Below are 72,089 nucleotides of genomic sequence, written 5' to 3'. Positions count from 1 at the left end.
CTTTCAGTGTCCTAGCTTGTTGCATTTTCATACTGTCCCTGGGGTTCTCAAGGCAAGAGAACTGAAGTGGTTTGTCATTCCCTTCTCCAGTGGACCACGTTTTGTCAGAACTCTCCAACATGACCCATTCGTCTTGGGTGGCCCTATACAGCATGGCTCATAGTTTCATTGAGTTAAACAAGGCCGTGGTCCATGTGATAAGTTTGGTTAGTTTTCTGTGATTTTTGTTTTCAGTCTGTCTGCCCTCTGATGGAGAAGGATAAGAGTATTATGGAAGCTTCCTGATGGGAGGGACTGACTGTGGGGGAAACTGGGTTTTGTTCTGATGGGTGGGGCTGTGGTCAGTAAATCTTTCATCAGTTTTTTTGTTGAAGGGTGGAGCTGCGTTCCCTCCCTGTTATTTGACCAGAGGCCAAACTATGGTGGAAGTAATGAAGATAATGGCAACCTCCTTCAAAGGGTCCCATGCATGCACTGCTACACTCAGTGCCCCCACCCTTGCAGAAGGCCACCACCCACCCATGCCTCCAGCAGAGACTCCTGGACACTCATGGGCAAGTCTGGGTCAGTCTCTTGTGGGGTCACTGCTCCTTTCTCCTGGGTCCTGGTGTGTACAAGATTCTGCTTGTGCCCTCCAAGAGTCTGTTTTTTCAGTCCTGCATAAGTTCTCCTGGCTCTATGGTGGGCTAATGGTGACCTCCTCCAAGAGGGCTTATGCCATACCCAGGTCTACTGCACCCAGAGCCCATTCCCCCACAGCAGTCCACTGCTGACCTATACCTCATCAGGAGACACTCAAACACAGTCTGTCTCAGACTTAAATTGAAGAAAGTAGGGAAAACAACAAGACCATTCAGGTATGAGCTAAATCAAATCCCTACAGTTGAAGTGAGAATGAGATTCAAGGAATTGGATCTGATAGGCGGAGTGCCTGAAGAACGATGGAATGAGGTTCGTGACATTGTACAAGAGGCAAGGATCAAGACCATCCCCAAGAAAAAGAAATGCAAAAGGCAAAATGGTTGTCTGGGGACGCCTTACAAACAGCTATGAAAAGAAGAGAAGTGAAAGGCAAAGGAAAAAAAGAAAGATACACCCATTTGAATGCAGAGTTCTAAAGAATAGCAATGAAAGATAAGAAAGCCTTCACAGGAATCAATGCAAAGAAATAAAGGAAAACAATAAAATAGAAAAGACTAGAGATATCTTCAAGAAAATTAGAGATACAAAGGGAACATTTCATGCAAAGATGGGCACAATAAAGGAAAGAAATGGTATGGTCCTAATAGAAGCAGAAGATATTAAGAAGAGGTGGCAAGAATACACAGAAGAACTATACAAAAAAGATCTTCGTGACCCAGATAATCACAAAGGTGTGATCACTCACCTAGAGCGTGACATCCTGTGATGAAAAGTCAAGTGCGCCTTAGGAAGCATCACTAAAAACAAAGCTGGTGGAGGGGATGGAATTTCAGTTGAGATATTCAAATCTTAGAAGATAATGCTGTGAAAGTGCTGCACTCAATATGTCAGCAAATTTGGACCACTCAGCAGTGGCCACAGGACGGGAAAAGGTCAGTTTTCATTCCAATCCCAAAGAAAGGCAGTGCCAAAGATTGCTCAAACTACTGCACAATTGTACTCATCTAACACGCTAGCAAAGTAATGCTCAAAATACTCCAAGCCAGGCTTCAACAGTACATGAACTGTGAACTTCTAGATGTTCAAATTGGATTTAGAAAAGGCAGAGGATCCAGAGATCAAGTTGCCAACATCAGTTGGATCATCAAAAAAGCAAGAGAGTTCCAGTAAAACATCTACTTCTGCTTTATTGACTAGCCAAAACCTTTGACTCTGTGGACCACACAAACTGTGGAAAATTCTTCAAGAGATGGTATTACAAGAGCACCTTACTTGCCTCCTGAGATATCTGTATGCAGCTCAAGAAGCAATAGAACTGGACATGGAACAACAGACTGGTTCCAAATTGGGAAAGCAGTACATCAAGGCTGTATATTAGCACCATGCTTATTTAACTTATATGCAGAGCACATGATGAGAAATTCTGGACTGGATGAAGCACAAGCTGCAATCAAGATTGCTGGGAGAAATATCAATAACCTCAGATATGCAGATGTTACCACCCTTATGGCAGAAAGTGAAGAAGAACTAAAGAGCCTCTTGATAAAAGTGAAAGAGGAGAGTAAAAAAGTTGGCTTAAAGCTCAACACTCAGAAAACTAAGATCATGTCATCTGGTCCTATCACTTCTTGGCAAGTAGATGGAGAAACAGTGGAAATGGTGACAGACTTTATTTTGGGGGGCTCTAAAGTCACTACAGATGGTAACTGCAGCCATGAAATTAAAAGATGCTTGCTCCTTGGAAGAAAAATTATGACCTACCTAGACAGCTTATTGAAAAGCAGAGACATTACTTTACCAACAAATGTCCATCTAATCAAAGCTATGAATTTTCCAGTAATCATGTATGGATGTGCTAGTTGGACCATAAAGAAAGTTGAGCATGGAAGAGTTGTTGCTTTTGATCTGTGGTGTTGGAGACTCTTGAGAGCCCCTTTGAGAGGAAGGAGATCCAACTAGTCCCTCCTAAAGGAAATCAGTCCTGAATATTCATTGGAAGGACCAAAGCTGAAGCTGAAACTCCAATACTTTTGCCTCCTGTTGCAAAGAACTGACTCATTTGAAAAGACCCTGATGCTGGGAAAGAGTGAAGTCAGGAGGAGAAGGGGGTGACTGAGGATGAGAAGGTTGGATGGCATCACTGACTCAATGAACATGAGTTTGAATGAACTCGTTTTGGTGATGGACAAGGAGGCCTGGTGTGCTGCAGTTCATGGGGTCACAAAAAGTCAGACATGGCTGAGTGATGAACTGAACTGAACACCTATCCTGCTCAAATTCTTCCAGAAAACTGTACTGGAGGAAAACTCCCAAACACAAACTACCAAAAAACAAGACCACCATCACCCTGATACCAAAATGAGATAAAGATATCACAGAAAAGAAAATTACAGGCCAATATCACATATGAACAGAGATGAAAAATTCCTCAGCAAAATTCTGGCAAATAGAATCCAATAGCACATTACAAGGATCATACATCATCATCAATCAAGTTTATCCCACAGATACAAGGAAGCTTCAATATAGCAAATCAGACAATGTTATATACAATATTCACAAATTGAAAGATTTTTTTAAAATGTGATTCTTTCAATAGATGCAGAGAAAGCTCCTTACAAAATTCAAGACACATTTGTGATAAAATGGCAAGAAGTAGGGAAGGAAGGAACATGTCACAACTTAATAAAGGTCATATACAACAAACTCACACCAAGCATTATTCTGAAAAGTGAAAAATTGTACCCATTTCCTCTAAGATCAGGCATAAGACAAAGGTTCCCACTGTCACCACTATTTTTCAACATAGTTTTGGAAATTCTAGCCACAGCAAACGGAGAAGAAAAAAAAAATTTAAATGGAATCCAGACTGGATAAGAAGTAAAACTCTCTCTGTTTGCAGATGACATGATACTATGTGTAGAAAATCCTAAAGATGCCACCAGAAAATAGATAGAGCTAATCAATGAATATGGTGATGTCACAGGATATAAAATTACTACACATAAATCTCTTGCATCCCTTTACACTAACAATGAAAAATCAAAAAGGGAAATTAAGGAAACAATCTCACTCACCAAGGCAACAAAAAGAATAAAATACTTAGGAATAAATTTGCCTAAAAATACAAAAGAGCTGTATGTGAAAAAGAAAACCTTGATGAATGAAATCATATACAGTCCATGGAATTCTCCAAGTTAGGATACTGCAGTGGGTAGCCTTTACCTTCTCCAGGGAATCTTCCCAACCCAGGGATTAAACCCAGGTCTCCTGCATTGCAGGCAGAATCTTTACCAGCAGAGCCACCAGGAAAGCGCAAATGAAATCAAAGATGACACAAATAGGTGGGGAGATATACCATATTTTTGGATTGGAAAAATCAATATTGTAAAAATGATTATAATACCCAAAGGAATCTACAGATTCAGTGTAATCTCTATCAAACTACCAATGGAATATTTTCACAGATCTAGCACAAAAAAATTTCACAATTTATATGGAAACACAACAGACCCTCCATAGCCAAAGCTTTCTTGAGGGGAAAAAAAAAAACAAAAACAGAGCTAGAGGAATCAACCTTGCTGACTTCAGACTAAACGGCAAAACTACAGTCATCAAGAAAGTGTGGTACTGGCACAAAAACTGAAATATGGACACATGGAACAAGAAACAAACCCACACTCATATGGGCAAAAAGATGTATTTGACAAAAGATGTAAGAATGTACAGTGGAGAAAACATAGCCTCTTCAATAGGTGGTGCTTGGAAGACTGTATAGCTATGTATAAAAGATGAAACTAGAAGACTTCCTAACACAATACAGACGCACACACACACAACTCAAAATGGATTAAAGACTTAAATATGAGACCAGAAACTATAAAGCTCTTTGAGGAAAACATAGTTAATACACTTTTACATAACTCACAGCAAGATTCTCTTTGACTTCCCTCCTAGAATAATGGGAAAAAACACAAAAAAGCAAATGAGACCTAATTAAATTTAAAAGGTTTAGCACAGCAAAGGAAAGAATAAACAAGATTAAAAGACAATCCTCAGAGTGGGAAAAAAATAATTGCAAATGAAACAACTAACAAAGGATTAAACTCCAAAGTATATAACCAGCTCATACAGCTCAATATCAGAAAAACAAACAGTTCAATAAAAAGGTAGGCAGAAGACCTAAACAGACATTTTTCCAAAGAAGATATACAGATGGCCAATAAACATATGAAAAGATACTCAACATCACAATTATTAGAGAAATGTAAATCAAAACTACAGTAAGGTACCACCTCATGTCAATCAAAATGGTTATCATAAAAAAAAAAAAAAACTGCAAACAATAAATGCTAGAGAAGATGTTGAGAAAAGGAACCCTCTTGTACTGTTGCTGTGAATGTAAATTGATACAGCTACTAGAAGAAAAGTATGGAGATTCCTTAAAAAAACTAGGAATAAAACTGCCATATACCCTAGCAATACCACCATTGGGCATGTACCCTGAGATAACCACAGTTGAAAGAAACACATAACATGTACCCCAGTGTTCATGGCAGCACTATTTACAATACGTAGGACATGGAAGCAACCTAGATGTCCACTGACAGATAAATTAATAAAGAAGTTGTGGGGTACACACACACACACTCATAAAGGAATATTATTCAACCTTAGAAAAGAACAAATTTGAGTCAGTTCTAATGAGGTGGATGAAACTAGAACCTGTTATACACAGCGAAATAAGTCAGAAAAAAAGAAAGACAAATATTGTATCTTAATGCATATATATGGAATTGAGGGGGGAAAAAAGTTATTAACGTAGATATTTGCAGGGAAAGAATGGAGAAGCAGATATAGAAAACAGACTTGTGAACCCAGAGGGAAGAAAGTTCAGTTTAGTCGATCATTCGTGTCAGACTCTTTGCGAGCCCATGAATCGCAGCACGTCAGGCCTCCCTGTCCATCACCAACTCCTGGAGTTTAGTCAAATTCATGTCCATAGAGTCAATGATGACATCCAGCAATCTCATCGTCTGTCGTCCCCTTCACCTCCTGCCCCCAATCCCTCCCAGCATCAGGGTCTTTTCCAACGAGGCAACACTTCACATGAGGTGGCCAAAGTATTGGAGTTTCAGCTTCAGCATCAGTCTTTCCAATGAACACCCAGGACTGATCTCCTTCAGTAGAGACTGGTTAGATCTCCTTGCAGTCCAAGGGACTCTCAAGAGTCTTCTCCAACACCACAGTTCAAAAGCATCAATTTTTCAGCACTCAACTTTCTTCACAGTCCAACTCTCACATCCATACATAACCACTGGAAAAACCAAAGCCTTGAAAAGTTATGACCAACCTAGATAGCATATTAAAAAGCAGAGACATTACTTTGCCAACAAAGGTCCGTCTGGTCAAGGCTATGGTTTTTCCAGTAGTTATATATGGATGTGAGAGTTGGACTGTGAAGAAAACTGAGCACTGAAAAATTGATGCTTTCCAACTATGGTGTTGGAGAAGACTCTTGAGAGTCCCTTGGACTGCAAGGCGATCCAACTAGTCCATCCTGAAGGAGATAAGTCCTGGGTGTTCACTGGAAGGACTGATGCTGAAGCTGAAACTCCAATACTTTGGCCACCTCATGAGAAGAGTTGACTCGTTGGAAAAGACCCTGCTGCTGGGAGGGACTGGGGGCAGGAAGAGAAGGGGACGACAGAGGATGAGATGGCTGAATGGCATCACCAACTTGATAAGCATGAGTTTGAGTGGACTCCGGTAGTTTGTGATGGACAGGGAGGCCTGTCATGCTGCGATTCATGGGGTCGCAAAGAGTTGGACGCAACTGAGCGACTGAACTGAACTGAACCTTTATCTCACCCCATACTTGTGTTCTACACACCAATATTCTCTTTCATGGTAGATATTTAGGAAAACAATTTTCAATAGAAATATAAGATTTCTTTGGATTTCTGGTGGAAATGCTTTCTAATATACTTTCTTTCACCAACACACAGAGTGCTGCTCTTTTTGTTCAGTCACTGAGTCACATCTGACTCCTTGTGACCCCATGGACTGCAACAACCAGGCTTCTTTGTCCTTCATCATCTCCCAGAGTTTGTTCAAACTCATGTCCATTGAGTCAGTGATGCCATCCAACCATCTCATCCTCTCTTTCTCCTCCTGCCTTCAATCTTTCCCAGCATCAGGGTCTTTTCCAGTGAGTCAGCTCTTCTCATCTGGTGTCTAAAGTATTAGAGCTACAACATTAGTCCTTCCAATGAATGTTCAGGGTTGATTTCCTTTAGGATTGACTGCTTTGATCTCCTTGCAATCCAAGGGACTCTCAAGAGTCTTCTCCAGCACCCACTGGTGGCTCAGATCATAAAGAATCTGCCTGCAGTGTGAGAGACTGGAGTTTGATGCCTGGGGCTAGAAGATGCCTTGGAGGAGGGAATGGCAACCTACTCCAGTATTCTTGCCTTGAGCATTCCATGGATAGAAGAGTCTGGGTCCTCCAGTGCCACCAGCGATCCTTCTCTAGTCTCACTATGGGGCTTCCCGGGTGGCCGTAGTCTAAATAACCCACCTGAAATGCAGCAGACTTAAGAGACTTGAGTTCGATTCCTGAGTTGGGAAGAGCCCCTGGAGAAGAGCATGGTAACCCACCCCAGTATTCTTGCCTGGAGAATCCCATGGACAGAGGACCCTGACAGGCTACAGTCAGTGGGGTCACAGGGTTGGACTCAACTGAAGCGATTCAGCATGCTTATATTATCACTATGTATTTCTTGCTTTAAGCACATTTTGTTACATTAATAGATATTCTCATCTATTTTTCTTCTACTAGTTGATAAGTTAATTGAAAGAAGCTATTGTTATTTCCCCATCTCAACAGAGTCAGCACATAGCATTCTATGTGATATTGTACTAAGAATTCAATCCATATTTAAAATAATAAATAAGTGAATGAGTGAGAAAGTAATGAGAAGCCAGATTTCTCACATGAAATATTTAGCAAAAAGAATTTTAAGTACTTCTTGTGTCTTTAATTTTTGCAGAGACAAAAATAAACTAATTTATGGTTCACTCTTACCTCTGAAGATTTCCCCTGCCTTTACAAAATCTCTTAAAACTTGCCATATATTATGAAACTGTTAGTTGCTCTGTCGTGTCTGACTTTTTGTGACCTCATGGACTGTAGCCAGCCAGGCTCCTCAGTCCATAAGTTTTTCCAGGCAATAATACTGAAGTGGGTTCTCATTTCCTTCTTCAGGGATATATATTATAGCTTGGAATAATACTTGAGTTCCAATAAGTAGACTGGTTAGAAAAATGATGAATGAGAAGATTCCTTTGCCAACAGTTCCTGTTAAGATAAATGCATTGTTATTTTTTTGTTGTTTCTATCTTTTGGGTTTTCTTTCTCATTATCATTTACAATATAGGACCTGTTTAATTAATGGCATGTTTTTAAGGTTCAAGTCAATGAAGAAGCATAAGAAAATCCATTTGAGAATTTATAATTCATTACTCAGACTAGAACACTCTTATTTACAGCATTTTCTTTACGATGTTAGCTAATTGGTATTATCAGAGAGTATGTATCAATTATTTTTGGCTTCTCTCTGTTGATTCCAATAAAATGGAAGTTGAGCACAGTGAAGTTTCACTGTTTGGTTGTCAAAACGCAGCATACTGTTATTAAATAAGCTATGGTTAATTAACTTTATAGGTTTTTGTTTTGTTCCATTTTAGAAGTTCTAATCAATGCAGTAGACATAAATCTGAACTGCATAAATTTGAACTAAGTGACTTAACTTTTGGAATCAAAGAAGAAACAAAATTATCACTTAAGTAGAAGTTATAATGCAAATGTATTTATTTTAGCAAGAAGAATCAAAACATGAAATAACTATCAATAGCCCTAGACATAAATGTTGGAATGCAGAAGAATAGGAAAGACATTTGTCTCATGATAATTAAAAACACATGAAGAAATAATAACTATAGTAGTTTATGCAGCCAGTGAAGATCAGCAAACACAACAAAATCTCGAAAAACTTCAGTTCCGTTCAGTTCAGTAGCTTAGTCATGTCCAACTCTTTGCGACCCCATGGACTGCAGCACGCCAGGCCTCCCTGTGCATCATCAACTCCAAGTTTACTCAGACTCATGTCCACTGAGTCAGTGATGCCATTCAACCATCTCATCCTCTGTTGTCTTAAGTTCAGAGAAAAACAAGCCTTTCTGATATGAGTAATGGGAGCTACAACTTTTGTGCCCCAAAGTGTAACTTGAGGATTGGACCTGCACTGGAGCAGTTTTGCAGAGACAAACAGAAGTCAGATGAGCCCTAGAAGAGGCTTGAGTAGGAAGAATGCAACACAGTCAAGATGGGCCCAGGTGCAAAAGCAAATCAAATGGCCAAACAATTCTTTCTGTACACACACACTCAGATTTAGCATCCATGGCTGAAGCAGGGGTGAAGAACAGCAGAGAGTGACTGCTTAGTTCACACATTATCAGGGCATTTGATTCTAGGATTCCTTATGTTTCTAGAGTTGAAACATAAGGTGAATGAAAACCACATCACCCTGCTCTCCCTGCACAGTCCAGCTGAACCACGAACACAGGTGAACTCAGCCTCAGCTCAACCTAAGTTGAGAAAAAATCAGAATGGTCAACTGTCACCCTAACCACCTGACAGAGCACAGGGTTTGTGTTATTTTAAAAAGAAAACAAAAAATACCATTCCAAAATATTGCTGTATTGCAAATTATCCCTAAATTTCATGATTTAAAACACCGATACCTCACAATATATGAATATGAATATGAAGTTGGACATGAACTGGGTCTATATAGATAAATACAAATAAATAAATAAAACATTTGCAAAAGAATGCTCTAGATTTATGAACAAAGAAGTGATGATAATTGCACTTTTGCAAAATCTTTCAAAATTCCTAACTGGGATATTAAAAATTTATTACTAGGTTAAATTAAAAGTCTCAATACATTGATGAAAGCAATCATATTTAGCTTTTCTGCAAAGGCTACTGCTTTGGGCTCTCTTGGTGGCTCAGTAGTAAAGAATCAATCTGCCAATGAAGGAGACACAGGAGACTCAGGTTTGGTCCCTGGGTAGGGAAGATCCCCTGGAAAAGGAAATAGCAACCCACATCAATATTCTCGCCTGGGAAATCCCATGGACAGAGGAGCCTGGTGGACTACAATCCATTGGGGTCTCAAAAGATTCAGACATGATTTAGCAACCAAACAACAACAAAGCTCTCTGTAGCTCTTTCTTTTTTCTGTGTTTGGCATGTTCATTAACAATATCTTAGCCCAAGCCATAAAATTTTAATTATTTTAGTTATGAAAGAGACTTGTTTCAGTAATTAAAACCTGAGTCGTGTTCATTTAAACACTTCCATTTCACATTTGACTCAAAGCCCTCCTGTTCCATCCCCAGCACTGTCAGGCTGAGCACTCCAGAGTGCTCAGTGATCCCCCTCTTCCACCAGTACCGCCAGTTCTCTTCCTCTCCTGGGGCAGGGGGGAGGGGTGCTGGTGCCTGTTGATAGAACAATGTAGACAGCCCCAGGCCTCACACAGTGAAGATGGTGATTATGGTGACAACGGTGGTTGTCATTGCTTGTCTGCCTACTAGTCACTGGTTCTTTGTTGCTTCCATGTTCTGTGGTCCTAATACATTTGCTGGTTCATCAAAAATTGGATCTTCCCCTACAAATTCTGCTGGCCTGGGAAAGCCTCTTGAAGTGCAACTTTTCTTTTCTCTCCTGCTCCAGGCCTTGCCACAGGCTGTGTAGTGCCTGTTACAGCTCGGGTCCTACCCCAGGACCTGGCCCTCTTGGATGCTGTGACCATGTGAAGGACCCACTGTACCCATGGAAGGTATTTAACTTTGCTATGATAAATGGAGGGGGTCTAGGCTCTAATTTCAGATGTCTCTTTTCTTCTGTGAACTAGTAGCAGAAGAAACTGAGCTGTCCTGACTCTGCAGTTTCCTAAGACGAAGGCTTCACTTATGGGAATTTAAGAAAACATGCTTCAGGCATTTTCAAGTGAAGAAGTTAGAAAGCAGGAGATGAATTCTGGTTTCTATAGAACTACATTCTTATAAAGAATACATTTCCACTCCCAGTTCACTTATTGCACTTTTTAAAATTTTATTTTATATTGGAGTATACTTGCTTTAAAATACTGTATTACTTTCAGGGGTACAGCAAAGTGATTCAGTTTTACATATATCCACTCTTTTTTCAGATTCTTTCCCCATATAGGTTATTACAGTGTACTGAGTAAAGTTCCCTGTGCTATACCATAGGTCCATGTAGATTATCTACTATACACGTAGTGGTGTATAGGTATTAATCCCAAACTCTTAATTTATCCTTCTCCATCACTTCCCTTTGGTAACCACAAGTTTGCTTTCTATGACTGTGAGCCTGCTTCTGTTGTACTTACTGTATTTCTTCATAGTTCAGCAGAAGAATCCAATCTCTTCTGGTATAAGGGTTCTATTCAGTTCAGTCACTCAATCGTGTCTGACTCTTTGTCACCCCATGAACCACAGCAAGCCAGGCCTCCCGGTCCATCATCAACTCCCAGAGTCCACCCAAACCCATGTCCATTGAGTCGGTGATGATATCCAGCCATCTCATCATCTGACATCCCCTTCTCCTCCTGCCCCCAATCCCTCCCAGCATCAGGGTCTTTTCCAATGAGTCGGTTCTTCACATGAGTTGGCCAAAGTATCAGAGTTTCAGCTTCAACATCAGTCTTTCCAATGAACACCCAGGACTGATCTCCTTTAGGATGGACTGGTTGGCTCTCCTTGCAGTCCAAGGGACTCTCAAGAGTCTTCTCCAACACCACAGTTCAAAAGCATCGATTCTTCTGCACCCGGCTTTCTTTATAGTCCTACTCTCACATCCATACATGACTATTGGAAAAACCATAGCCTTGACTAGACAGACCTTTGTTCACGAAGTAATGTCTCTGCTTTTTAATATGCACATTGGTCATAACGTTCCTTCCAAGGAGTAGCTTCTTTTTATTTCATGGCTGCAGTCACCATCTGCAGTGATTTTGGAGCTCCCCCAAAATAAAGTCAGCCACTGCTTCCACTGTTTCCCCATCTATTTGCCAGAAAGTGATGGGACCGGATTCCATGACCTTAGTTTTCTGAATGTTGAGCTTTAAGCCAACATTTTTACTCTCCTCTTTCACTTTCATCAAGAGGCTCTTTAGTTCTTCTTCACTTTCTGCCATAAGGGTGGTGTCACCTGCATATCTGAGGTTATTGATATTTCTCCCGGCAATCTTGATTCCAGCTTGTGTTTCTTCCAGCCCACAGTGTTTCTCATGATGTACTCTGCATATAAGTTAAATAAGCAGGGTGACAATATACATCCTTGATGTACGCCTATTCCTGTTTGGAACCAGTCTCTTGTTCCATGTCCAGTTCAAACTGTTGCTTCCTGACTTGCTTACAGGTTTCTCAAGAGGCAGGTCAAGTGGTCTGGTATTCCCATCTCTTTCAGAATTTTCCACAGTTTATTGTAATCCACACAGTCTAAGGCTTTGGCATAGTCAATAAAGCAGAAATAGATGTTTTTTCTGGAACTCTTGCTTTTCCGATGATCCAGTGGATGTTGGCAATTTGATCTCTGGTTCCTCTGCCTTTTCTAAAACCAGCTTGAACATCTGGAATTTCATGGTTCATGTATTGCTGAAGCCTGGCTTGGAGAATTTTGAGCATTACTTTACTAGCATGTGAGATGAATTCAATTGTGCAGTAGTTTGGCACTTCCTTTCTTTGGGATTGGAATGAAAACTGACCTTTTCCAGTCCTGTGGCCACTGCTGAGTTTTCCATATTTGCTGACATATTGAGTACAGCAGCACTTTCACAGCATCATCTTTTCAGATGATGTAATTCAACTGGAATTCCATCACCTCCACTAGCTTTGTTCACAGTTATGCTTCGTAAGGTCCACTTGACTTCACATTCCAGGATGTCTTGCTCTAGGTGAGTGATCACACTATCATGATTATCTGAGTCCGGAAGATCTTTTTTGTATAGTTCTTCTGTTTATTCTTGCCACCTCTTCCTAAAGAGTCCTATACCAGGGAGCATAAGAATTTTATATGAATATTCAGGTATTCTCCTGACTCTGGATCACTTAGGAAGCTTGGTATCTGCACTTGTATCACCGCATTATTTGAGTTAGCCACCACAGCCTCCAAAATCATGGATCTCAACCAGTATCAACTTGCAATCACATACAAGTATACCTCTGTGTGGGAGACTCCTGAAAATAGGTGTAAGTTATCAATGGGGTTTTCAATCCCCTGCAATTTTCTATAAATACACAAAGTATGCAAGCCTGTGTCTTAGAGTATTTCATATTGTCAGGGATGATACTGGGCAATTCTACCTAAGGAGATGAATGGCTAATGTTCCTTTGGGGCCATTTTCAGTTGCATAGTTGACATTTCAGCATGAGTAAAATATTCAAAGTAGCATGAAAAGTGCAAATTAGGATTGGTAATAGCTGTGGCATCAGATGAATTAATATCATTTTCTGAAGTTATCTCATGCAAAATTCTTTTGAGAAAGACAAAGAATGAGCTATATAATTAAGCAAAATTTAGGCATCTTACAGTTGCTTCCTGTGAAGGCTTTTAAAATGATTGCTTTGTGTGAGTGTTTTAGTAGTTGTTAACTATGTAATTAGAAATACTTAACTATAGTAAATTTAAAAGTTTATTCCATCTACTGTAACTCGAATAAACAACACCCTCAGTTAAGCAAAGGAAAAGTATTCAGAAGTTTAAATCAGAGTGAAGGAAAACATACCATTTCAGTATTCTGGTGCTTTCTGAACTTCTCAGATTGACAGACTGTCATCACGACACTTACGCCTCTAAGGAACAGGGCTTGTTTTCTCATTGCACAGAGAAGAAAAGTGGTTTTCTGGTAGTAAGACTAGCACTTCTGCCATCTCTTAACACCAAATTTGACATGAATGGGGCACAACATCTTATAATTTTCCAAAAAGAGGCACCAGAGTTGTGACACCATCTTAAACTACTGTCAATGCTGTTCCCAGAGAGGATGGTTTACTGTGGGAATGCGACCCTGGGGATGAGGCTTTTGACAGTGCCTGGAATTCTGGGAGCTTTCACTATCCTGACTATCACTACATACCAAAAAAAACAGAACCCAACAAGCAAACAAAACACAAAGACATTTAAGTATTAAAGAAGGGTTATGTTTCTTTTCTTAAAAAGGTAAATTTATAATTGTAATATATGTTAGATTATTGTTAATGATAATACAGTCACATCTTCATGGTTACAAGAATAGGTAGCTAGCACTCTATTGAATGAGATTTATAAAAAAATCAATTTATAAATAAAATTGAATTTTAGAAATAAGATTGATAAATACAATTTCTATTTATAAATAAAATTTAATTCTATTATAGCAAAACTTACATTTGTCTAATACATATTAATTGCAGAGCACAATGTCTCACACCATTCCATTCCCCAAATTATCTTGTGAGACAGGGAAGTTTCACATTCTATAAAGAAGAATTTCAAACACAAAAACATTATTCACCTTATTTCAGATCACTTAGTTTGATAGGAAACTTGAAATTAGGTCCACTTCAGAATTGGTACCTTTTCTCATATGCCATGGTTGTGTCCACAGTATGGAAGAGGTGAAGAATATACCTCTCGAGATTCAACCAAATACCCAAAGAGGACTTCGACTTTGAAAAACATGTGTATGTTGGCTTTTGAACAAAAGTTTTTGAAAGCATTGAAAAATCGCGTGTTGCTTTCATTAGGGACACACCTGAATGAACTACTGACAATCAAAAATAAAGGCAGAAAAGCCAATGATGGATACGCTTTCATTATTCATTGCCCAGAACGTGAGACTGAAACACAATCTGAAACCAGGTTTCAGATGTTTGATGTTTTTTGTTTGTTTGTTTGTTTGTTTTAGGATAACTCTTTATTTTTGCTTTGCCATTGCTACATATGGCCTGTAGTATCTGATTATAACATCTTAGAAAGAATCAGGAGAAAATACATTCTGCTTGCAGAGATTTGCAGCTTTCTTTTTCTTTAATTCAATAAACAATTCCAGTTATATATAGAACTTCGAAAACTATACTCTTAGGGGTAATAGTTTAAGCTGGTCAATTAAAATGAAGAATTATTATTTAATTTACTCTCTCATCAGCACTCACACTAATTGATGAGATATGGAATGAGATATGGAATTCATAATCTACTCTCTCACAGCACCACACTAATTGATGAGAAGGCTAACTGGAACCGAGGAACTCAAGGCAAGAAGTTGATTTTGGTCCAGAGTGCAATTTCTAAGTATCGCACTAGGAGAGATGGCTTTAACATTCCAGTGGGCACTGGCTACCTTCTTCTGACCCAGGAGGGTAAAGACCAGCTTTGTGATCTCAAGAGTCATGACTTACTATACTACAAGACCAGAATGGAACATAGATTTTTAAGTAAATAGAATATAAGCAATCCTGTCAGAGAGGAAATTGGCAACTACTCAACCCTGACATTATATTAAAGATACCTTCAAATTATAGTATAAACGTTACTTAGAAAATAAAGTCATATGGTTCTCCTGAAAATAATTTGCCAGTGGCTCTGGACACTATGAAAACTGAAAGTATTAATCACTCAGTTGTGTCCAACTCTTTGCAACCCCATGGACTATAGCCCACCAGGCTCCTCTGTCCTTTGGATTCTCTAGGCAAGAATACTGGAGTGGGTAGCCGTTCCCTTCTCCAGAAGATCTTCCCTGACCTGGGGATTAAATCTGGGTCTCCTGCACTGCAGGCAGATTCTTTACCATCTGAACCATCAAGGAAACCCTATGATAGCACCAAATGCTTGGGATCTCCTGAAATGATTTCTTGGGGAGCAGTCAATATCCTGACATGGAATAACTGCTCACTTTCACTGGGTTTTGCCTTGCTCAAGCCCAGCAGGCAGAAACAGAGCAAATAGCCCAAGGAAGTTCATTTTGAGCAAATAGCAACTGGGGAATAACAAGAGTGGGAGCCAGAACTGGAGGTGAGAAAGCTCCTTTTGAGAGATAAATTATGTTGCCACATGTGGGATATGTTATGGGTGAGCCTTCGAAGTTTAAGCCCATGAGTCACCATCAGACATATCTCTGCACACAGATTCACCTTTGAGCAGATGGGAAAAGTACAAGACATGTGAATACTCAGTAACAGTGGGGACTGTTGGATTCTGAAACATAACACCTTCTATTAATGAAAGATAAGACTGAAAACCATATTATAAACTGTAATTATAGCATACACTGAATGTACCCATAATTTATGATTCAGTGCCTGACCATGTGAGAGCTACTTTAATAATGGTCTCTAGCTTATTGACGTTATGTTTTATTTGAATAATTATAGGGTTAGTGCTTCTTATTATAATTTGTGTGAAGATAGTCTTATCAAGTTACTCTGGTAACAGATGGTGTGTAAATGAATACAATAATAAAATAAATATTTTTCATTAACCTGATAACAGGACAGGCATATTGTGTGGATGGTGTTTTGGAAAAACTGTTTGATTGGCCATAAATGCTCTTATCACTTAAATTGCAAAGGGAAATGATAATAATGCATTTTTATTGCAGACATTTACTCAAGAATATTTCCATATCTACTGAGGGTATGGGGGTTTCTGTGGTGAAAGTGGGATCTTCATTGTTACCTGTGTAAATATGAGGGGAAAGTGGATATGTTCTCTTTTTCCTACCATGGGAACTGCAAAACTCTCATATGGAGCTGAGGATTACAGTAAAGTATTAATGCTTCTGTCTTACTTGCAATATTTTAATTCACATTATAGTCAACTCTTTCAATAGAACTAGTCAAAAGGCCTCATGTGTAAAATGGCCTTAATAATAATAAACATTTCCCAGTACAGTAAAGATTAAACAAAATAATGCATATTAAAATATGTTAAAATTATAAGATTTTTATAGAAGTAAAATTCTCTATTGGCCTCATTATATTTCAAGATCATTAAAACCTGCACTTAACTTCTCTCCTTTTTTAAATCTGTGTATAACTAAAATTTACTGAAATAAAATGTATATATAATGAAATACACATATTTTAAATGTACACTAAGTACCCTGAGTTTTTAAAATATATATCATTAACCACCTTAAAAGTCAATATAAAAGAGATTATCATATAATAAATTTCCCTTGTTTCATTTTCAGACATTCTTCATCCACCTCCCCCTTCCAGAGGCCACTGATGTTATTATTTATATTACTAGAGACTAGTTCTTTCTACTCTGGAGCTAAATATAAATGCACTTATATGGTATATATTTATTTATGCCTGGCTCCTTTTCCTCAGCATAATTTCTTGTTATCACTAGCACAATGTGGGAGGAAAGCTGAAATGTTCATTTTTTGAAATCCATAGAGTTTCTGACTACCCAAGAGACATCCTGGACTATGGTAAAATATCACTACATTTACTTTTCATTTTTATACCCATGGCATAGCTGACGTTATACAATGAACTGATCTTGAAGCCAAAGAAGTGGGTCTTGTCATTTAGTTGCTGAAAGGTAACAGGCAATGATTTAAATTCTCTACAGCTGTTTCCTTATGCATAATATGGAGATAATAATAATAAACAAGATTCAGTGTTTTAGTAAGGATTAATAACAACGTATATAAAAGGAAAGACTTTTGGGTTTTCTTGAGAATATAGAAAATAGATAATCTACAAAACTTATAACTTCCTTTCAAATCATCATAGGTGTCAGATCATGGGGAAACTAATCAGTCTCTGACCCAAGGTAGACTCTTTCTTGTGGAAGGAGGTATAAATGTTGGCATAGATAGGCAGACCACAGAGGAGAGTGACACTTCCATACACATGGAGAAAGAATTCAGCTAAAACTTATAATGAAAGCTCTATGTAAGTCATGTCAGGGTGCAGAAGCACTCCACAGAAGGCACAGGGAGGTCTGCATTCATTCAGTTCCTCTCTACATGAAAATAGTAAGAATATGATGGTTTTCTCAAGAAACTGCCCCTATTTTGCAAGTTTGGAGGAAGAGAGCCCTTGCTGCCTTAGGAAAGTCAAGAACCCCCACTTGGAACCAAATTTCCTACAGAACAAAGCCTTCATCTTCTGAGGATAGGGCAGCAAACACTACTGACACCAAGATACATGTGAAGACCCCTTGTATCTGAAGAAGAGAATAGGAAAAATGCCTGAGAAAGGAGTGGAAAATCATCCTGAGTCCAGACCATCAGCAATTTTCTACAGCTGGAGGATGGACTATTATTTCAAAAGTCCCACCATGAAGACACATGGACACAGCATGTGCTTAGACAGAGACAGGATCAGGACATCAGAGCAGATCCCGATTTTGCAACACTCAGCTAGCAAGTACCAAGAGCTGACATTCTACTTTTAGTCCTGGAAGTAGCAAACGTCTAGAAAGAGTTCATGAAGCAGTGATGATGAAATAAGAAAACAGAGCAAACCTTCCAGCAACCAAGTCCTCACTAGAAATATAAGGAAAAAGTGAAAGAATTTGAGGCTAGAAGTGCAGTAATAATAGCTATAGAAAAAAACAAAAGCCAAAATCACCTCATCATGTAACTAGATTGACTCTACCCTTAGAGTTAGAAAGAGGCATGGCTGTTTCCATATCAGAAAATAAATTATTTTGTCACTATTGTCATCTGTGTGTGCTCATGCTAAGTCTCTTCAGTTGTGTCCACCTCTGTATGATCCTATAGACAGTAGCCTGCAAGTTTCCTCTGTACATGGGGTTCTCCAGGCAAGAACACTGGAGTGACTAGCCATTTCCTTCTCCAGGGGATCTTCCCAACCCAAGGATCAAACCCATGTCTCTTATGTCTCCTACATTGGCAGGTGGGTTCTTTACCACTAGTGCCACCTCATCCACCCAATGACAAATTTCAATAGCAGCAACAATAACAATGACAACAACAATAACAACAAAATACATGATACACAGAATGGAAAAATAGACAACTCACTAAAAATACAAAGTGCTGAAGAAAAAGATTGAGAAGTCACCCAGATGTTGGAACTTTCAACAAAAATTTTAAATAACTGCAGTTAATGTGGTAGAGACTCTGAAAAGGTATAGAAAAGGTATAGAACATGCAGTAGAAGATGGGCAATGTCAGGAGAAAGATGGAAACTGTAAGAAAGAGAACATTTGAATTGACTCAAATACATTTATTTTAATGGCTGAGACACATATTACTGTGTAATATATGTGTATATGTACCACAACTTCCTTATCCATTCATCTGCTGATGGACATCTAGGTTGCTTCCATGTCCTAAATATTGTAAATAGTGCTGCAATGAACATTGGGGTACATGTATGAGGTAGATGAACCTAGAGCCTATTATACAGAATGAAGTAAGTCAGAAAGAGAAAGATAAAGAGAGAAAGACAAATGTCATATATTAATGCATATATATATGGACTCTAGAAACATAGTAATGGTGGTCCTACCTAGAGGACAGCAAAGGAGACATAGACATAAAAAACAAACTTTTGAACACAGTGGGAGAAGGGGAGAGTGGGATGATCTGAGATAATAGCTTTGAAACATATACATACCATATGTGAAACAGAGAGCCAGTGGGAGTTTAATGTATGAATCAGGGAACCCAAAGCCAATGCTCTGTGACAACTTGGAAGGATGAGGTGGGGAAGGAGGCGGGAGGGATATTCAGATGGAGGAGCCACACATATGCCTATGGCCGATTCATGTTGATATATGATAGAGGCCATCACAATATTGTAAAGTAATTATCCTTCAAATAAAATAAATTATTATTTAAAAAAAAAGAAAGAGTATATTTGAAATGTCAGAGGAAAAATACAGTAACAGAAATGAAGAATGCCCTCAAAAAACTCATCAGTGTATGGGAGACAGACTTGGACTGGGTAGAAACAGTGAACCTGCAAGATGCTCAATACTGATTCCTCAAGTTGAGTTCAGTTCAGTTGCTCAGTCGTGTCCAACTCTTTGCGACCCCATGAACTGCAGCAAGCCAGGCTTCCCTGTCCATCACCAACTCCCAGAGATTACTTAATCCCATGTCCATCGTGTCGGTGATGCCATTCAACCATCTCATCCTCTGTCATCCCCTTCTCCTCCTGCCCTCAATCTTTCCCAGTATCCGGGCCTTTCCCAGTGAGTCAGTTCTTTACATCAGGTGGCCAAAGTATTGGAGTTTTAGCTGCAGCATCAGTCCTTCCAATGAATATTCAGGACTGATTTCTTTTAGGATTGACTGGTTGGCTCTCCTCGCTGTACAAGAGACTCTCAAGAGTCTTCTCCAACACCACAGTTCAAATGCATCAATTCTTAAGCACTCAGCTACCGTTATAGTCCAACTCTCACATCCATACATGCCTACTTGAAAAACCATGGCTTTGACTAGATGGACCCTTGTCGGCAAAGTAATGTCTCTGCTTTTTAGTATGTTGCCTAGGTTGGTCATAGCCTTTCTTCCAAGGAGCAAGCGTCTTTTAATTTCATGGCCGCAGTTAACGTCTGCAGTGATTTTGGAGCCAAAGAAAATAAAGTCCCTCACTGTTTCCACTATTTCCCCATCTATTTGCCACGAAGTGATGGGACGGGATGCCTTGATCTTGGTTTTCTGAGTGTTGAGTTTAAAGCCACATTTTTCAGTCTCCTCTTTCACTTTCATCAAGAGACTCTTTAGTTCTTCTTTGCTTTCTGCCATAAGGCTGGTGTCATCTGCGTACCTGAGGTTATTGATATTTCTCCCAGTAATCTTGATTCCAGCTTGTACTTCATCCAGTCCGACATTTCACATGATGTACTCTGCACATAAGTTGAATAAGCAGGGTGACAATATACAGCCTTGATGTACTCCTTGCCTGATTTGGAACCAGTCTGTTCTATGTCCCCTTCTGTTTCTTCTTGATCTGCATACAGATTTCTCATGAAACAGGTCAGGTGGTCTGGTACTCCCATCTCTTTAAGAATTTTCCATAGTTTTTTGTGATCCACAGAGTCAAAGACTTTGGTGTAGTCAATAAAGCAGAAGTAGATGGTTTTCTGGAACTCTCTTGGTTTTTCAATGATCCAATGGATGTTGGCAATTTGATCTCTGATTTTTCTGCCTTTTCTAAGTCCAATTTCAACATCTTGAAGTGCACAGTTCACATACTGTTGAAGCCTGGCTCAAAGAATTTTTAGCATTACTTTGCTAGCTTGTGAGATGAGTGCAATTGTGCGGTAGCTTGACATTGTTTGGCATTGCCTTTCTTTGGAAATTTGAGTGATTCCGCAAACTGAAACACAAAGAGAGGTGAAAGGTTGGGTAGGGGTAGAATTGAGAGGGAACAGAGTATACAAAAGCTGTAAGACAATATGAAATAATCTAACACACATTTAATTAGAATCTCAGAAGGCAAAGACAAAGAGTAAGGAAGAAAATTTGAAATGGTGATGATGAATAGACCAAGAATGATGCAATAATAGTGGATGGCCCTCAACTACACTGCTAACCTCAGAGAACACCAAGCAGGTGAGCACATACACTTGTTATTTTCAAAGAACAGAAATCCAAATTAAAGACAAAATCTTAAAGGCATCCAGAGAAAAATAACACATTACATACAGAGAAACAGAATGATTAAATACAGAGCAAACAATGTTTCAGAAACTAAATAAGCAAGAACAAAATTGATTGGCATCTTTTATAGGACAAGAAAAGAAACAATTTTCAATACAGAAAAACAATCTTCAATATAGAATTGTATTCCAGGGACAATCTCTTTCAAAAATAAAAGGGAAAAAGAAGAAGAATTTTTTAAAAACATCAACAACTGAGAAAATTTATTATCAGCAGACTTGCATTACAATAAATGTTCAGAGAAGTGCTGCAAGTAGAAGAACTATATGAAACAGAAACTTGAATCTGAATAAATGAATGTCCAGAATATATAAAGACATCTTACAACTTAATAAGATTAAAGCAAAACCTGCATAATAAAATAGACAAAAAATTTAAGACATTAGAATGTCAAGTCGTTGAAGATTCATATGCCATTAGGATAATGGATTCTTGCACACAGTAGTAGATGTAATGGTCATCTGAATTAAATCCACCCATTCCTGTTCATTTTATCTCACTGATCTCTAAAATGTCAATGTTCATTCTTGCCATCTCCTGCTTGACCACGTCCAATTTACCCTGGTTCATGGACCTAAGATTCCAAGTTCCTATGGAATATTGTTCTTTACAGCATCAAATTTTACTTTCACCACCAGACACATCCACAACTGAGCATCGTTTCCACTTTGGTCCAGCCTTTTCATTCTTCATAGAGTTATTTCTCCACTCTTCCCCAGTGGCATATTGGAAACCTACAGACCTGAGGGGCTCATCTACCAGTGTAGTATCTTTTTGCCTTTTCATTCTGTGCATAAGACTCTCAAGGAAAGAATACTAAAGTGGTTTGCCATTCTCTTTGCCAGTGGATCACATTTTGTCAGAAATCTCTACCATTACCTATCCATCTTGGGTTGCCCTGCATGGCATAGTTCATAACGTCATTGAGTTAAACAAGGCAGTGATACACATAATCATTTTGGTGAGCTTTCTATGATTGTTGGTTTAGATCTGAAGCCTGTGAAATCATAGTTCTTGCTTCTGTCTGCCCTCTGATGGATGAAGATAAGAGACTTGTGCAAGCTTCCTGTTAGGAGGCACTAGCTATGGGGAAAACTGGGTCTTGCTCTGGTGGGCAGGGCCATGCTCAATAAATCTTTAATCCAATTGTCTGCTTACTTGTGGGGCTGTGCTCCCTTCCCGTTAGTCGTTTGACTTGAGGTGACCCAGTCCCGGAGTCTGCAGGCTCTATGGTAGGGCTACTGGAGACCTCTAAAAAGGACTTAGACAAGTATGCAACTCCCAGGACAGCTGCTGACAGTATATTTAATTAATGCTGTGGGAAAGAATTCCTTAGAAAATGGAGTAGCCCTCATAGTCAACAAGAGTCCAAAAAGCAGTACTTGGGTACAATCTCAAAAAAGACAGAATGAACTCAGTTCATTTTCAAGGCAAACCACTCAATATTACAGTTATCCAAGTCAATGTCAAAATCACTAATGCCAAAGAAGCTGAAGTTGAATGACTCTATGAAGACCTACAAGACCTTCTAGAATGGACACCCAAAAAAGATGTTTCAGCATAGGGGATTAGAATGTAAAGTAGGAAATCAAGATATACCTGAAGTAGCAGGCAAGTTTGGCCTTGGAGTAAAACATGAAGCAGAGCAAGGGTTAACAGAGTTTTGCCAAGAGAACACACTGGTCATAACAAACACCCTATTCCAATAGCACAAAAGATGACTCTACACATGGCCATCACCAGAAAGTCAACACTAAAATCTGATAGATTATATTCCTTGTAGCCAAAGCTGAAGAAGCTTGTTACAATCTGCAAAAAACAAGACCTGGAAATGACTGTGGCTCAGATTATGAGCTCCTTGTTGCAAAATTCAGGCTTAAATTGAAGACAGCAGGGAAAACTACTAGGCCATTCAGGTAAGACCTAAATTAAATCCCTTACAGTTATACAGTGGAAGTGAAAGATTCAAGGGATTAGATCTGATGGAGTGTCTGAGAACTATGGATGAAGGTTCCTAACATTGCACAGGAGGTGGTGACCAAAACCACCCCCAAGAAAAATAAAAGCAAAAAGGTAATGTGGTTGTCTGAGGAGGCCTTACAAACAAGTGACAACAGAAGAGAAGTGAAAGTCTAGGGAGGAAGGGAAAGTTATTCTCATCTGAATGCAGAGTTCCAGAGAATAGAAACGAGAGATAAGAAAGCCTCCTTAAATGAACAGTGCAAAGAAATAGAGGAAAACAATGGAATGGAAAAGACCGAAGATTGCTTAAAAAAACTGGAGGTATCAAGGGAACATTTCATGCATGATGGGCACAATAAAGGACAGAAAAGGCAAGGACCTAAAAGAAGCAGAGCTTAAAAGGAGGTGGCAAGAATACACAGAAGAACTATACAAAAAAGGTCTTAATGACAACCATGATGGTGTGGTCACTCACCCAGAGACAGGCATCCTGGTGTGTGAAGTGAAATGAGTATTACGAAGCATTACTTGGAAAAAAGCTAGTGGAGGTGATGGGATTCCAGGTGAGCTATTGCAAACTCTAAAAGCTGATGCTGCGCTCAATACTTTGGAAAACTCAGAAGTGGCCACAGGAATGGAAAATATCTGTTTTCTTTCCAATCCCAAAGAAGAGCAATGCCAAAGAATGTTCAAATTACCATACAATAGAGCATATTTCATGTGCTAGCAAGGTGATGCTCAAAATCCTTCAAGGTGGGCTTCAACAGTAGGTGAACTGAGAACTTCTGGATGTACATGCTGGATTTAGAAAAGGCAGTTGAACCGGAGATCAAATTGTCAACATCTTTTGGATCAAAGAAAAGCAAAGGAATTTTTTTAAAAATCTGCTTCTGCTTCATTGGCTATGCTAAAGTCTTTGACTGTGTTGATCACAACAAACTGTGGAAAATTCTGAAAGTGATGGAAATACCAGATCACAATACCTGCCTCCTGAGAAACCGCAAGCAGGTCAAGAAGCAATAGTTAGAACCTTACACAAAACAGCGGATTGGTTCCAAATTGGGAAAGGAGTAAGTCAAGGTTTTATTTTGTCACCCTGCTTATTTAAGCTGTATGCAGAGTATTTAAGGTGTATGCATAGTCGGCTATATGCAAAACGCTGGGCTGGATGAATCACAAGCTGGAATCAAAATTATCAGGAGAAATAACAATCTAATATGCAGATGATACCATTCTAATGGCAGAAAGCGAAGAGGAACTAAAGAGTCTCTTGATGAGCTTGAAAGAGGAGACTGGAAAAAAAGCTTGCTTAAAACTCAGCATTCAAAAAACTAAGATCATAGCATTCAGTCCCAACACTTCATAGCAAATAGATGGGAAAAAAGTGGAGGCAGTGACAGATTTTATTTTCTTGGGCTCCAAAATTACTTCAGATGGTGATTGCAGCCATGAAATTAAAAGATGCTTGCTCCTTGGAAAACAGATAAGACAAAACTAGACAGTATATTAAAAACCAGAGACATCACTTTGCTGACAATGATCTGTATAGTCAAATTTTGTTTTTTCCAGTACTCATGTACAGATGTGAGATTTGAATTATAAAGAAGGCCGAGCACTGAAGAACTGATATATTTGAAACATGGTGTTAGAGAAGACTCTTGAGAGTCCCTTGGACTGCAAGGAGATCAAACCAGTCAATCCTAAAGGAAATCAACCCTGAATATTCATTGGAAGGATTGATGCTGAAGCTGCAGCTCCAATACTTTGGCCACCGTGAGAAGAGCTGACTCATTAGAAAATACCCTGATGCTGGGTAAGCTGAGGGCAGGAAGGCAAGGGGGAAACAGAGGATGAGGTGATTGGATGGCATCACTGACTCAATGTACATATGTTTGCGCAAACTCCAAAATATAGTGAAGGAGAGGGAATCCTGACATGCTGCATTTCATGGGGTCACAGAGAGTTAAATAGGACTTAGTGACTGAACAACAACAAGTTTGATGGAAATTAATTAAAACCAAAATGAGATACCATTACACATTTATTAAGATTACTAAGATTAAAAACCCTTAAAAATACAAAATGTTGGCAAGAAGCTAGAACATTTGGAAAGCTCAAGTAGAGCCAATGCACTATATTTGGGCACGTAAACATTTGGATATTTCTTACATAAAGCCACAATCAGACATACCATATGATCATGAGTTTCACTTTAGGAAAATAGAAATATATACTCACACAAAGATTTATATATGAATATTCATAGTACTTTTATTAATAAAAGTCCAAAACTAGAAACAAACCATGTTTTCACCAACAAAAATATAAGTAAAAAATTTCTGGTACGATTTGATGTCTTTCAAAACCAAAAGAATGAATATTGATTATGCAGCAACATTAACAAAATTTTAAATTATTTTCAGAGCAGCAAATGCAAGATTTATCAGACTTTATACTCTTTGTAAATATTTATACATGAAACTGTAGAAAAAGAAAAACAATTTAACCTATTATGAAAGAAAGCATATTACTTGTTGACTGACGGTAGAGGTGGGAATGGTGTTCTCCTAGAAAGTGGCTGAAATACTTGTAGATGGTGATGGAAATGTTCTATATCTTGAATTCTGTTTTATATATGTTGGCATATAACTCAAAACTCATCAAGATGTATAGCTCATACAATATATTTCACTGTATTTAAATTATGCTTCAAAAAATTGATTTTAAGAAAAGAATGGCAATTTTGGAATAATTCAATTAAGGGGTAATTTTGACCTGATAAAACACATTCTGAGTTGCATGAAAATGTGAGCTTAGGTTGGACAATTTTATTATTAACTAACTCCACTTAACAGACTTGGAAATTTCTGAATTCTCTAAATATTAGATTCTCAATGGTCACACAACAGATGGAGTACAAGCAATTAATCAAGTATTTAAGGGTTACTGAAGAATGATTACAAGGAACCAATTGAAGATGTGAAAGAATTGCATCTTTTTTTTTTAATTTTGAGGCGTCTAGTTCAATCAAGTTATTGCTATTTTAAAAGTCTTTACTTTGGGGGGCTTCAAAATCACTGCAGATGGTGACTGCAGCCATGAAATTAAAAGACGCTTGCTCCTTGGAAAAAAAGTTATGAACAACCTAGTCAGCCTATTAAAAAGCAGATACATTACTTTGCCAACAAAGGTCCATCTAGTCAAAGCTATGATTTTTCCAGTAGTCATATATGGAAGTAAGAGTTGGGCCAAAAAGAAAGCTAAACATTGAAGAATTGATGCTTTTGAATTTTGGTATTGGAGAAGACTCTTGAGAGTCCTGTGGACTGCAAAGAGATTCAACCAGTCCATCCTAAAGGAAATTAGTCCTGAATATTCATTGGAAGGATTGATGTTGAAGCTGAAACTCCAATACTTTGGCCAACTGATGTGAAGAACTGACTCATTGGAAAAGCCCCTGATGCTGGTAAAGATTGAAGGCAGGAAAAGAAGGGGACAACAGAGGATGAGATGGTTGGATGGCCTCACCGACTCAGTGGACCTGATTTTGAGCAAACTCCGGTAGTTGGTGGTGGACAGTGAGGCCTGGTGTGCTACAGTCCATGGGGTCGCAAAGAATCAGAAGCAACTGAGCTACTGAACTGAACTGAACTTATGTGTACTACTTTGCATTAGGACAGTAGAATTTAGTATTTGCAACAGAGATTGTGTGATCCACAAAACTTAAAATATTCACTATATGTGTCGGCTCCGCAGGGGCTCCACCGGGCCTCAGCTGGAAGGAAGGAGGCAGCACAGGCATGGCAGGGCTGGCGGTGGGCAGGCTGCGGGGACACCGAGCCCACCATCTACTCGGCCCCGCTTGCTCCCATTGGCCTGGCTGCACGCCAGGGCCTTGCCTGCAGTGCTACCGGAGTTGGCTGTCAGATCCTGTTAGCTGGCGATAGGGTGGCGGAACTCTGAGCATTTGTTTCTGGGGCCACCCTCACTGCTGAGATTCACATCCCAGACCACCAGACACACATGTGGCCGTCAGCACACCTCCTGCCTCGGGTCTGGTGTGGTGGGTACTGAATGCCATGTGTAGTTCCCGGGCCTCAATGAGTTGGATGTTTTACAAGTATATATTGTGTATTTTGGACTGCTTCCTGATTTGGAGGAGGTAGTTTTGAATTTAGAAATCCAGGCGTCAACGCCCCCTGACAAAGGAGCAAAGCAGTACATATTCCTCTGAAGTCCAATCTTTCTGCACTGGCCACACAGTCCTTCAGTGATGGAAAGCCTGATAAATATGCTGAGCATGACAGAAATATTGCAACCTTTGCAAATTGTTTGTCCATTTCTATCTCTCCTTTCCTCTATTTCCTTGCATTGATTAGGAAAGACTAGAGATTTCTTCAAGAAAATTAGAGATACCAACGGAACATTTCATGCAAAGATGGGCACAATAAAGGACAGAAATGGTATGGACCTAACAGAAGCAGAAGAAATTAAGAAGAGGTGGCAAGAATATACAGAAGAACTGTACAAAAAAGATCTTCATGATCCAGATAATCATGATGGTGTGAGCACTCACCTAGAGCCAGACATCCTGGATTGTGAAGTCCAGAGGGCCTTAGAAAGCATCACTACTAACAAAGCTAGTGGAGGTCATGGAATTCCAGTTGAGTTATTTCAAACCCTAAAGGATAATGCTGTGACAGTGCTACACTCAATATACCAGCAAATTTGGAAAACTCAGCATTGGACACAGGACTGGAAAAGGTCAGTTTTCGTTCCAATCCCAAAGAAAGGCAATGCCAAAGAATGCTTAAACTACTGCACAATTGCACTCATCTCACATGCTAGTAAAGTAATGCTCAAAATTCTCCAAGCCAGGCTTCAGCAATATGTGAACTGTGTACTTCCAGATGTTCAAGTTGGTTTTAGAAAAGGCAGAGAAACCAGAGATCAAATTGTCAACATCTGCTGGATCATTGAAAAAGCAAGAGATTTCCAGAAAAATGTATATTTCTACTTTCTTGACTATGCCAAAGCCTTTGACTGTGTGGATCACAATAAGCTGTGGAAAATTCTGAAAGAGATGGGAATACCAGACCATTCTGACCTGCGTCTTGAGAAACCTGTATGCAGGTCAGGAAGCAACAGTTAGAATTGGACATGGAACAAGAGACTGGTTCTAAATAGGAAAAGGAGTACGTCAAGGCTGTATATTGTCACCCTGCTTATTTAACTTATATGCAGAGTACATCAAGAGAAACGCTGGGCTAGATGAAGCACAAACAAGCTGGAATCAAGATTGCTGGGAAAAATATCAATAACCTCAGATATGCGGATGACACCACCCTTATGGCAGAAAGTGAAGAGGAACTAAAAAGCCTGTTGATGAAAGTGAAAAAGGAGAGTGAAAAAAATTGGCTTAAAGCTCAACATTCAGAAAACTAAGATCATGGCATCTGGTCCCATCACTTCATAGGAAATAGATGGTGAAACAGTGGAAACAGTGTCAGATTTTGTTTTGGGGGGCTCCAAAATCACTGCAGATGGTGATTGCAGCCATGAAATTAAAAGATGCTTACTGCTTGGAAGGAAAGCTATGACCAACCTAGACAGCATATTACAAAGCAGAGGCATTACTTTGCCAACAAAGGTTCATCTGGTTCAAGGCTATCGTTTTCCAGTGGTCATGTATGGATGTGAGTGTTGGACTGTGAAGAAAGCTGAGTGCCGAAGAACTGATGCTTTTGAACTGTGGTGTTGGAGAAGACTCTTGAGAGTCCCTTGGACTGCAAGGAGATCCACCCAGTCCATCCTAAAGGAGATCAGTCCTGGGTGTTCATTGGAAGGACTGATGCTGAAGCTGAAACTCCAGTACTTTGGCCACCTCATGTGAAGAGTTGACTCATCGGCAAAGACCCTGCTGTTGGGAGGGATTGGGGGCAGGAGGAGAAGGGGACGACAGAAGATGATATGGCTGGATGGCATCACCGACTCGATGGGCATGGGTTTGAGTAGACTCCGGGAGCTGTTGATGGACAGGGAGGCCTGGCGTGCTGCGATTCATGGGGTCGCAAAGAGTCGGACACGACTGAGTGACTCAACTGAACTGAACTGACTGATCCCTCCTTAGTTTTTTTATCTCAATGCCCACATTTCAGGTGCCACAGTCAGTGGCCTGAGCCTGATACCGATCGGATGTGTCTCAGTCTCTCACCCCCACACACAGTAAGCCATTTCCTGACTCTCACAGAGCCTTGTATTCCACTAAACCTCTACCACCTTGAGCCCCTCAGTCCTTTCCAGGCACTTCTGCTTTCTTGTCTAAGTTGGGTCCCTCCATCAGCCAACTGGGATTTATTACTGCTGGCTCACCAGGCACCCTTGCACCCTGGTATTGCACAGGAGGCCACTTCTCAGTTCTTCTCCCCACCAAATAAACACCTAACCGCAACTGTGGAAAACAGAACTTTCCTGCCAAAGGCTCTAATCTAACAACCTAAGGCACAGCCTGGCCCACTCACAGAACAAAGGATTGAGTGAATACCAAAGAAGAGCTAGCCAGGCTGCTTAATGGCCCCTCCCCGCCCTGAGGCAGAGAGGCAGGCTTGTGATAGCCAGAGCCAGAAGGCAAGGGGCTGCTGCAATCTCAGCCCCAGAGACTGCATTTTCCACCAAACTGTAAGCAGACTCCCAGCTGCTAATCACATCTTCCTGAGACCTTGGATGGTTGACATCTGCCAGGAGGGTCGCAGCCTGAGATGAGCTATCCAAAGGAGACATAAGACACACCTGAGACAGCGCTCTTGCAAGAAACCCGGGAAACTGAGCAGCCGGGACAGGGGAGGTGATTAAGATGCATGGTCCAAACAGTCACTATGGAGAACAGTGTGGAGATTCCTTAAAAAACTGGAAATAGAACTGCCATATGACCCAGCAATCCCACTCCTGGGCAAACACACCAAGGAAACCAGATCTTAAAGAGACACGTGTACCCCAATGTTCATCGCAGCACTGTTTATAATAGCCAGGACATGGAAGCAACCTAGGTGTCCATCAGCATAAGGAAGCTGAGGTACATATACACCATGGAATACTACTCAGCCATTAAAAAGAATTCATTTGAATCAGTTCTAATTAGATGGATAAAACTGGAGCCCATTATACAGAGTGAAGTAAGCCAGAAAGATAAACACCAATACAGTATACTAACACATATATATGGAATTTAGAAAGATGGTAATGACAACCCTATATGCAAGACAGAAAAAGAGACACAGATGTATAGAACAGACTTTTGGACTCTATGGGAGAAGGCAAGGGTGGGATGATCTGAAAGAACAGCATCGAAACATGTATATTATCAACTGTGAAACAGATTGCCAGTCCAGGTTGGATGTATGAGACAAGTGCTCGGGGCTGGTGCTCTGGGATGACCCAGAGGGATGGGATGCAGAAGGAGGTGGGAGGGGGGTTCAGGATGGGGAACACACGTAACTCCATGGCTGATTCATGTCAATGTATGGCAAACACCACTACAATATTGTAAAGTAATTAGCTTCCAACTAATAAAAATAAATGGGGAAAAAAAAAGATGCATGGCCCACCTGGGACAGTGCACTTGCCAAGCACCTGGTCGCTTGAGCTGCTCAGATCTGGAAAGGGCACAAAATGTATGCCCAACTCACAGAGACTGAGTCAGAACTGTATCTGAGTGTCTCCTGTGGAGGTATGGGTCAGCAATGGCCTGCTGCAGAGGTAGGGGCTCTGGATGTAGCAGACCTGGGTATGGCATAAGCTCTCTTGGAGGAGGTTGACATTAACTCCACCACAGAACCACCAGAACTTACACAGGACTGGGAAAACAGACTCTTGGAGGGCACAAACAAAACCTTGTGCACACCAGGACCCAGGAGAACAGAGCAGTGATCCCACAAGAGACTGACCTAGACATGCCCATGAGTGTCCAGGAGTCTCCGGCAGAGTTGTGTGTCCCTGGTGGCCTGCTGCGGGGTCAGGGGTGGTGAATGCAGCAGTGGCTGCATGGGATCTTCTGAAGGAGGTCACCATTATCTTCATTATCTTCATTGCCTCCACTGTAGTTTGGCCTCAGGTCAAACAAGAGGGAGGGGACACAGCCCCCACCCATCAACAGAAAATTGGATTAAAGGTTTACTGAACAAACCCCTCCCATCAGAGCAAGACCCAGTTTTTCCTTCCTCCCATCAGGAAGCTTCCATAAGCCTCTTATCCTTATCCATCAGAGAGAAGACAGAATGAAAACCAAAATAACAAAAAACTGACCAAACTGATCACATGGACTACAGCCTTGTCTAGCTCAATGAAACTATGAGCCATGCCATTTAGACCTACCCAAGATGGATGGGTCACGGTGGAGAGTTCTGACAAAACGTGGTCCACTGGAGAAGGGAATGGCAAACCACTTCAGTATTCTTGCCTTGAGAACCCCATGAACAGTATGAAAAGACAAAAAGGTATGACACTGAAAGATGAACACCCCAGGTCAGTATGTGCCCAATACGCTACTGGAGAAGAGTGGAGATATAAAGAATGAAGAGATGGACCCAAGGCAAAAACAATAGCCAGTTGTGTATGTGACTGGTGATGGAAGTGAAGTCCTATGCTATAAAGAGGAATATTGCATGGGAACTGGGATCTGAGGTCCATGAATCAAGGCAAATTGGAAGTGGTCAAACAAGAGGTAGCAAGAGTGAACGTTGAGATTTTAGGAATCAGCAAACTAAAATGGACAGGAATAGGTGAATTTAAATCAGATGACTATTATATCTACTACTTTTGACAAGAATCCCTTAGAAGAAATAGAGTAGCCACCATAGTCAACAAAAGAGTCAACAAAACAGAATGATTTCTGTTTATTTCCAAGGCAAAACATTCAATATCACAGTAATACAAGTTATGCCCCAACCAGTAATGCTGAAGAAGCTGAAGTTTAACGGCTCTAAAACACCTGTAAGACCTTCTAGAACTAACACCCAAAAAAGATGTCCTCTACTCTATAGGTGACTGGAATGCAAAAGTAGGAAGTCAAGAGCTACCTGGAGTAACAGACAAACTTGGCCTTGGAGTACAAAATGAAGCAGGTCAAAGGCTAACAGAGTCTTGCCAAGAGAACGCACTGATCATAGCAAACATCTTCTTCCAACGATACAAGAGAAGACTCTGCACATGGACATCACCAGATGGTCAATACAGAAATCAGACTGATTATATTCTTTGCAGCCAAAGATGGAGAAGCTCTCTACAGTCACCAAAAAGAAGACTGGGAGCTGAATGTGGCTTAGATCCTGAACTTCTTATTGCCAAATCAGAAGTTGAAGACTTAAGTTGAAGAAAGTAGGGAAAACCACTACACCATTCATGTATGACCTAAATCAAATCCCTTACAATTAAACAGTGGAAATGAGAAATAGATTTAAGGGACTAGATCTGATAGAATGTCTGAAAAACTATGGACTGAGGTTTGTGACACTGTACAGGAGGCAAGGATCAAGACGATCCACAAGAAAAAGAAATGCAAAAAAGCAAAATGGTTGTCTGACAAGGCCTTACAAATAGCTAAGGAAAGAAGAGACTCTAAAGGCAAAGGAGAAAAGTAAAGGTATACCCATTTGAGTGCAAAGTTCCAAAGAATAGAAAGGAGAGATAAGAAAGCCCTCCTCAGTGATCAGTGCAAAGAAATAGATGAAAGCAATAGAATGGGAAAGACTAGAGACCTCTTCAAGAAAATTAGAGATACCAAGGGAATATTTCATGCAAAGATGGGCTGACTAAAGGACAGAAATGGTATGGACCTAACAGAAGCAGAAGACATAAAAAGATGTGGCAAGAATACACAGAAGAGCTATTCAAAAAATATCTTCATGACCTGGATAACCATGATGGTGTGATCACTCACCTAGGGCCAGACATCCTGGAATTCGAAGTCAAGTGTGCCTTAGGAAGCATCACTACAAACAAAGCTAGTGGAGGTGAAGGAATTCCAGTTGAGCTATTTCAAATCCTGAAAGATTATGTTATGAAAGTGCTGCATTTAATATGCCAGCAAATCTGGAAAACTCAGCAGTGACCACAGGACTGGAAAAGATCAGTTTTCATTCCAATCCCAAAGAAAGGCAATGCCAAAGAATGTTCAAACTACCATACAGTTGCTCTCATCTCACACACTAGCAAAGGAAGGCTTCAAACTCTCCAAGCCAGGCTTCAACAGTACGTGTACCATGAGCTTCCAGATGTTCAATCTCGATTTAGAAAAGGTGGAAGAACCAGAGATCAGAATGCCAACATCTGCTGGATTATCAAAAATGCAAGACAGTTTCAGGAAAATATCTATTTTGCTTTATTAAGTACACCAAAGCCTTTGACTGTGTGTATTACAATAAACTATGGAAAGTTCTTAAAGAGATGGGAATACCAAACCACCTGACCCGCCTCCTAAGAAATCTGTATTCAGGTAAAGAAGCAACAGTTAGAACTGGATATGGAACAGCAGACTGATTCCAAGTCGGAAAAGGAGTATGTCAAGGCCGCATTTGTCACCCTTCTTGTTTAACTAATATGCAGAGTACATCGTGTGAAATGCCAGGCTGTATGAAACACAAACTAGAATCAAGTTTGCTGGGAGAAATATCAATGACCTCAGATATGCAGATGACAACACCCTTATGGCAGAAAGCGAAGAAAAACTAAAGGGCTTTTTGATGAAAGTGAAAGTTGAGAGTGAAAAAGGTGTCTTAAAACTCAACATTCAGAAAATGAAGATCATGGCATCCAGTCCCATCACTTGATGGCAAATAGATGGGGAAATAATGGAAACAGTGAGAGACTCTTTTTTAGGGAGCTCCAAAATCACTGCAGATGGTGATTGCAGCCATGAAATTAAAAGAAACTTGCTCCTTGGAAATGCTATGACCAACCTAGACAGGATTTTAAAAAGCAGAGACATTACTTTACCAACAAGAGTCTGTCTAGTCAAAGCTAAGGTTTTTCCAGTAATCATGTATGGATGTGAAAGTTGAACTGTAAAGATAGCCTAGGGCTGAAGAACTGATGCTTTTGAACTGTGGTATTGAAGAAGACTCTTGTGAGACCCTTGGACTGCAGGGAAATCCAACAAGTCATTCCAAAGGAAATCAGCACTGAGTATTCATTGGAAGGACATGCTGAATCTGAAACTCCAATACTTTGGCCATCTGATGGGAAGAGCCAACTCTTTGTAAAACACCCTGATGCTAGTAAAGATTGAAGGCGGGAGGAGAAGGGGATGACAGAGGATAAAATGGTTGGATGGCATCACCAACGTGATGGACATGAGTTTGAGTAGGCTCCAGGAGTTGGTGATGGACAGGGAAACCTGGCATGCTGGTGTCCACCCCATGAATCGCAGCACGCCAGGCCTCCCTGTCCATCACCAACTCCCAGAGTTTACTCAAACCCATGCCCATCGAGTCGGTGATGCCATCCAGCCATCTCATCCTCTGTCATCCCCTTCTCCTGCCCCCAATCCCTCCCATCATCAGGGTCTTTGCCAATGAGTCAACTCTTCACATGAGGTGGCCAAAGTACTGGAGTTTCAGCTTCAGCATCAGTCCTTCCAATGAACACCCAGGACTGATCTCCTTTAGGATGGACTGGTTGGATCCCCTTGCAGTCCAAGGGACTCTCAAGAGTCTTCTCCAACACCACAGTTCAAAAGCATCAGTTCTTCAGTGCTCAGCTTTCTTCACAGTCCAACTCTCACATCCATACATGACCACTGAAAAAACCATAGCCTTGACCAGACAGACCTTTGTTGGCAAAGTAATGTCTCTGCTTTTTAATATGCTATCTAGATTGGTCATAACTTTCCTTCCAATGAGTAAGCATCTTTTAACTTTATGGCTGCAATCACCATCTGCAGTGATTTTGGAGCCCCCAAAAACAAAATCTGACACTGTTTCCACTGTTTCACCATCTATTTCCCATGAAGTGATGGGACCAGATGCCATGATCTTAGTTTTCTGAATGTTGAGCTTTAAGCCAACTTTTTCACTCTCCTCTTTCACTTTCATCAAGAAGCTTTTCAGTTCATCTTCACTTTCTGCCATAAGGGTGGTGTCATCTGCATATCTGAGGTTATTTATTAAGCAGGGTGACAATATACAGCCTTGATGTACTCCTTGATATTTTTCCTTTTTGTAAATCCGTTTCCTTTTGGAATCTTTTTCTTATTTATAACCAGTGTGTTGTTCCATGTCCAGTTCTAACTTGTTATTTCCTGACCTGCATACAGATTTCTCAAGAGGCAGGTCAGGTGGTCTGGTTTTCCATCTCTTTCAGAATTTTCCACTGTCTATTGTGATCCACACAGTCAAAGATTTTGGCATAATCAATAAAGCAGATGATTTTCTGGAATTTTCTTGCTTTTTCCATGATTCAACAGATGTTGGCAATTTGATCTCTGGTACCTCTGCCTTTTCTAAATCCAGCTTGAACATCTGGAAGTTCATGGCTCATGCATTACTGAAGCCTGGCTTGAAGAATTTTGAGCATTACTTTACCAGCATGTGAGATAAGTGCAACTGTGCAGTAGTTTGAGCATTCTTTGGTATTGCCTTTCTTTGGGATTGGAATGAAAACTGACATTTTCCTGTGGTCACTGCTGAGTTTTCCATATTTGCTGACATTTTGAGTGTAGCACTTTCACAGCATCATCTTTTAGGATTTGAAATAGCTCAACTGGAATTCCATCCCCTCCACTAGTTTTGTTCATAGTGATGCTTCCTAAGCCCCACTTGACTTCACATTCCAGGATGATTGGCTCTAGGTGAGTGCTCACACCATTGTGATTATCTGAGTCATGAAGATCTTTTTTGTACAGTTCTTCTGTGTATTCTTGCCACCTCTTCTTAAAGTCTTCTGCTTCTGTTAGGTCCATACCATTTCTGTCCTTTAGTAAGCCCATCTTTGCATGGCATATTCCCTTGGTATCTCTAATTTTCTTGAAGAGCTCTCTAGTCTTCTCATTCTATTTTTTTCCCTCTATTTCTCTGCGTTGATCATTGAGGAGGGCTTTCTTATCTCTCCTGGCTATTATTTGGAACTCTGCATTCAAATGAGTATATCTTTCCTTTTCTGCTTTACCTTTCATTTCTCTTATTTTCACTCTCTAATAATAATAATAAATAATAACAATGCAAAAACTGTTCCAAGGTTCCCATGATGGCCTAGACATAGTTCTAAGCTCCTTACATGTATTAACTGACTCAAATATAGTAGAAACAGAGGTGTTTGGTTTTCAGGAAAAGGATTTCCTGTCAAAATGCAGGAAAATAAAGTAATGATTACTTTTAATGTACTTTTCTGACCCATATTTCAATGAAATTTCTCTATAAAGTTAATTATCTTCTCTCTTTAACCTAATTCAATAGTTTTAAAACATATAATTCCTGAGCTCTTTGAAAAATGTCATACTTAACCAGATTTCCTTCTGATATCATCTCCTTTCTTTGCTTCTGTAATATTGCTTTGATATAGCTCCTCCCATTTTGTTGTTGTTGTTGTTGTTGTTGTTGTTATTCTCTTTCTCTTGTGCCCTACAGAAAGGCATTCTGGCATTTATGCTCCTACCGAAGGGGTTGACATAGACTCACCTCATAAATGTGTGCTCTGCCTTCAGCCCACTTCGCATAGCTCAGAGCATCCTCAGACTCATCTTGACTGCTCCATTCCCTTTGTGTGCCTGTCTTTCAGCAGTTTTCCTCAGCTTTCCCAGAAACAGGTAGCTAACACAGAGAGCAGCCTAGAAATTCAACAAGAGTTGCCCTCTGGGAGCTCTTCCCTACCAATGACTGTAGTGTTATTGGAACTAGAAGATAAAAGCTCTAGCCTCTGGCTTTTAGTAGAATTCTAGGACACAATTTTTATGTTGCTTGCAAGTCCTGGGGGAACTGAGTCGTATTATTTACAACAACGACCTTGATAATTCATCTTTATATTGGCTTTTCCTTCTTCCCTACCCAACTTTTACTGGTCTCTCTTTCTTGCTTCCTGGGATCATCCTCCAAATAAATGACCCTCATTAGTCTTTATCTTCTACTCTCAAGAGAATGTAACTCTTAAGTAGAGATATGTTTTATAAGGTATGGCACTTAGAAAATAAGGGAGGGGAGCTCTCTTCAAAGAAATGAACAACAACAAAAAAAAAGCTTAGTTTTACAATTTTTCACAAAGGGACCATGTGAAGATATTCATGGCCTTGGAACAGGTTTATGCAAGTGAAGGGCTCAGAAGCTTAAGAATCACTAAATTCTTGGTATATGCCTGCTGTCTTTGTCTATAACTTTTTTTCTTGACACTCTCCTCCTTCTCAGAGTTAGCTATTACTTCTGTGTGTATTTTATCTCCTTCCGAGCTAAAATCTACACATATAATGCCATAATGGACACCCTATCCTGCTTATCATCTTGAGACTTCAAACATAATGTGCCCACACTATGCACAGTTTCTCTTCGGTTCTTTTGTCCCAAATCTTAATATTTGGCCGCTCCCTCCTTATATGCAATTATTTTCTTACAATGTTCTTTAAGTGGCTTATCTTATTTTTAGTCCTATCCTTACCAATGAAGAATAAGTTCCTAATACCTCTTAGTGAATGCTAAATAGTCCTTAGCATATAATTAGGGTCACCAGTTACAATGTCCAATGCAGCAGCGCACTGCTTATAGGTAAAAGTTTCTTCTCTGTGATTCTAATAATATTATTTACTTTTATATCTTGTCTTCCCACTGCCTAAATTTTAGATATTAATTTCTGACTCTGTCATCTATCTATCTATGCAAAATTGAGTTGGAAGAAAAAGAAGGAAAATACCTTTGAGGCAAGAAACAATAAGAAAAGGTAAAACCAGTAATGTTAAGTGTTTGACCCCAAACTTGTGATTGGTAAATAGAAGATGTAGAATTTAGCTGAGCCATGTTGGCTTCAGAGATGTACCCTTCACTCTTACCCTACTACTTTCATTAAACACCATTGGAAGAGTATTAGTCATTTGGGAGTTATATCTGAAGAAATTATACAGCAAGTAGTATACTGAGACAAAGGCACAGACATAAAGAGATAATCAACAGTCCTGTCATGACCTACCTAGCTATATCTTTCTTTTTATTTTTCCTGATTGATATTTGTTGGATTTCTTAAATCAGAGAAGTCGTACTTTAATTAATTCTGTTTAAGAGTTTAATGTGTATTTGGTGAAGTTAGTGGGGCTAAGTGTATTGGTGCCTGATTCCATCTGGGGCCTGGTTGCAAGGGTAAGATGCCTTGGTTGACTACGGGATGAGGGAAGAAGGGAAAGATACTATGTTGGAATTGGCCTGGCTTCTGGAAATTGTCCAGACAAAATACCTGAGCATTTTCCACAGATCAGAGGCCAGTTAGGAAAGAAAGATAACCTGAGGCCAGATTCCATCCTCTAAGAAGGTTTCCAGAAAAGGAACAGCAACCTAGGAAGGAGTGGAGTGAAATTAAGAAGGATCCAGGAAATGAATATCCTGCATCCCATTATGTGCAGTAAGAAATCACAAGCATGGGCCATAAAGAAGCTTTGAAAGTCATCTTTAAATACACACCAGACCCAGAGAACACAAATCCATCTTAGGAACTTATCAGCTTGTGTAATAATACTTAATTTGGCTCCTTCTTCCTGATGGGTTCTGGTTTGAAATGACAGTTAGTTGGCTTAGAGGTAGAAGGAAAAGTGGGTGACATCATCCATCCCCATCAAGGGGCCAGCAGAGGAGTAAGGGAGGGACAGAGTGAACTTATCTCACTACTAAAATTAAATTTAAATTAGAGACTGTGAAGTGAAATGAAGTGAAAGTCGCTCAGTCATGTCCAACTCTTTGTGACCCCATGGACTATACAGTCCATGGAATTCTCCAGGCCAGAATACTGGAGTGGGTAGCTTTTCCCTTCTCCAGGGGATCTTCCCAACCCAGGGAACCAACGCAGGTCTCCAGCATTGCAGGCAGATTCTTTACCTGCTGAGCCATAAGGGAAGCCCTGAATTTAATATTAAGTTTAAATACATTAAAATGGAAATCAATTTCTTATACAGTGTTGGCACATTGAATAAAATGAGCTCATAAGATTGATTTGTAAAAGAAACTTTGTCTTATATCAGCTTTTGCTGACATACTATAATGTTCCTAGTCAATAGAAAACCCAATAGTTATTTAAGACTCAGTACAGTCTCTCATTTTAAAAATTTGTTTTAAAACAAAGTTCCTTTTACAAATCAATCCTATGAGTTCATCTTATTCAGCATACCAACACTGTATAAGAAATTAATTTCCAGTTTAATATATTTAAATTTAATATTAAAAACAGACTTGTTTATTCAACTGCCTAATCAACTTCTGTGGCTTCCCAGGTGGCTTAGCGGTAGAAAATCCACCTGCCCATGCAGGAGACACAGAGATGTGGATTTGAACCCCGGGTAGGGAAGATCTCCTGAGGGAGGAAATAGCAATCCACTCCAGCATTCTTGCCTGGAAAAATCCCATAGACAGAGAAGCCTGGCAGGCTACAGTCCATAGGGTTGCAAAGAGTCAGAAATGACTGAGTGACTGAGCACAGAGCACAATCAACATATACAAGATATCTGCACCCTGTGGAAGGCAAATTTATTTTCTCTTCTGAAAATAAGTTTTTTTTCTTTACTATGATTGTACCAAATTTTGTCATGTGACTATGTTAAAGGGCCAGTACCTTTAGTCAGGAAAATATGTCAAGTGCTAATTTGCTTAAAATTGGAATTTTGTACCTGGAAAGTAGTAAAGAACATGATGGATTATGACCAGTTGGCATCAGTCCTAAAAGTGAGAATGGGGACAGCTTCCAGGAAGTCAGATGGGCTAGTTTGGGGAACAAAAAAATATATGAATCAAAACAGTGTTATTACATCAGGAAGATCAGGGAAACAAATGCTATAAACACTTGACACTATCCACCTTACTTTTTTGTTAAAGTATTTTGGATCCTTTAAACTGCCCACTTGTAGAGTATCTGTCTTGATACAGTTGACCCTTAGAGAGTGCAGAGCTAGGGCAGCTGACCCTCTGTGAGCCAAAAATCCATGTATGGCTTAGAGTCAGCGTTCCATATACATGGTTCCCGTATCTATTATGTACTGCTGCAGTAGCCACACAAGAAGCACAGGTAAGCTTCTCGAGTCCCCCTGCATTTGGTGCTAATTTCATAGTACTTAACAGTGTTTATGTTTATGCACAGTTTATGCGCTGATGTTAGTTTAAGCCACCATCAGCTCTGCTTCTCAAGTACAACTTCTTGCCTTTTATCTCAAGTTGTTCTCTTCCATTTACTGTTGTTTTGTTACAGTTGTTGTTCTTGCAGTTGTGGGATCCATTCTCTATGGAAAATGTGTTGTGTGTTATTACATAAAACTAAGGAGGTATTATTTAGATTATTATTTTTCTCTTTACATTTACCATATTCTTCACCTTAATCTTTCATTCTTCATCCCTTGACTTTTGGTCATACCCATATAGACATAGATATACACAATTGTGGTTCCTTCCTTATAATTGCCCGTCTGTGACTCAAGCCAGCCACTTGCTGAACAACAGTGTGGGATGGCTTGGAGGGCAGACATTTGATGGTGGCCATGATCACTAAGACACTAAGTCTCTTTTGCCCACTAGACTGTTTTCATTCAGCTGGTTGATATTACACATAACAAAGCCCCTCCATTCACTGAGTGTTCATGTTATTATAACTGTTTTTCAACCATACATTTTTGCAATTCATTTTGACAATCTCCTTCAGTAAGAAACTGTATCAAATTTTAAAACCTAATGCTATTATAGTTTCTTATTAGGTGCCACTGAATTTATAAAGTGCTGAACTGAGGCAAAACTCACATGTCTATGACCACGCAGATCTGTGTCAGCCATTGGAAACACCTCTCAGGAGCCTGACATGTACAATGAGGCCCTTCTTAATCCCCTGTTGCCTCCCCGTATCTGAGGAAGCACAAGTAAGCTTGTCGCGGCCAACTGCATTTTGGTGCTAATTTCAGAGTACTTGACAGCATTTTTAATACAATTTTTGCACTGAGGTTTTGATCTCTTTTCAGTTTCATTAAAGAAAATTTCTTTGTCTATGTTTAATTCATCTAATTTTACTTGATAGCAGAAGCGAAGAATGTAAAAACATCCCCATATTGTCAAGTTTAGACCTACATTTAATTACCTCTTAGTACCAGTGAAGATTTTTAATAACTTTTAAAAATAGTGATTTTCTTAAATTAATATGATTATACTTTTACAAAATTTATTTTATTCTGTTGGAAACAAGTATGGGTCAATCCAATTTCAGCCTCAATTCATAAAAATGATCATCTTCAAAGTGATTTTCTCTCTTTTAGCACAGCAAAGTGTCTCAAACAGAATACTATCTAGGGAGTTACGCTTAAAATTTGGCTTTTAAATCCCATTTTTTCCCTCCTTTAAATATATTTTCTTAAAGATGTATTTACTTGGCTGAAATATGACTGGAGATTTACAGCTAATTCATGCAGGAAAATGTGTAGTCCAGTTTTATAAAGATTAAAGGCAGTGATAATGGGACAAAATACAGAGAGCACGTTGCATCTTATTAGTGCTCAGTGGTTCTTTTCTACCTTATGCTGTAGTTTAGATACCTTAGAGTTGCCATAGAAAAGAAGAAAGAATTTTCCTTAGCGAAAATGAATCCTAATTTTTCTATTTCTGCATATTTATATGTTCCTTGTGTCCTCAGGATTTATATGGAGAAAATGCTATGCTCCATTTTTGATGAAGCTTTTACATTTTCAATCTCTATGTTTCATCTAAAAGCTGTCACTTATAGCACTTTTTGTACATCCTCAATTTCTAAATGTAGATCATCAAATAAATTTTTTTGCCATTTAACTTAGATGATATATATTAGAGCCTCATTCTAGTATGCTTTACTGTTGCTTCTGATAAAAATTTTTTCTCAAGTATCATCCAAGAGGGATAAATTACTGAGTTGCCAAAATTATTTCTTTATAATGTAGTCTTGATACATGGGCTCTAAAGGTGAAGAAGACCCCAGTATGATCCTTGTTTAATGTCACTTTTACTGTTGCTATCATCTATCAGAATATTGTAACCAAGGCTGCTTTCTTTTCTGTAAGAGAGAAAGTGAATTTGTTTTAGTTTTACAGGCTTGATCCTGCTTACAGCTCAGCTTCCCCCTTTCACAAGAACCATCCCAGGTCAGATTACTAACATGCCAGCTTGATCTGCCTGTTGCTATGGTTTCCCAGAAGTGATTGGCTAGGCCCTTTTGCTTGAAATTATGCTTAGGCATGTCCTTATGGAATTGTACCTTTCTACTGTGATTTTGGTTGTTCTCAGTTTTGTATAAAGCAGTAATCCATTTTTACACGAAATTTCTTTGACTGCAGCAGAATTGAATGTCCCAAAGGTTTGGTTGGCCCAGGGTTTTTGAGGGCAGACCCTTGTTAATGGCAGACCCTCATCTTGTTAATGGCAGACCCTAGCCTTGTGACACCCCTTCTGCTCATGGACTTAAGCAAACCTCGTGATCCCTGAATCAGGTTTAATGCAATATACTATTTACCTAATGTATGTCTCAATAGTGACACAGCTCTTGGTTGCATCTAAGGTTTACCCTGCTTTCACTGTGTTCTGGTGGAAGGACTGATATTTCACATCTGTGAAAATCTACACTTTATGGTCAAATTACAAACATACGCTTCAGTGACACTGGGTCCAGTGGCTCAGCCATGACCATTTTACTCTCTTGGTGTCATACTTTGCCAGCTAACCTTTCTCGGAACGTGTTGACTTTATTCTATTCTTGTTTCTTGAATGACATGCTGCTTAATGATATTTTGCCAAAATAGTAACATTCAATAATCATTGTTAATTTTTTCATCTCCCCCAAATTCTTACACTGTGATAGAATGTCCCATGTTTTTGGATTTCAGACTCATTATCATTTTAACTTTTGAATAACAATTCCTAAGCATTCATAGAGAAGTACAGAATCAAAGGAAAGAAGAGACTTTTTATTATTTTAATCAGATCATTTAATTGTTTAAATTATTTTCTTCTACACAAAGTTAATTTTTGCATTGTACTCTTTGCAATGGTGAAGAATAAAGGGAAAAAAACAAGGACACAGAGGAGTAATAGAACAATTAACCACATGTGAAGTTATATACTCACATTCTCTGCACACACACATTCAAATTGGAAACTTAAAAATAATTTGCTAAGATATTTTTCTTACTCTCAAGTATATCTATCTCCAATTAATGCTCAACCACTCCCCAGGGCTATCTTAGTATTAAATTTTACAGACTAGCTTTGGATATGAAGAGACAGAATTATGATTCTTGTGTTCTTCAGTTTGGCCATGACTAGGAAGCATAATTTTCCATTGGTTAATAAAAAACCTTGAAGGAGTAGTAGACTTTTTTTAATCAATTTATTTGTTATTGAAGGATAATTGCTTCATAGAATTTTGCTGTTTTCTGTCAAACCTCAACATGAATCAGCCATAAGTATACAGATATCCTCTCCCTTTTGAACCTGCCTCCCGTCTCCCTCCCCTAACCCAACCCTCTAGGCTGATAAAGAGCTCCTGTTTGAGTTCCCTGAGACATACAGCAAATTCCTGTTGGCTATCTATTTTACAAATGGTCATGTAAGTTTCCATGTTACTCTCTCCATACATCTCACCCTCTCCTCTCCTCTCCCCATGTACATAAGTCTATTCTCTATGTCTGTTTCTCCATTGCTGCCCTGCAAATAAATTCTTCAGTACCATTTTTCTAGATTCCATATGTATGCATTAGTATTTGATATTTATCTTTGTCTTTCTGTCTTCATTCTGTATAATAGGCTTTAGGTTCATCCACCTTTTTAGAACTGACTCAAATGTGTTTCTTTCTATGGCTGAGTAATATTCCATTGTGTGTATATAACACATTTGATATTGTCCCAGAGATCTCTGAGACTATCCTCAGTTCTTTTCATTCTTTTTACTTTATTCTACTCTTCAGAAGTTACTTCCACCATTATATCTTCCAGCTCACTGATTCGTTCTGCTTCAGATATTCTGCTATTGATTCTTTCTAGAGTATTTTTAATTTTAGTAATTTTGTCATTTGTCTCTGTATGTTTATTCTTTAATTCTCCTAGGTCTTTGTTAATTGATTATTGCATTTTCTCCATTCTGTCTTCAAGGTTTTTGATAATCTTTATTCTTTTTCAGGTAATTTGCCTATTTCCTCTTCATTTATTTGGACTTTTATGTTCCTAGCTGTTCCATCATTTGTGTAGTATATCTCTGCCTTTTCATTATTTTCTTTTTTAACTTATTGTGTTTGAGGTCTCTTTTCCCCAGGTTTCAAGGTTGAATTATTTCTTCCTTTTGGTTTCTGCCTTCCTAAGATTGCTGTAGTGGTTTGTGTAAGCTTTGTATAGGGTGAGTTTTGTGCTGCTCCCCACTCCCTCGCGCCCCCCCACCCTCCACCCATGGGTAAGGCTGAATGAATGGTGATCCTGCCTGCTGATGATTGGACTTGTATTTTTGTTTTGTTTGTTGTTTAGATGAGGCAACCTGCACAGGGTGCTGCTGGTGATTGGGTGATGCCGGGTCTTGTATACAAGTGCTTTCCTTTGCGGGAGTTCTCACTGTTTGATACTCCCTAGAGATAGTTCCGGAGAAGGCAATGGCACCCCACTCCAGTACTCTTGCCTGGAAAATCCCATGGACGGAGGAGCCTGGTGGGCTGCAGTCCATGGGGTCGCAAAGAGTCGGACACGACTGAAGCGACTTAGCAGCAGCAGCAGCAGGGATAGTTCTCTGGTAGTCTAGGGTCTTGGAGTCATTCTCCCACTCCAAAAGCTCAGGGCTTGATCTCTAAAAGACATCTGGGAGTTTATGCTATTGATACTATGAAGGTGCCAGTTTTTCAGCATTCACTGTTCAAATCTGACTGCACTTGGTGCGTTTTCTTACCTGAATCAACATCAGCCAAAAGATCCTAGGTCTCTCCAGGCCTGTAGATTGCTGGTTCCCAGTTTGAAATGCCCTAACACAGGCTTGTAGAGTTCAGTAGGTTAGGACCATTAATATTTGCGATTATGCCTTGTTTCTGGAAAGACTTGTTTCTGTGAAGTTCGCATATTGAAAACCAGGAAATGAACAACTGATATCACATCAAAAGGAATGACTTTCTTTTAACTAAATGTGTAAAGATTTATTATGGCCAGGGAGGATTGATGTGGTGGGTCCACAGGTGTCAGGGGTTGAGAATTCTAAGATATGTTAAACAGCTGGAGGAAGCTTCTCACAGGTAGTCTTCCAGTCTGCACCTCCAACACTCCACGTCACAGGGGAAGAAAATTTTGGAGTCTTTTTCCCACCCTAGGAGAAGACCAGAGGTCAGGAGTAGTAGACTGCTGACATAGGTAATTTGAGAGAACACTGCACAAGCTAGGGTTTATTTTGCTGAAGAACAGCTTAAAAAGTGTTTAACAAATATTTACTTTCACCTTAAACTTTAAGTTAAATGCAAATGCATTCTGTATCTGGGAATCATAAATTTAGGTTTCCATCTAAATCTATTTGTTAATCATGGCAAAGTTAACCATGTAGAAATATTAATGCTAGTATAAAACTAATATCAATACTAACATGGAATGTTGAAATATTAGTATTACTGTTGTCAGACATTATTGATGCATAAACTTTAGAGGATGTTAGTTATAAGAAATCACTCTTATCAGGATATTTGTTGTATAAAACTATATTTACTTATTAAAGCTTTAAGCCATATTTCTATAAAAGGCACATTTTCACCACAACCTTGATGATAAATTAGCTCAATGTACTATACCAAAAAAGTCTGTATAAGAAAAATAGTACAGAATTTCTTCAGATGGAAACATAGTGAAAGTTCTATTTCTCTTTGTAGAATAGAATTACTAATAAAATATAAAGATAAAAAAACAAAAGTGACCTTGAAAATGACAGATTTTTCATCTGTAATCATGTAGCATTTTGAGAATATTCAGCTGGACAAGGGCACCACCAAGGACTACTACCTGCTAAACTCAAAATCTCAACATCAGTATTGTTACTGTTGATGAATTCCTGAAAATAATGCTGCTTTTACAATGTATGCATTTTATGTTGTTTTATACACACCTCCTTCATTTGCTGTGTTGCGGCTATGTGCTGTACAACAAAATTTGGAGTTAGAAGTATCAAACTGTAGGCTTATTCTGCCACTTGCTTCCTCTGAGGCCTCAATTTTCTGGTTTTCTGTTATCTCTGAAATGAAGAAGGATTTTGTAAGAATCAAATAGTGGAAAATTTTGACAAAGATTGTAAAACCATGAATGTTAATTGTTAATTTAATAGTAGGTGAGGCTTATTTCATGGTTTCTGAGAATGGTATTAATTCTAAAGCTGATGTTGAAACTGAAACTCCAATCCTTGGCCACCTGATGCGAAGAGCTGACTCATAGGAAAAGACCCTGATGCTGGGAAAGATTGAGGGCAGGAGGGGAAGGAGAGGATGAGATGGTTGGATGGCATCACTGACTCAATGGACATGGGTTTGGGTGGACTCTGGGAGTTGGTGATGGACAGGGAGGACTGGTGTGCTGCGATTCATGGAGTCGCAGTCAGACACAACTGAGCGATTGAGCTGAACTAAAGCTGAAGCTATTTTCTGCAAAATAAAGACCATGTATTTTACTCTAGATATGAGAAGTATTCTTTGTCATGAAAGAACATTTATTAAATTGAGAAAAATGAATATAACAACTTAGAGAAGAACAGATTTTATTCTTCAGAAGTATTTCTTTGTCCATTTGCAAACCATTTTCTGCTTTTATTTCAAGACTCACACATAACTCAATATTTAGTGAATTTTTATCGTTTTAGCTTAAACACATTTCTCTTCATCAGAATAATCCACACTTATGATAATGACACAAAATATAAATAAAATGCAAATGAAATGAAAAACATTTTACATTGGAAGAACAATGGACTGGAGAACCAAAAGATCAATATCAATATTTCTACATTCTCACCCTGAACTGTGGGGAAAATTATTAGATGGCTTTATTTCACAATTTTTGAAGTATATGGCAAAGAAGATAATAGCCACTTTTCCAAGAAATTCTGTGTGAACGATATGAGATAATACAGGAAAACTGTCTTCCACAGACAGTGGCATCTAAGTGCTTCATAAATGACAGCTCTTATCAACGAGACACCAACTCCTCATGGAATCATGCTTAACATTCTTATTTCTTTGCTAAACATTTTAAAGATATTTTTTATCTGTTATGAAATTAGAAAAGTTACCTCTGGGAAAGGTGAAAGAAAGAAAAGACCTACAGAAATAAGCTCAAATCAATAAGGTAAATGTTATTAGGATCACACATATCAATAACTACCTTAAATGCAAATAGAATAAATACTCCATCTAAAAGATACAGATTGGCTGAACAGATAAAAAAACAAGACCCATACATACATTCTGCCTGCAAAAACCCACTTCAGATCTAGGGAAACATATAGACTGAAAACATATTACATGCAAATAGAAGTCAAAAGCAAGTTGGAGCACCAATATTCATGTTAGATTAAAAAAAAAGACTGTTACAAGAGACAACGGAAAGACTCTGCATAATGGTTAAGGCATCACTCAAAGAAGATACAAAAATTATAAATATATATGCATCCAACAGTTTATGTGCAGGAACTTTTGAAGGAGGTAGCCATTATCTTCATTACCTCCACCATAGTTTGGACTCCTTATTGCTAAATTCAGACTTAAATTGAAGAAAGTAGGGAAAACCACTAGACCATTCAGGTATGGCCTAAATCAAATCCCTTATACAGTGGAAATGAAAAATAGATTTAAGGGACTAGATCTGATAAACAGAGTGCCTGATGAATTATGGACAGAGGTTCATGACATTGTACAGGAGACAGGGATCAAGACCATCCCCATGGAAAAGAAATACAAAAAGGCAAAAAGGTTGTCTGAGAAGGGCTTACAAATAGCTGTGAAAAGAATAAATGAGAAAAGCAAAGGAGAAAGGGAAAGATATTCCCATTTGAACGCAGAGTTCCAAAGAATCACAAGGAGAGATAAGAAAGCCTTCCTCAGCGATCAATGCAAAGAAATATAGGAAAACGAAAGAATGGGAAACACTAGAGATCTCTTCAAAAAAATTAGAGATAGCAAGGGAACATTTCATTCAAGGATGGGTTCGATAAAGGGAAGAAATGGTATGGACCTAACAGAAGCAGAAGATATTAAGAAGAGGTGGCAAGAATACACAGAAGAACTGTACAAAAAAGATCTTCATGACCCAGACAATCACGATGGTGTGATCACTCACCTAGAGCCAGACTTTCTGGAATGTGAATCCAAGTGGGCCTTAGAAAGCAACACTATGAACAAAGCTGGTGGAGGTGATGAGATTCCAGTTGAGCTATTTCAAATCCTGGAAGATGATGCTGTGACAGTGCTACACTCAATATGCCAGCAAATTTGGAAAACTCAGCAGTGGCCATAGGACTGGAAAAGGTCAGTTTTCGTTCCAATCCCAAAGAAACGCAATGCCAAAGAATGATCAAACTACTGCACAATTGCACTCATCTCACAAGCTAGTAAAGTAATGCTCAAAATTCTCCAAGCCAGGCTTCAGCAATACATGAACCTTGAACTTGTAGGTGTTCAAACTGGTTTTAGAAAAGGCAGAGGAACCAGATATGAAACTGCCAACATCCTCTGGATCATCGAAAAAGCAAGAGAGTTCCAGAAAAACATCTATTTCTGCTTTATTGACTATGCCAAAGCCTTTGACTGTGTGGATCACAATAAGCTGTGGAAAATTCTGAAAGAGACGGGAATACCAGAACACCTGACCTGCCTCTTGAGAAACCTGTATGCAGGTCAGGAAGCAACAGTTCGAACTGGACATGGAACAATAGACTGGTTCCAAATAGGAAAAGGAGTATGTCAAGGCTGTATATTGTCACCATGCTTATTTAACTTATATGCAGAGTGCATCATGAGAAACGCTGGGCTGGAAGAAGCACAAGCTGCAATCAAGATTGCTGGGAGAAATATCAATAACCTCAGATATGCAGATGACACCACCCTTATGGCAGAAAGTGAAGAGGAACTAAAAAGCCTCTTGATGAAAGTGAAAGAGGAGAGTGAAAAAATTGGCTTAAATCTCAACATTCAGAAACCTAAGATCATGGCATCTGGTCCCATCACTTCATGACAAATAGATGGGGAATCAGTGGAAACAGTGTCAGACTTCATTTTGGGGGGCTCCAAAATCACTGCAGATGGTGATTGCAGACATGAAATTAAAAGATGCTTACTCCTTGGAAGGAAAGTTATGACCAGCCTAGATAGCATATTAAAAAGCAGAGATATTACTTTTCCAACAAAGGTCCATCTAGTCAAGGCTATGGTTTTTCCACTGGTCATGTATGGATGTGAGAGTTGGACTGTGAAGAAAGCTGAGTGGCAAAACATTGATACTTTTCAACTGTGGTGTTGGAGAAGACTCTTGAAAGTCCCTTGGACTGCAAGGAGATCCACCCAGTCCATCTTAAAGGAGCTTAGTCCTGGGTGTTCATTGGAAGGACTGACGTTGAAGCTGAAACTCCAATACTTTGGCCACCTCATGCAAAGAGTTGACTCATTGGCAAAGACCCTGATGCTGGGAGGGATTGGCAGCAGAAGGATAAGGGGACGACAGAGGATGAGATGGCTGGATATCATCACCGACTCAATGGACATGAGTTTGAGTAAACTCTGGGAGTTGATGATGGACAGGGAGGCCTGATATGCTGCGGTTCACGGGGTCACAAAGAGTCGGACACGACTGAGTAACTGAACTGAACTGAAATAACAGGGGGTTGGGGGGGGGGGGGTTGGGAACACAGCTCCACCCATCAACAGAAAATTGGATTAAAGAATTACTGAACATTGCTCCACCCATCAGAGCAAGACCCAGTTTCCCCCTCAGTCAGTCTCTCCCATCAGGAAGCTTCCATATACCTCTTATCCTTCTCCATTAGAGAATAAGCAGACTGAAAACCACAATCACAGAAAACTAACCAACTGATCACATACCACAGCCTTGTCTAACTCAATGGATGGGTCATGGTGGACAGCTCTGACAAAACATGGTTCACTGGAGGAGGGAATGGTAAGTCACTTCAGTATTCTTGCCTTGAGAACCCCGTGAACAGTATGAAAAGGCAAAAGAATAGGGCACTGAAAGATGAGTCAGTGAGTGCCCAACATGCTAGTGGAGATAAGTGGAGAAATAACTCCAGAAAGAACGAAGAGACAGAGCCAAAGAAAAAGCAACACCCAGTTGTAGATGTGACTGGTGATGTAAGCAAACTCTGATTGCTGTAAAGAACGATATTGCATAGGAACTTGGGATGTTATGTCCACGAATCAAGGCAAATTGGAAGTGATAAAACAAGAGATGGCAAGAGTGAATGTCAACATTTTAGGAATTAGAGAACTAAATTGGACTGGAATGGGTGAATTTAACTCAGATGACTATTATATCTACTGCAGTGGACAAGAATCCCTTAGAAGAAATGGAATAGCCATCATAGTCAACAAAAGAGTCTGAAATGCAGTACTTGGATGCAATCTCATCAACAACAGAAAGATCTCTGTTCATTTCCAAGGCAAACCATTCAATATCACGGTAATCCAAGACTATGCACCTACCAATAAGGCTGAAAAAGCTAAAGTTGAAAGACTCTATGATGACCTATAAGACCTTCTAAAAATAACAACAAAAAAGATGTCCTTTTCATTATAGGGGACTGGAATGTAAAAATAGGAAGTCAAGAAACACCTGGAGTAACAGGCAAAATTGGCCTTGGAATACAGAATGAAGCAGGGCAAAGGCTAATAGAGTTTTGCCAAGATAATGCACTGGTCAAAGGAAACACCCTCTGTCAACAACAAAAGAAGACTCTACACATGGACATCACCAGATGGTTAATACCAAAATCAGATTGATTATATTCTTTGCAGCCAAAGATGGAGAAGCTCTATACAGTCAGCAAAAACAAGACTGGGAGCTGACTGTGGCTCAGGTCATGAATTCCTTATTGCCAAATCCAGACTGAAATTGAAGAAAGTAGGGAAAACCACTACACCATTAAGGTATGACCTAAATCAAATCCCTTACGATTATACAGTGGAAGTGAGAAATAGATTTAGGGGACTAGATATGATATAAAGAGTGCCTGATGAAGTATGAATGGATATTCACGACATTATACAGGAAACAGGAATCAAGACCATCCCAAAGAAAAGGAAATGCAAAAAAGCAAATGACTGTCTGAGGAGGCCTTACAAATAGCAATAAAAAGAAGAGAAATGAAAAGCAAAGGAGAAAAGGAAAGATATACCCATTTGAATACAGAGTTCCAAAGAATAGCAAGGAAAGATAAGAAAGCCTTCCTCAGAGATCACTACAAAGAAATAGAGGAAAGCAATAGAGTGGGAAAGACTAGAGATCTGTTCAAGAAAATTAGGGATATCAAGGGAATATTTCATGCAAAGATGGGCTAACTAAAGGACAGAAGTAGTGGAGACCTAACAGAAGCAGAAAATATTAAGAAGAGGTGGAAAGAATACACAGAACTGTACAAAAAAGATCTTCATGACCTAGATAATCATGATGGTGTGATCACTCACCTAGAGCCAGACATCCTGGAATATGAAGTCGAGTGGGCCTTGGGAAGCATCACTATGAACAAAACTAGTGGAGGGGATGGAATTCCAGTTGAACTAGTTCAAATCCTGAAAGATGATGCTGTAAGAGTGCTGCATTCAATATGTCAGCAAATTTGGAAAACTCAGCAGTGGCCACAGGGCTGGAAAAGGTCAGTTTTCATTCCAATCACAAAGAAAGACAATGCCAAAGAATGCTTAAATTACCACACTATTGCACTCATCTCACACGCTAGCAACGTAATGCTCAAAATTCTCCAAGCCAGACTTCAACAGTACGTGAACCATGAACTTCCAGATGATCCAGCTTGATTTAGGAAAGGCAGAGGAACCAGAGATCAAATTGCCAACATTCGCTGGATCATTAAAAAGCAAGAGAGCCCCAGAAAAAGATCTATTTCTGCTTTGTTGACTATACCAAAGCCTTTGACTGTGTGGATCACAACCATCTGTGGGAATTTCTGAAAAAGATGGGGATACCAGACCACCTGAGCAGTCTCTTGAGAAATCCATGTGCATGCCAGGAAGCAACAGTTAGAAATGGACATGGAAAAACAGACTATTTCCAAATTGGGAAAGGAGTACATCAAGGTTGTATATTGTCACCCTGCTTATTTAACTTGAATGAAGAATACATCAAGAAAAACCCTGGACTGAATGAAGCACAAGCTGGAATCAAGATTGCTGGGAGAAATATCAATAACCTTAGATATGAAGATGACACCACCTTAATGGCAGAAAGTGAAGAACTAAAGAGCCTCTTGAGGAAAGTGAAAGAGGAGAGTGAAAAACTTGGCTTAAAACTCAGCATTCAGAAAACTAACATCATAGCATCTGATCCCATCAGTTCATGCCAAATAAATGCGGAAACAGTGGAAACAGTGGCAGACTATTTGGGGGGCTCCAAAATACTGCAGATGGTCACTTAAGCCATGAAAGTAAAAGACGCTTGCTCCTTGGAAGGAAAGTTATGACCAACCTAGACAGCATATTAAAAAGCAAAGACATCATCAGCCATGGATTTACATGTGTTCCCCATCCCGATCCCCCCTCCCACCTCCCTTCCCATCCCATCCGTCTGGGTCTTCCCAACGCACCAGCCCTGAGCACTTGTCTCATGCATCCAACCTGGGCTGGTATTCTGTTTCACACTTGATCATATACTTGTTTCAATGCTATTCTCTCAGATCATCCCACCCTCGCCTTCTCCCATAGAGTCCAAAAGTCTGTTCTGTACGTCTGTGTCTCTTTTTCTGTCTTGCATATAGGGTTGTCATTACCATCTTTCTAAATTCCATATATATGCGTTAGTATACTGTATTGGTGTTTATCTTTCTGGCTTACTTCACTCTGTATAATGGGCTCCAGTTCATCCATCTCATTAGAACTGATTCAAATGAATTCTTTTTAATGGCTGAGTAGTATTCCAGTGTGTATATGTACCACAGCTTTCTTATCCATTCATCTGCTGATGGGCATCTAGGTTGCTTCCATGTCCTGGCTATTAAAAACAGTGCTGCAATGAACATTGAGGTGCACGTGTCTCTTTCAGATCTGATTTCCTCAGTGTGTATGCCCAGGAGTGGGATTGCTGGGTCATATGGCAGTTCTATTTCCAGTTTTTTTAGGAATCCCCACACTGTTCTCCATATAGCTGTACTAGTTTGCATTCCCACCAACAGTGTAAGAGGGTTCCCTTTTCTCCACACCCTCTCCAGCATTTATTGCTTGTAGACTTTTGGATAGCAGCCATCCTGACTGGCATGTCGTGGTACCTCATTGTGATTTTGATTTGCATTTCTCTGATACTGAGTGATGTTGAGCATCTTTTCATGTGTTTGTTAGCCATCTGTATTTCTTCTTTTGAGAAATGTCTGTTTAGTTCTTTGGCCCATTTTTTTTTATTGGGTCATTTATTTTTCTGGAATTGAGCTGCAGGAGTTGCTTGTATATTTTTGAGATTAATCCTTTGTCTATTGTTTTGTTTGCTATTATTTTCTCCCAATCTGAGGGCTGTCTCTTCGCCTTGCTTATAGTTTCCTTTGTTGTGCAAAAGCTTTTAAGTTTAATTAGGTCCCACTTGTTTATTTTTGCTCAGTATGGCACTGGCACAAGGACAGAAATATAGATCAATGGAACAAAATAGAAAGCCCAGAGATACATCCACGTACCAACGGACACCTTATCTTCAACAAAGGAGGCAAGAATATACAATGGAAAAAAGACAACCTCTTTAACAAGTGGTGCTGGGAAAACTGGTCAACCACTTGTAAAAGAATGAAACTAGAACACTTTCTAACACCATACACAAAAATAAACTCAAAATGGATTAAAGATCTAAATGTAAGACCAGAAACTATAAAACTCCTAGAGGAGAACATAGGCAAAACACTCACCGACATAAACCACAGCAAGATCCTCTATGACCCACCTCCCAGAATATTGGAAATAAAAGCATGTGCTTCTCTTCTAACTCGTAGGGTTTCTATTGAGAAATCAGCTGACTACCTTGTGAAAGTTTCCTTGTATGTTATCTGTTGTTTTTCCCTTGTTGCCTTTAATATTTTATCTTTGTCTTTAATGTTCATCATTTTGTTTACTATGTGTCTTGGTGCATCCCTCCTTGGGTTTATCCTGTCTGGGACTCTGTGTTTCCTGGACTGAGTTGATTATATCCTTTCCCATGTTGGGGAAGTCTTCAGCTATTATCTCTTCAAATATTTTCTCAGGTCCTTTCTCTCTGTCTCCTCTCCTTCTGAGACCCCTATAATGGAAATGTTGGTGCATTTACTATCATCTCATTGTCTTTGGGGCTGTCTTTTTTTTCTTTTTTCTATATTCTGTGCTGTAGTAGTGATTTCTACCATTCTGTCTTCCATATCACTTATCTGTTCTTCTGACTCAGCTATTCTGCTATTGACTCCTTCTAGTGTGCTGTTCATCTCTGTTTCTTTATTCTTTAGTTCTTCTGGGTCTTTGGTAAACATCCATGTATCTTCTCCATTCTTCTTGCAGGATGCTGGGTGCTCTTCACTATCATTATTCTGAATTCTTTTTTCTGGAATATTGCCTATCTCTACTTCATTTACTTGTTTTCCTGGGGTTTTATCTTTTCCCTCATCTGGATCATAACCCTCCCTGATTAACTTTTTGTGATGTGACTTTCATTCTAGCTGCTGTAGGACTGTGGTTCTTCTTGCATCTTTTGTATGCCTTCTGGTGGATAAGGCCAAGAGGCTTATTTAAGATTCCTGATGGGAGAAACTGGCCTGGGAAAAAGTGGTCTTGTTCTGATAGGCAGGGCCACACTCAGTAGAACTTTAATTATCTCATGGTGGGTGGGTTTAGTTGTTCTGGGGTCTGTGGTAGGGTTAATGGCAAAATCACCCCAAGAGGGCTTACATCAAGGAGCACCTTCCAGGACTGTTGCTGCCTGTGTTCATATCCTCTCAGCAAACCACTGCCAACCCACACCTCCACAGGAGACCCCTTCCAACACTAGGAGATATGTCTAGTTCAGTTTTCTGTGGGATCATTGCTCCTTTCACTTGGGTCTTCCTGCACACAAGATTTTGTTTGCACCCTCCAAGAGTGGAGTCTCTGTTTCCCCTAGTTCGGTGGAAGTTGGGTAATCAAATCCCACTGGCCTTCAAAGTCAGATTCCCTGGGGAATCTCCAGTCATTATATCAAATCCTCAGGCTGAGAAGGCTGATGTGGGGCTCAGAACCTTCACAACAGTAGGAGAGCTTCTTTGGTATTATTGTTCTCCAATTTGTGGGTCACCCACCCAGTGGGTATGGGATTTGACTTTATCCTGATTACACCCCTCCTACTGTCTCATCACAGCTTTGTCTTTGGATGTGGGGTATCTATCTTTTTGTTTGTTTGTTTGTTTTTTGGTAGGTTCCAGCTTGCTCTTGTCAATGGTTATTCAACAGCTGGTTGCAATTTTTGTGCCCTCACATTCCTCTTCTTATAAGCACCCCAGTCCCATTGGATTAGTGGTCCATCCTTTTGACCTTATTTGACCTGAATAACCTCCTTAAAGGCCTATCTCTATATACTGTCACAGTAGGGGCTTGGGTCTCTACATTTGAATTTTTGGGGACACAGTTCAATCCAAACCAGATGGGATCTATCTGACATAGAACCTCTATCTGACAATAATGGGAAGTTTCAAAGATTATTAAACCACTCTTCTACATGACTTATTGTGTAAAACTCTGGATAAAAGAGAGGCTAACAATAGAAATATTTATAGAAATATTCTGCTGCCTTAGGCACACTGTCACCATGCCCTAGTTCATCTTTAGTCAAAACATATAAAATTATTGATTTGTACTGATACTGATACAAATGGTAAATAGATAATAACAATGATAGAGTGTATACATTTAAATAGTATATATGTGTTAAGTGAGTATATTGATGGTTCGCTTTCAAGTACTTACAGTTGAGTCTCTAGCTTAAAAAAAGTCACATAAGAAAAGTCTCATGTAGAGTCATAGGTCTCTAATATTAATGTTTGCCCCACATTCCGGATTAGGGTTTACTATATTACCTTTAAAAGCATCACACTTACCAAAATTCCTTTTTATTAATATGCCAATTCAAATTCACCTGCAATTTTAGTAGATATTTTAATATTTATTTTAACAAAGCTATTTATTTTGCAATAATTCAAAGGCTTAAAAATAAGATAGAAAATATCTTTTTAAAGGTCACTCCATTAACTTGTACTTCTTTTTAATATGTTCAATGACAATAAGATGATGATATTTAAATACACTAGTAAAACTTGTTAACAAAACTTCTGGTAGAAAAGTCAGTATTCATAGTAAGTATCTGGTTTGGAAGTCCAGTGGCCATGGCATTTTTCTAGTAGTAAACTTAATTTTTAAAATATTTAATACTATAAATATATATACACATATATGCATATACACAAATCGTGAAGGAAGAAAATTATTTGTAAGCTCATTAGCCAGGCAATTCATACTGATTTGTTAAAATAAAAGCTAAATGTCTATGTAATTAGAAAAATAACTATCAAGTAAAACTCTCTCTGTCACAAAGCCTATTCTCTTCTAAACATAGACACTTTAAGAATTTCTTATGTTATCTTAAATTTCATTATACATAAAGTGAAAAAGTGAAAGTGAAGTCGCTCAGTCATGTCCGACTCTTTGCGACCCCATGGACTGTAGCCTACCACGCTCCTCTGTCCATGGAATTTTCCAGGCAAGAATACTGGAGTGGGTTATCATTGCCTTCTCCAGGATATATTACCGACCCAGGGATTGAACCCGGGTCTCCCACATTGTAGGCAGACGCTTTACCATCTGAGCCACCAGGGATAAGAGTGTATTAATTTGAAACATGAAATTGCTCACTGTTCACCAGCAGTTTTGTGTGACTCAAACTAATATGTGATCTACATCCTGTTTTTACTTAATAATATACCTTGGACTTCTTTCTATATTAGAAAATGTACTGTATTTAGATTTAAAATGATTATACAGACATAGTAAATTTAACTCTTTTGATGAAAACCTATGGTTCTTCTTGCTATTTATAGGTGTATTTTTATGTATGCATACATATATGTCTATAACCATACTAATAGTGAAAATAGCTATATCAAAATGATGCACATTTTAAATTTTTGTAGACATGCTCAAATTACCCCTCATAATTTTTGTAGTACTTTCACTATAACAAACCCACAAAAGGGTCCCCCTCATCATATACACACATTTTTGACAGAATCAAGTATTACTTATGATCGATAAAAACTAATATCTTATTTCTTTGTGCTTCCCAAGTGGCAGGGTGCTAAAGAATCCACATGCCAATGTGGGAGATGCAAGAGATGCAGGTTTGATCCCTGGGTTGGGAAGGTCCCCTGGAGTAGGAAATGGAAACCCACTCCAGTATTCTTGCCTGGAAAAATTCCATGGGCAGAGGAGCCTGGTGCTCTATAGTCCACAGGATCATAAAGAATCAGACATGCCTGAGCATTCATACACACACAGTACCTGATTTCTTTAGTTACAAGTAAGATTGAACATTTTCGTATGTATTCACTTAACATTAGTGTTTCTACTTCTCTCTCAGCGTCATGTTTATACATTTACTTTGCTCCTTTTTTTTTTTACTTGTATAATATTGATTTTCATAACTACTTGTAAACTCCTATAAGATCATTGTTGATTTATATGACATATCATAATTATTCTGATTTTATTTTTCACCACTCTAATGTCACAAATAACTTATCCACGTTTCCCTCTAGAAATCACAGGTTCATTATTATAAATAATCTTTGATCCATGTGGAATTTTTTCTATATAGAGGTGAAGCTGATGTTTAGTTTGGCTTCCTTCCAGAATCTGTTATCACTCTTGAAAATATTCCATAATTTTTGTCAGCACACATCTCACCAAATTCACTCATTTTTTTACATAGATTTTTTTTTAAACTTGATGACCTTGGGTTTTTCAAGTAAAAAACTATATCATGAATGATGGTAATTTTTGCAGAAGAAACACTGACAATATTAAAGAAGAAGTTTGAGAGGGAAAAGAAATCATATTAATTCCATGATAATCACTGAATTCTCTAGGATAGAAAATTTATAAATGTATAGTTCTAAAGATTAACCTTTGGATAATACCACATATCATTTTACTGTTAATACTTAAGAAGGTCAGATAAACAGCTAATATAGAAATCTCTCATGCATATAGGAAAGAAATCCTGACAGTACATGTCCTGTAAGTCAGAGAAGTTTAAGAAGTGAAAACTGAGACAAAAACACTAAAACTGGCAAGAGGGAAATTTGGATTCAGTTCTGTGCACAGATTCACATTAGAGGTCAAGGGTGGAGAGGTAAAGGATGTCTGAATTTGTGGATTATTCTTTCCAGAGGTTTGAGTTGAAAAAAAAAAAAAAAGAGAGAGAAAAACAACACAACCATCTTTGAGTCAAGACAGGTATTTTGAGTCTGAATTGAGATTTTGTGCAATTTTAAAGGCGAAAAAGAAGCCAGAGGAGAGGCACTGAGTGAGTGAATGAGAGTGATGAGAGCAGCCACTGTAAGCCAGGAAAGATCAAAAGCCCTGGTATCACTGTGATATTGAGGAAAATAAGGGCAAGCTAAAGATAGAACAGGCTTTCACCATGGTTCAGTGGTAAAGAATCTGCTTGCAATGCAGGAGACACAGGAAACTTGGGTTGAACCCTGGGTTGGGAAGATCCTGGAGAAAGGAATGGCAGTGCACTCCAATATTCTTGCCTGGAGAATCCATGGACAGAGAAGGCTGGTGGGCTATATACTCCATAGGGTCGCAAAGAGTCAGACAAGACAGAAGCGACTTCACATGAACAAACAAGGCCAGAACACTAACAAACATTTTCCTATTCCACAGAGTTAGGCTAGTTATCTGGAAGACTCTGAAACAACCAACCTGGAAATTAGTTGACTGAAAACAAAACTGATTCAAGTGTGAGTGTAAATAAATATTCTTAAAAAATCTAAAAAAATAGCAACATTGACTATGCATAACTCTAATTGAAAAAAATAGAAAACATTTGAAGTATTGCAAATAGGAAATTAGGTAAAATCAAAATTTAAACATTTGGATTCCGTAGTAACACAGAGGGAAATCACAATTAACCTACATCTGTGTATATGAATTTTTCCCTTGGAAATTAACTTTTTATAACACCAAATTATGAAGAGTAAGGACTCTGAGTTTGTCTTTAGGCATCTGCCATTGAAATATGACTGGTAAGTCACAGATTTTGATAAAACTTCTTTTATCAGTAAATATATTCAGACATCTGTACATATCAGGATATTTTTGAATTCTTTGTGGACACCAATGGTCTTTATTTCTTCCTAGTACATGTGTGAATATATATATATACTTATACATATATATATATAATGTGTATATATATTGTTTATATACATATATCAGAAAATAAATATGATATATGGTATGTCCCCAAAAGGTCTGTTTTCAACTTTTTATTTTGTATTGTGATGCAGCCAATTAAAAATGATAGTTTCAGGTGAATAGTGAAGAAACTCAACCATGCATATAAAGGGTCTTCTAGAACATGTTTTTTCTAAAATAATACAACAATCCTCTTTTATCCAGAGAAATCTTAAACATTAATGGTGGCTTTCAAGTAATCATGGCAAAGCAATTTTAAATAAATATTTCCTTCTTTTTTTTCAATCTTTGGGTAGTAGTTTAGTTTTCCCTTTATTCTATATTAGGTACTATTTATTTTACTTTGGTTGGATTGAAAACTGATTTTATTGCTCCATTTCTTGAACACCATTTCAAAGTGATTTTCAGAGTCTAAAGGAACACTTTTTATTAGTCTCTCCCTGAGCTGTAACAATTTAAATGATCACATCTTTAGTTTAAATACAAAGGAAAATTCAATCTAAAAGAGAAATGCAACAGGACAAATGGCCACTGTTTTTTAGGAATAATTTCTCCCCAAATCTGATGGTATTTGATTAAAGACAGAAGAAGACCAGACAATGAGAAACTTGGTAGCGTTATCCCTTATATTTGGCAACACTAGTCACAAATTTAGACATATCAAGGGAACATTTCATGCAAAGATAGGCTCAATAAAGGACAGAAAGGGTATGGACCTAACAGAAGCAGAAGATATTAAGAAGAGGTGGCAAGAATACACAGAAGAACTATGCAAAAAAGATCTTCATGACCCAGATAATCATGATGGTGTGATCACTCATCTAGAGCCAGACATCCTGGAATGTGAAGTCAAGTGGGCCTTAGGAAGCATCACTACGAAAAAAGCAGATCACCAGCCCAGGTTGGATGCATGAGACAAGTGCTCAGGGCTGGTGCACTGGGAAGACCCAGAGGCATGGGATGGGGAGGGAGGCAGGATTGGGGATAGGGATGGGGAACACATAAAAAAAAAAAAAAAAGCTAGTGGAGGTGATGAAATTCCAGTTGAGCTATTTCAAATCCTGGAAGACGATGCTGTGAAAGTGTTGTGCTCAATATACCAGCAAATTTGGGAAACACAGCAGTGGCCACGGGCTGGAAAGATCAGTTTTCATTCCAATCCCAAAGAAAGGAAATCCCAAAGAATGCTCAAACTACCACACAATTGCATTCATCTTACACACTAGTAAAGTAATGCTCAAAATTCTCCAAGCCAGGCTTCAGCAATACGTGAACTCCGAACTTCCAGATGTTCAAGCTGGTTTTAGAAAAGGCAGAGGAACCAGAGATCAAATTGCCAATATCCACTGGATCATCGAAAAAGCAAGAGAGTTCCAGAAAAACATCTATTTCTGCTGTATTGACTATGCCAAAGCCTTTGACTGTGTGGATCAAAAAAAAACTGTGGAAATTTCTGAAAGAGATGGGAATACCAGACCACCTGACCTGCCTCCTGAGAAATCTGCATGCAGGTCAGAAAGCAAAAGTTAGAACATAGAAAAACAGACTGGTTCCAAATAGGAAAAGATGTATATCAAAGCTGTATATGTCACACTGTTTATTTAACTTATATGCAAAATACATCATGAGAAATGCTGGACTGGAGGAAGCACAAGCTGGAATCAAGATTGCCTGGAAAAATATCAATAACCTCAGATATGCAGATAACACCACCCTTATGACAGAAAGCAAAGAGGAACTAAAGAGCCTCTTGATGAAAGTGAAAGAGGGGAGTAAAAAAGTTGACTTAAAGCTCAGCATTCAGAAAACTAAGATCATGGCATCTGGTCCCATCACTACATGGCAAATAGATGGGGAAACAGTAGAAACAGTGACAGACCTTATTTTGGGGGGCTCCAAAATCACTGAAAATGGTGACTGCAGCCATGAAATTAAAAGATGCTTACTGCTTGGAAGAAAAGCTATGACCAACCTAGACAGCATATTAAAAAGCAGAGACATTACTTTGCCAACAAAGGTCCATCTAGTCAAGGCTATGATTTTTCCAGGAGTCACGTATGGATGTGAGAGATGGACTATAAAGAAAGTTGAGTGCCAAACAACTGATGCTTTTGAACTGTGGTGTTGGAGAAGACTCTTGGGAGGCCAGTGAACTGCAAGGAGATCAGTCCTGAATATTCATTGGAAGGACTGATGTTGAAGCTGAAACTCCAATACTCTGGCCACCTGATGCAAAGAACTGACTCATTGGAAAAGACCCTGATGCTGGGAAAGATTGAAGGTAGGAGGAGAAGGGAATGACAGAGGATGAGATGGTTGGATGGCATCACTGACTCAATGGACATGAGTTTGAATAAACTCTGGGAGTTGGTGATGGACAGGGAAGATTGGCATGCTGCAGTCCATGGGGTCCCAAAGAGTTGGACATGACTGAGTGACTGAAGTGAACTGAACTGATCCAGAGTTAAATTTGTTGTTGCTCTCAGTTCTCCACAGATCAATGTAAGCGCTCCATTTGTTGTAGTTTATGACTCCCTTGAAAGTGACAAGGAGAGAAGAGGGGATGTTGGCATTCTCCATGTATGAACCCTTCATTCTTTCATAATTTTATATTTGAAATCAAATGTACTACATGTATTCTTGAGTGTGTTTTTATATCAAGTTTTTGAATGTAAAATCACTCCACTTTTGGTTATGATGTTGGAGTTTTGAAACATAACAGGATGTCCCTCCACTGACTTGAGACTGCAGCTTGTATGAAGCAGGTGTGTGTGGTTGCAGACCTGCCGGAGTTAGCCATGACTTCTAGACTCCCAAGAACCTTTCCACTGAGAAATCATGTTTCTTTAAATTTAAAAAAAAAAAAAATGTAGCTTTAATCTTTTATCCAAAGCCAACTTGGATGGCTTTCTGCTGATGAAACAAAGCAATTGAACCTTATTCTTTTTCAAGAGGAATAGTTACACTTGAGAGCTTTATTTTTTTAAGAAATGCTGAAAGAACATTACTCTAAATATTAATCTTCATGCCACCCCTAGGAACTTAATATGCAAGTTCAGGTTTTCATTGACAAGGGATTTTCCACTTTCAACTTCAGTGTAAATAATTGTTTTCTTGCATATATTAGATACACATTTTGTGTTCCCTATTGAAGGGACAGTATTGTCAATATTGCACTTGTTCATATTTCCCTTTAATCTTGATCTTAAAGAGTTACTTGTAGCAGAAAATAATTCAGAGTCTCAGCTTTAATAAAATCAGGAAGAAAACAAAATCAGAAGACAAGATAAATGGCTGAAAATAAATATAAAGTTTGAAAATAAATAAATATATGCTTTCCTTAAAGTTCTCCAGAGTTATTGCTTGAAGAGCTTATGCTGGGAGTATTGGGTAAATTGTAGATAATATTTGTGCAGTTTCTACACTTCACAGGAAGCAGAGACAGCCTGCTCTAGAACTGGGCCACAAATACCAGTGAGTGGATGTGGTAAGTACAGATAATGAAAGCTGGGAAGTGGGGGAAATATAACATTTCAGGAGTGCTGAACTGTTTAAATTCTTTCTGACAGCTTCTATTCACCAATATTCAAACAAATGTTCCAGTTGCTTTTATCTACAATGGGCACATTGGCTCTGTTGGCAGTAAGGAGATGGACTAAGTCACCCAACCAGAGATGAGGTATGCAGGACTGCTCCCAGTAATTTCTGGATTCCAGAGAATAATCTTTCAGTTCCAATATCTAACAGAAAAATTGACTCAGCCTTAAGAATAGAACTCAAAATGAATATTTGCATCTTCCATGTTACCAATTTTGCTGGTTTGTTTAATAGGGAATCAGTTCAGTTCAGTTCAGTCACTCAGTCCCCATGATCTGCAGCACACCAGGCTTCCTGTCCATCACCAACTATTCAACTAATAGTGAAAAGGTATAGGGGAAAAATAGATAAAATGGAAATAGTGTTATATGTTATACTCAGAAGAGAATTTCTTGCAATCAGTTATTCAGTAAAGTGATTCTTATATCTTGAACATTGGTAACAAACTGTGGAAAATTCTGAAAGAGATGGGAATACCAGACCACCTGACCCACTTCTTGAGAAACCTATATGCAGGTCAGGAAGCAACAGTTAGAACTGGACATGGAACAACAGACTGGTTCCAAATAGGAAAAGGAGTATGTCAAGGCTGTATATTTTCACCCTGCTTATTTAACTTATATGCAGAGTACATCATGAGAAACGCTAGGCTAGATGAAGCACAAGCTGCAATCAAGATTGCCGGAGAAATATCAATAACCTCACATATGCAGATGACACCAACCTTATGGCAGAAAGTGTAGAGGAACTAAGAAGCCTCTTGATGAAAGTGAAAGAGGAGAGTGAAAAAGTTGGCTTAAAGCTCAACATTCGGAAACCTAAGATCATGGCATCTGGTCACATCACTTCATGGGAAATAGATGGGGAAACAGTGGAAACAGTGCCAGACTTTATTTTGGGGGGCTCCAAAATCACTGCAGATGGTGACTGCAGCCATGAAATTAAAAGACGCTTACTACTTGGAAGGAAAGTTATGACCAACCTAGATAGCATATTAAAAAGCAGAGACATTACTTTGCCAACAAAGGTCTGTCTAGTCAAGATTATGGTTTTTCCAGTGGTCATGTATGGATGTGAGAGTTGGACTGTCAAGAAAGCTGAGCACCAAAGAATTGATGCTTTTGAACTGTGGTGTTGGAGAAGACTCTCAAGAGTCCCTTGGACTGCAAGGAGATCCAACCAGTCCATCCTAAAGGAGATCAGTCCTGGGTGTTCATTGGAAGGAGTGATGCTGAAGCTGAAACTCTAGTACTTTGGCACCTGATGATAAGAACTGACTCATTGGAAAAGACCCTGATGCTAGGAAGGATTGGGGGCAGGAGGAGAAGGGGGCGACAGAGGATGAGATGGCTGGATGGCATCACTGACTCGATGGACATGAGTTTGAGTAAACTCCAGGAGTTGGTGATGTACAGGGAGGCCTGGCCTGCTGTGGTTCATGGGGTCGCAAAGAGTCGGACACAACTGAGTGACTAAACTGAACTGAAGGCTACTATCTTAATTTCTTGAAATAAATTATTGACATAATTCTTTAAAATGGTTTCTCTTTTTCAAAATCTAGCCATTGGAGTAATTACTTCTCTATATGTGATACTTTTAGCTTTTTAAGTCAACAATCTAAATTTTGTACCCAAATTCATATTGGCATCCTACATTCTTTCAATAATGTATACAAGTTAGTATATGCATATTTTCCAGGAATCGTTGCTCTCCTGAAAATAAGAAGATTCTGGATGTTAATTCATAATGTCATGAAATAAGTCATACCATATGCTGAAAAGAGCATAAAGAGATGGAATAATTTACTTAAAATCATAGCTTTTCTTCCAAAGAGCAAGCATCTTTTAATTTCAAGGCTGCAGTCACCATCTGCACTGATTTTGGAGCCCCCCCAAAATAAATTCTGCCACTGTTTCTATTGCTGTGTGGTAGCATTTTATCCACAGTACATCTTCTTTCAAAATTGGAGTCAATCCTCTCAAATATTGCTGTTGCTTTATTAACCAAGTTTATGTAATATTTTTCTTGCATTTTTTTGTAATTATTTCTTCTAATTTCAGTAATCTTCACATAAGTAGAGACCATTTCATGATGCCAGTTTTATTGCTCATCCATAAGAAGCAACCCCTTAACAATTAAATCTTTATCATAAGATGGCAGCGATTCAGTCACATCTCCAGGCTCCTCTTCTAATTCTAGTTCTCTTGCTATTTCCACCACATCTGCTGTTACCTTCTCCACTGAAGTCTTGAATCCTTCAAAGTCACCTGTGAAGATAGGAATCACCTTCTTCCAAACTCTTTTTAATGTTGGTATTCTGACCTTCTCCCATGAATCATACATTTTTTTCATGGCATCTAGAATAATTAATTATTTCTAGAAGTTCAATTAACTTTGCCCAAATCCATCAAAGGAGTCATTATCTATGACAGCTATAGCATTGCAAAATGTATTTCTTAAGTAGTAAGACCTGAAAGACAAAAACTGCTCATTGATCCATGGGTTAATGATTGGATGTTGTGTTATTAAACAAGGAAAACAACATGAATCTCATTGCACATCTCTATCAGAGTTCTTGGGTAACCAGGTGCATTTTCAATAAGCAGTAATCATTTAAAAATACTCTTTTTCTCTGAGCAGTAGGTCTCAACAGTGAGCTCAAAAAATTCAGTAAACCATGTTGTAAACACAAGTTCAGTCATCAAGTTTTGTTCTATTTATAGACAACAGGCAGAGTAGATTTAGAATATTCAGAATAATAAATGAGTCTTGCTTTCACCTTAAAGTCACCTGCTGCATCATCATCTAACAAGAAAGTCAGCCTGCCGTTTGAAGCTTTGAAGCCTAGAACTGACTTCTCTTCTCCAGTTATGGAAGTCCTAGATTGGCATCTTCTTCCAACAGATGACTGTTTTGTCTACGTTGAAATCTGTTGTTTATTGCAGCCACCTTCACAAATTACCTTGCCTAAATCTTCTGGACAACATGCTGCAGCTTCTACATGAACACTTACTGCTTCATCTTGCACTTTTACATTATGGAGATGTCTTCTTTCCTTAAACCACATGAACCAACTCGGTTGTCTTCAGACTTTTCCTCTATAGCTTTCCCACCTGTCTTAGCCTCCACAGAATTGAGGGGAGTTAGGATCTTGCTCTGGATTAGGCTTTGGACTAAGGGAATGCTGTGGTCATTTGATCTTCCATCCAGAGACTATCCTATCAGCAATAAAATTGTTTTGCCTTCTTATAATTCATTTGTTCACTTATGTAGTAGCACTTTGGATTTCCTTTATGAACTTTTCCTTTGCATTCAAAGTTTGGTTAACTGTTTGGTATAGACCTAGCTTTCAGCTATCTTGGGTTTTGACATACCTTCCTCACTATGCTTAATCATTGCTAGCTTTTGATCTAAAATGAGAAATGTGAGTCTTCCTTTCACTTGAACACCTGGAGGTTGTTGTAGGGTTATTGATTGACCTAATTTCAATACTGTATCTCAAGCAATAGGGAAGCCTAAGGAAAGGGAGAAAGATGGGGGAACTGCCAGTTGGCAGAGCAGTCAGAACACACACAACATTCCTTAAGCTCACTGTGTTAGGAGTGTGGTTCATGATATCCCAAACCAATTAGACTAGCAACATCTAACATCACTGATCACAGAGCATCATGACAAATATAATAATAATGAAAAAGTTTTAAATATTGCAAAAGTTACCATAATCTGAACAAATACAAAGTGAGCAAATGTTGTTGGAAGAATGATATGAAACAGACTTGATTTAGGGAGGGTTGCCCAGAACCGTCACTTTGTTTAAAAAAAAAAAGAATATCTGCAAATCAACCAAAATTAGTTATGCCTGTATGAAAAGTAAAAATCATTTGAGTAATGAATCATTTTGTATGTTTCATATTTTTTGGACACATATTTCAAATTATGGAAGGATTGAAACTTAGAAGAGCAAGGAAAATTTTGGATACAATAAAGCATTATCAAGGCAAACATTTATTTTATGAAGAATCAAAGGTAATTTTTCTTGACTGTTACTAGTTTTGGCTAATGATTGAGAAATTAGTAGAGAGAAAATAAAGGAGTATAAAGTGTGCCCCAAACTTAACAAATATCAAAATGAGAAAGATGCATAGTTTACGTAATCAAATGTTCCAAGCCCACTTAATAGCAGGACGTTTGCCTAGAGGGCAATATTCTTCATAAAATGATACTTAAATAAATATATGCTTTTTTATTCATTTCTTATATCATTGTAAGTCATTCACCTATGTGTTTTTCAAATATTTTGAAATTGTATCACAGCTTTAACACTTTCCAGACACTAATTCAAACCAATCAAATTCAAACAATATTTACCAGGTGCTTAAGGTAAAATGGTCTCTGTTCTAACCACTGTCACACAGACATAACAGCAGACTCTATCTTAGGAAAGTCATCTGACATAGACACATAAAAGAGTATGATGAATCCGTGGTGGGCTATAAATGGTGGTTAGAGAGAAAAGACTAAGAAAACATGGGAAACCTGAGCAGTTAGAAAAGAAGGGAGAACCTGGAAGAAATGGAAATTCAAGCAGAGGGAAAAAAAAAAAAAAATGATTAAAAGCAGAGGGCAGCATGAATCAGCTGGACTAGGCACCACTGATATCATCACATTCCAGGTTTGCTGAAACACTCAATTCAGCACCAAGGAAGGACCAGTATTTCTAATATCTTAGAATATGGTAACTAAAATCATGTTTTGTTTTTTTTCTTTTGAATTAAATACCTTTAAAAAAAAGTGACTTTTTAGGACAACAGTCATTAATAAGTATAATAAATAGCAGCATATTAAATAGACATGTGCAATATAGCCTAATACAGTATAGAATAACACATGCAAATATAATAACATAATATGCATAGAATCATATTATATGCCATAATCTATACTATATAATAACATTTGTTGAAGGCTTATGTACCAGACATTGCACCAAGTACTCTGTATCCAATTTTATCCTCAACATATCATTTGAATTGCATAGTATTACCAGCCCCATTTTACAGAGTGAAGAAATAAAAATTTAGAAATAAACTTACTTGTCCGAATTCTTACTGTTACAATGTATTGGAATCCAGATCACTTTAGGTGCCTTCTGTGAACACTTGGTCTTTCTCTGTACCATTCTGAGGTAATAATTAACCTTTCACTAACTGCATTTTCAAGCAAAGAGCTTTTTAAGAGATCAGTTTTCAGTTCTAAGAAATTGCTTGTCATTTGCTCTGTCTCCAGAATGACATGGAATTTTTTATGAAAAAACTAGTAACCCCATTTGTCATTGATTTCTCTTGAGGAAGAATTATTTGCTTCCCAAAGCTTTTTAACTCTCTAACCCAATTTTTTACCACTTAACTACCACTATCCATCCAGTCATACATGAGTAGATGACTATTATCATATTTTTAAAATTTTTTCTGTCTTCCTTCTCTGAATTGGCAAGTTTCTCTCCAAAAGTGGACACACATTTTCTGCTTTTTGAAGACTGTAGATTATACACCTAGTCCAAAAACAACATCAGTACTTACTCTTAACCTTGATTAAACTAAAGTTATATTCTGAAACTACCTCTTATTATATTTCTCCCTTGAGATAGACAAAATTAGTGTTAATTTGCACTGCCCTAAATTTCTTTTTCTAACTTCAGAAACTTTGAACTATATTTCTGATATTTAAAATAAGAACGAACTATATCAACAACTTAAGCAACTTCTCTTTGATTTGTTATCATTAAATCCCACACACCCCCACCCAAATTCCTTCCTTCCTTTTCTCAACCTCTCTCCATTGAATCAAAAGCACTTACTGGAGGAGGAGCCAAGATGGCGGAGGAGTAGGACGGGGAGACCACTTTCTCTCCTACAAATTCATCAAAAGAATAACTGAACGCAGAGCAAACTTCGCAAAACAACTTTGGATCGCTAGCTGAGGTCATCAGGCGCCCAGAAAAGCAGCCCATTGTCTTCGAAAGGAGGGAACGCTGACTACACCGGAGGGGCCTGTAGATATCGAGAAGCGTAAGCTGGAACGAGGAGCTATCTGAAACTGAGCTGAACCCACACTGACCGCAACAGCTCCAGAGAAACTCCTAGATATAATTTTACTTTTTTTCTCTTTTTTTTTTTTTTATTTTTTTTTTTTTTCTTTTTTTTTCTTTTTTCTTTCTTCTCTTTTATTTTCCTTTAAAATCCCCTATTACTCCCCCATTACTCCTTAACTTTCATTTCCACAGACTTTTACGATTTTTTAATTAGGGGGGAAAAAAAATTTTTTTTTTTTCTTTTTTTTTCTTTTTCTTTTTTCTTTCTTTTTTTTCTTTCCTTTTTCTCTTCTATTTTCTATTTTTCTTTTTCTCTTATTTCTTTTAAAGTCCTCTAGTACTCCTCTACTACTCCTTAATTTTCATTTTCAATACACTATAACCTTACAAAAAAAAAAAAAGAAGAGAAGCCCTATTTTTAAACTGAAGATTATTCTCTCCCAATCTTGACTCTCTGTTTTCTACCTCAGAACACCTCTATTTCCTCCTTTCCCCTTCTCTTCCCAATCCAATTCTGTGAATCCTTGTAGGTGACTGGGCTACGGAGAACACTCTGGGAACAGACAGCTGCGTAGATCTGTCTCTCTCCTCTTGAGTCCCCCTTTTTCTCCTCCTGTTAATCTCTATCTCCCTCCTCCCTCTCCTCTTCTTCATGTAACTCTGTGAACCTCTCTGGGTGTCCCTAACAGGGGAGAATCTTTTAGCCATTAACCTAGAAGTTTTCTTATCAGGGCTGTATAGTTGGAGAAGTCCTGAGACTACAGGAAGAATAAAACTGAAATCCAGAGGCAGGAGACTTAAGCCCAAAACCTGAGAACACCAGAAAACTCCTGACTACATGGAACTTTAAGTAATAAGTGACCGTCCAAAAGCCTCCATACCTACACTGAAACCAACCACCACCCAAGAGCCAAAAAGTTTTAGAGCAAGACATACCACGCAAATTCTCCAGCAACGCAGGAACATAGCCCTGAACATCAACATACAGGCTGCCCAAGGACACACCTAACACATAGACCCATCTCAAAACTCATTACTGGGCACTCCATTGCTCTCCAAAGAGAAGAAATCAAGTTCCACGCACCAGAACACTGACGCAAGCTTCCCTAACCAGGAAATCTTGACAAGCCAATCGTCTAACCCCACCCACTGGGTTAATCCTCCACAATAAAAAGGAACCACAGACCTCCAGAATACAGAAAGCCCACTCCAGATACAGCAATCTAAACAAGATGAAAAGGCAAAGAAATACCCAACAGGTAAAGGAACATGAAAAATGCCCACCAAGTCAAACAAAAGAGGAGGAGATAGGGAATCTACCTGAAAAAGAATTTAGAATAATAATAATAAAAATGATCCAAAATCTTGAAAACAAAATGGAGTTACAGATAAATAGCCTGGAAACAAAGATTGAAAAGATACAAGAATTGTTTAATAAAGACCTAGAAGAAATAAAAAAGAGTCAATTAAAAATGAATAATGCAATGAATGAGATCAAAAACACTTTGGAGGGAACCAAGAGTAGAATAACGGAGGCAGAAGATAGGATAAGTGAGGTAGAAGATAAAATGGTGGAAATAAATGAAGCAGAGAGGAAAAAAGAAAAAAGGATCAAAAGAAATGAGGACAACCTCAGGGACCTCTGGGACAATGTGAAAACGCAACAACATTCGAATCATAGGGAGTTCCAGAAGAAGAGACAAAAAGAAAGGGCATGAGAAAATAACTCCGAGGAGATAATCCAGCTGAAAACTTCCCTTAAAATGGGGAAGGAAAATAGCCACCCGAAATCCAAAGAAACCCAGAGAGTCCCAAACAGGATAAAACCCAAGCGAAACACCCCAAGACCACATATTAATCAAATTAACAAAGATCAAACACAAAGAACAAATATTAAAAGCAGCAAGGGAGAAACAACAAATAACACACAAAGGGATTCCCATAAGGATAACAGCTGATCTATCAATAGAAACCCTCCAGGCCAGAAGGGAATGGCAGGACGTACTGAAAGTAATGAAAGAGAATAACCTACAACCTAGATTACTGTACCCAGTAAGGATCTCATTCAGATATGAAGGAGAATTCAAAAGCTTTACAGACAAGCAAAAGCTGAGAGAATTCAGCACCACCAAACCAGCTC

The sequence above is a fragment of the Cervus canadensis genome, chromosome 28 (assembly GCF_019320065.1).
Source record: "Cervus canadensis isolate Bull #8, Minnesota chromosome 28, ASM1932006v1, whole genome shotgun sequence".
In the NCBI taxonomy this organism is placed as follows: domain Eukaryota; kingdom Metazoa; phylum Chordata; class Mammalia; order Artiodactyla; family Cervidae; genus Cervus; species Cervus canadensis.
Note: the sequence above shows the minus strand (reverse complement) of the source record.